Source organism: Brachycentrus maculatus, unplaced genomic scaffold (genome assembly GCF_059751285.1).
Source record: "Brachycentrus maculatus isolate JH-2025_06_01 unplaced genomic scaffold, ASM5975128v1 h1tg000598l, whole genome shotgun sequence".
Lineage (NCBI taxonomy): Eukaryota > Metazoa > Arthropoda > Insecta > Trichoptera > Brachycentridae > Brachycentrus > Brachycentrus maculatus.
Window position 1 is genome coordinate 415906 of NW_028281338.1, and position 72089 is coordinate 487994.

The 72089-nt window shown below is 33.3% G+C and overlaps 2 protein-coding genes and 1 pseudogene across 3 annotated transcripts in view; 2 read left to right on the forward strand and 1 right to left on the reverse strand.

The window, feature by feature from the left end:
* The window catches only part of sima (HIF-1 transcription factor component sima), a 310255-nt gene extending 299362 nt beyond the window's left edge, over positions 1 to 10893 (forward strand). Inside the window, exon 12 of the mRNA XM_088273719.1 lies at positions 9689 to 10893. Within this exon, the coding sequence (XP_088129845.1) occupies positions 9689 to 10117 (429 nt within the window). The 3' untranslated portion in view covers positions 10118 to 10893. The remainder of the gene's footprint in view (positions 1 to 9688) is intronic.
* Positions 10894 to 18797: 7904 nt separating this feature from the next.
* On the forward strand, positions 18798 to 46208 carry LOC148301166 (uncharacterized). The gene is made up of 5 exons (XM_088273715.1): positions 18798 to 19878; positions 24552 to 24790; positions 40916 to 41013; positions 44101 to 44241; positions 45193 to 46208. Exons 1-5 carry the CDS (start codon positions 19050 to 19052, stop codon positions 45299 to 45301), a joined length of 1416 nt encoding a protein of 471 aa, XP_088129841.1. The 5' UTR covers positions 18798 to 19049; the 3' UTR covers positions 45302 to 46208.
* Positions 46209 to 60260: 14052 nt separating this feature from the next.
* On the reverse strand, positions 60261 to 65702 carry LOC148301167 (uncharacterized; annotated as a pseudogene). The gene is made up of 2 exons (XR_015838836.1): positions 65640 to 65702; positions 60261 to 62800 (listed from the first exon to the last, which is right to left on the reverse strand). The product of XR_015838836.1 is annotated as an uncharacterized LOC148301167 (transcript).
* Between the last annotated feature and the right edge of the window lie 6387 nt (positions 65703 to 72089).

Sequence of the window (72089 nt, forward strand, 5' to 3'; positions counted from 1 at the left end):
AGTAGGTTAAAGGGCTGTAACGTTCCTGAGTACACTACCCAATACGCTTCGGCGTTATGCAACGCGCATACCTTCTTAACATTTTAAAATGGGGAAAGTATAAATTAAAATCGATAAAATTAAGAAAGGCGTGTTGAGATGGTTTGGACATGTGGAACGTATGAGTGAGGAAAGGACGGTTGAACAAATTTATAAGGCAAATTTAGTGTGGAAAAAGAAGCAGAGGAAGACCGAGGAAAACTTGGCACAATCGGGTATGTTAAATACTTGAAAGCGGCCGGGTAATCAGTCCTGATAAAGAAGCGGTTAGCGTCGAAACCGGTAGACATTATAATTAAGTTGTAATCAAATATTTATAGTGATTTTAAAACAAAATTGCATTTTAATTATTCCAATCAAATGTATTTTTTTGTTCTTTTTCCGAGCATAGATTTCGTATAAATTGAACGATCTCAATTTCTTAAAACATATAAATAAATTAAACAATCAGTCAGGCGCCATCTGTTGGCATTGTGTGATAGTTTCACATGTTTTATATTCATAAGGAAAGTTAGTTTGATGTAGTTTGCAATTATGGTACGCGTGAAAAGTCATTAGAAATCAATAAGGATGGGTTGAATTTGTTAGGATAGTCAAAACTTTTTTTTTAGTCGAAGTCATTTATAACGTCAAAATCCTTTTGGTTTAGGATGTAAATGAAAAAACGTGTAAGAAGTCATTACAAATCGATAAGGAATGGTCGAAAATCAATATATTATATACTTATCACAAAAGAGGTGAAGTATTTTTTTAAATGAAGGGAATATGGAAGTTTGGGCAATCACAAGACTTTCGACCTGGCATTGGCTAACTTAATTGATCACTTTATACACTGTTACCTTCGCCATTCTACCCATTATTAAACATCCATATTGCCTCAATTTTTGGATATTTTATATATTATATGAAGTACCTGAACCTGCTGTCATATATCAGATAAAGAAAAAATATTTATAACGTAATGGAAAATATTCAATACAACACTCTCCTTATCATTTATCGTTCACTTTGTGTAATATAACTTAAAGACACTACTTCATGACTATCGGTTTCGGTATAATCATTCCATTATCAAGTCAAATTGTAACAATTCGACCTGATGACGGAATGATTATTCCGAAACCGGTAGTCATGAAATAGTGTTTTCAAGTGGTATTACACAATGTCAACCATGAATGATAAGAAGAGTGTTATATTACCATACCACAAAATTAACAACTCATTATATACAAAATATATTTATTTTTACAAAATACGTATTTAAATAATACAAAATAGTTGGTAAATATACAATACATTTCAAATATAACGTTTCTACCTCTCTAATAAAGTAGATACTTGTGTTTAGAGAGGGAGTTCATTATACAATTTTTTTTATAAACAAAGTAAATTAAACAAAGTAATTTAAAATTAAAATAAAATAAAAAATAAAAAATATATAAAAATATTCTTTGGTATGGAGTCTAGGTAGGGGTGAGTCTTATATTTTGGATGGTAATGATAGAGGGCATTAGAGTCACTACAAGTCTATGGAGATTGCTTAAATTTCTTAGTTAGAATAGTAAAACTTGTAGATTTTACTATGTAGTCAGTAAATTACGATGTTTTTTTTACAGATTAATGGAAAAAATCCACTATCTAATCAGTATTTTCATTACTCTATTTTAAGTTTTGTTCTGAACAACCATGAACCCTTACAAAATTAATATAATTTGTGATTAAAGAAAACACTTGTTTTTTACCACTTGAGTTTTATTATAGACTACATGTTTCAGAAGTTAAACTTCCATCATTCAGGTCTGTATAATAACTAATATAGTTATTATACAGACCTGAATGATGGAAGTTTAACTTCTGAAACATGTAGTCTATAATAAAACTCAAGTGGTAAAAAACAAGTGTTTTCTTTAATCATTGTAACAAGTCTTACCACAAAGTTAATGCCGAAACAATAAATAAAATTTAATTTGTCATCTCAAACAGTGAACAACCCAATGTTTATCTTGAATCTCTCTAAGAATAATGGACCTAAATTTTATTCATCTTCCTTCGTGCTCTTCTGCGTTAATCCCGTGATTTCAGCACTCATAACGTGAATATCAAACGTTTTTTTGCCTTTCTTAATTTGCATAAACAGGCTTTCCTTTTTCGTATAAATTAAATTATATTTTTTATTTTGTGTACTTATTTAGACGACGTCTTATATTCTGCCATGGAAGCCTTTATATTTATAATCTTTGCAATAAAAACGAAAATATGCGAAATAAAGCTACATATTTTCGCTTTACTGTTAATAATCTTAAGAAATTGCGTTTATAAATAGTGGTGGATTCCCCTTATCTATTTACAGTAAGTAGAAGAAAGTTACCTATTACGGTTTTTTAGGAGGAAATTTTTAAGAAATTCTTTTCCAATAAAATAAAAATACCCTTATTTGAGTCTTTTCGATACTTCAATTTATTTTTATGTCAATATTTATACATTTTTTTTCTTCATGCTAATCTAGAAATAACATAAAGAATACAGCATCTTGAGCATAAGAATAAACCCACTCACATTTAGGAATAGTCTTTAAAACTGATAAAGTTGAAGCCTAAGTAGGGCCATGATAAGCGGTGTTGCATAAGCTGTACCTAGAATCCAGAGCCAGTTGACGTCTGGTTATTCCAAACATAGAATGAGTTGTAACTTTGCAGAAACAAATAACGAAATAATGTGGTAACATGTTTTATATTAGGTAACTTTCCTGTATTCGTGGCGTTTTTTATTCTTGTTTTGTTACTTTACGTTGTGCGTGGGGTCTGGGGTTCTAATCCCGAGGGAGTAAAATAGGATTTATAAATAAAACACTCATATTTATCTTATATTATCCTGAATAGGTCGGTATGGCACCTGAATCGCTGGACAGGTCATATTGCCATATTTATTTTACTATCCGTCGGGGTGTAATAGTTGGTTTAACAGTGTTCTTTGCACCATTGGGAACAAAATAGACTGTAGTTTAAGGATATATTTGGGAAGTATTCACGATTCTATATACTTAATGAAAAAAAAAATGCTAATACTTTTTAGCTCATTTTTTGAACTTTATAAAAATTAGACAACATTCAAACTTCGTTTAAATATTATTGTACTTAAAATAAAGTGGTTAAAAACAAAGTTTTTTTATAATTTTAATGAAAATGTACTCAAATAAAACGATAAATCATTTTCATCCAATAGATTATTTTTATCTCTGAAAAATATCGTGTATTTCTTATAAATTTATTGCTTCGCTTTGAAAATTTTCGCCTTCGTTTTTTTCTTTCTATGCGACCTTTTTTAAAAATATCAAGAATATATCGTCACTGTTCTGATAAACAGCACTAAGTACAAAAACATGGTTCTGTGATATTCCGCATTTAATAAAATGTGGGACGCTTCGAACTTTTACAGCATAAAGATATCTATATTGTTTTTAATGACTTTTGTTTGATTTTAGTTCAGAGTAAAAGTATAACAATTAATAAAACTTAAATTAGAATGCTTAGTGTCGTTTTTGATATATTCATATTATTTACATGAACATATTATCATTATTATGTAAAATTTACAACATTTTGAGTGTGTCCAAATACTTGTTGACAAAATCTGGATTATCTCCAATTACAGGAGTTATTTTCATATTATTTTTTTGACATCTCATCTTTGATGAGATGTCAAAAAAATAATATGAAAATAACTCCTGTAATTGGAGATAATCCAGATTTTGTCAACAAGTATTTGGACACACTCAAAATGTTGTAAATAAATTATCTGGTCAAATTATAAGCTTAATAATAAAAATGAAAATGGTATTTTCTGGCGTTTCTCATGTGTGTGATTATAATCCAGGATTCGGATCTCACATACTAATATAAGAGTTTCTGCTTAGTAAAAAGCTTCTTTACATCTCACCAATAGATGTCTCTAGTGAAGTTCTAGTGATTCATGAACAAGGTTTCTAAATTGGTTCATATATATAGAACTTCCAAGAATTTGAGTAGCGTGGTTGTCAATAATGGGTAGAATTGGTGAATGTTACACGTGTGTAAAGTGATCACTTAAACCAGCCTATGACGGTCGTAAGCCCCGTAAATGCCCAGACTTCCATAATCTTCTTCATCTTTGATGAGATGTCAAAAAAAAAAAAAATTATGTAAAATGTTTTATTTTCGTCCCGTATTAATATCGCTACGATTTTCAAAGTTTTTTACAATAAAATCCCGAAATAACTAATCGTGAAGTAATGAAGTATTTTTTTTCACACAGCCACAAATCGACACATTTGAGTTTTTTTTTTAAATTTAGTTTTTAAATATGTAGATCATTATATTTATAATTCCGAATAACAAATCAAATCATTTTGCAATTATTTTACAATTTCTTGGACGCAAAACTCGGACAACATAATACAAATTTAATTTAATAATAATAATAAAACCCTTATCCGCACCCCAATGGTGCATAGGGCACTACTGCGTCATATAAACGCAGTGTTATCTTGATCGTTTTACACATGAAGGAAAGGTGATCAGCCCTCCGCTTCAGGTACCAGTCCAGGGTAATATTGAATAAGTATTACAGTGAAAAAATCACTTATATTTATTTTACCCCCCTTGGGAATCGAACCCGGGACCTCCAGAACGGTAGCCGAGCGTGGCGACCATTACACTACGGAGGCGGACAAATTTACCTAGATTAATACATATTATATTTTATTTTATTTTTAATTACACTTTGCGATTTACGATAATATACATAGGAAGGTTCGGTATATCAACAGGAACGTTGCCTCGTGAGACTAGTCAATATGATCTACATTGTCTCGTTCATAGGTACACATATCCACGTGACGCAAGTGGATTGTATATGGGACACATGTGACGTCACACGGGTTAAATCAGTAATAATTTGTGACTCTAAACTGACATTTTATTATTTAATGAACAGGCAAATGATAGTAGCTGAGGTGTGTACCTTCTACGGCTGTATGCCTTTATAAGCGAGAAAAAAAGAGAAAAAACATATAAACATATAAATTCCAGTAGGAATAATTTAAAATTATACAATATTTTAAACATGCCATTTTCGCACTTACTTACTTTTTTCTCAAAAGCGATGATATACAATCTTGCAAGAAATACTTCGCCATTTTATTACAGACACGTAACCGGGTAGTTTTCTCACGAAAACTTTCAAAAACTTTTAAGTCCGTTACTTAGTGTTTTAATATCGTTCATATTTTTGTTTTTAAGTATTTTCAAATACTTGAAAGTGGCCAAGCCAGGAGTCGGATCCGTCGGGGTATATGTATGAGTAGATGCATGAATGTGGAAGAGGCGAAAATTGTGTATAAAGACAGATTGGTGTGGCGTTCTATTCTCTCTGCCTACCCCTGTGCAGAAACGTTGTGATGGTTAGTTAGGTTTAGTTAGTTCATATTTTTATGCTTTAATTTTTTAAAGTAGAAGAGAGAATGTTCCATGTTCCAGTTTATCCTACCATTGATTGGCCCAATTACTTACGTAAAACTTTTAATTCTCTCAATTCTCAAAATTCTCAAAATCAAAATTCAGAACGCGGACGACCACGCAAGAAGTCGGTCGTGCTTTCGCGCGCGATTTTAAAAAAATATACATTTATCGGAATTTTTCTGTTTTATAAAATATTTTTTTTATACGTATACGTATATATTTATGTATAAAAATATTTTCATATGTATTTTTTAAACTCCTGACCTTTCAATGACTATTTTGTTTTTCAACCATATCTTTATTTCGAATTTTTTTAAATTTTGATTTTAATTTAAAAGAAAACGATGTTTTATGAAGAAAAAAAATCAATTACGTCAAATCTTACAAACTGACTAACTTTGTACATATGGAGTAAACCCATCACTTAACAATTAATTATAAAACATATAAAGGTGGAGCCTAAGTATGAAAATAATAAGCGGTGTTGCATAAGCCGTAGCTAAATTTTAGTGTCACGTGGATATTAGTCAATTCCAAAAAGAGGCACTGCACCAGATCGACACAATATTTAGTTGACTGATAATCATATATTGCTCACTCCTTTCAACAACGTCATATATCAAAAATCGTCGATTTTCAGTTGTGCATGTTTTTGGAATGCCCAGAAAATGTACTATATCTCAGCGAAAGTGACATATTTTTAACTTAATATTTACCCGCTATAGGGCAGAAAGTGTTGTTTTTGCATTTTGAAGAAAAGGTACATATTATTTAATTATTTTTTTTTAAAGATACTTAATATTTTACAAGTGCAGAAAAAAACCTTTAGGTTTTACATAAAAAGATCTGTTGCACAGAAAAAAGTTCAATAAGTGGCTTGATATTTATTTTTAATATATTTTACTATCTCCCGAAAAATACATATTTTTTTATAAATGACGTTATTGAAAGAAGTGAGCGATACGTGCAAAGTAATAATTTCTCTATCTTAGGTCCAAGGTAATATAGAATTAAAAATTCTCATTTATTTTGACCCCACTGGGAATTAAACCAGGGTCCTCCGGCATGCAAGCCAAACGCAGCTAACCACTACACTATGAAGGTGAAGTGATTCTAAAATTTTGAAATTACCTAACCTCCGAATGACTAAAATCTAGCTAGAGCTTATGTAACGCTGCTTATCTTGTTCCTACTTAAACTCCAAGTTTATAACATTAATAGTCTATTCCTAAGTGTGAGTGGGTTTACTCTTTATGATTAAAGTTACCATAATTTCATGTAATCCTTGAGTGAAAATTCTCAGCAATAACACTCGCTATCTTTTTAAAGACATGAGTTTATACAATTCTATGATTCTAAATTGGCAATGAAGTAACTTAGATGTATGACTTTGGTTCTGTGATTTTACTTCTTAGTTTAGGTACATAGGCTTTGTCAGCACGCTCGGCAACCGTACTGGAGCTCCCAGGTTCGATTCCCAAGAAGGGCTAAATAAATATAAGTGATTTTTTCACATTAATATTTATTCAATTTTACCCTGGACTGGTGCTTGAAGCGGAGGGCTGATCACCTTTCCTTCAAGATAACAATGCATTTATATGATGCAGTGCCCTATGCACCATCGGGTGCGGATAGGGGTTTGAAGAAGAAGAATTATATACGTTTTGTCCCCCTCCGTAGTGTAGTGGTTAGCGCGTTTGGCTGACGTGCTGAAGGTCCCGGTCTCGATTCTCAAGGGGGTCAAAACAAAATAGTAGTGATTTTCAATGAAGATAACACTATGTCAATATGATGCACTGCCCTATGCACCATTGGGTGTGGAAAGAGCTACATAGGTTATGAATTTACTTAGTATATACTTATATACGTACTTAACTATTCAATTCAATTCAATTTATTCAATTAAATTCAATTTATTTATTTCAATTAGTATTTACATTACAAACTATAAAAAATTCAATCGTATACAGTAAAATACATTAAAATAAAATATATGCAAAAACTATTGCTAAAGGTGTAAGGCTATCACTAAGAGTTCTTATAACTACTTAGGGTATGGGGATGAGTGATTCTTTACTGGGATATTTATTTAATGTTACCCTAGACTGGATGTTGAAGCGTAGGACTAATAATTTTACCTTCTTGAGAATATAATGAAAGTATTAATACTGCGTCGATTTGATGAGAATTATTTTATTGTTGAGCAAATGAAAATGGTTTTTTATCTCGAATCCTTCTTCCACCATCCTTGATTATCCCTCTCCTTACAAGACAGTATTTGAGTGATGTAATAAAATCATGTAATTTGATGTATTTCTTTATTTGAAATGTTTTGCGTAACAATAAATCAAATACACTTTTGAGCTTAAAAAAAATATCTTCCAGCCAAACAAAATACAATTACTGACTTAAAATTGACATTCTGTCAATTCTCAATTTTAATGGTAAAAAAATTGGCACAATTATACATTTTATGTACTTTTATGTCTGTTTTTATTAGATTTTCAAATGTAATGGAACCTACCACTTATTTTTGTATGTAATTCAGTCTCTTTTAGGCAAAATCGCATTAAAAAAATCTAAAATTTTGACTAGTGCAGGTTACAACCGTAAAAGTGTAATTGTGTCACTGGCACAAAGTTAAGCTTAAATCTTACATCGTATTCAAGAGACGCTTTATTGGAAAAAAAAACAGAAAAAGTACTTGTAATTTGGATAGAAGATTTATCTCAAAAACGATTTCCCATATGTGGATATTTAATTAAGGAAAAACCTGTTCTGCTTTTATTTTTATGATTTTTTATAAACTTTTTTATGCAATTATTGGTACATTCTATCATTTTGATTTAAAGTTATGCAGTTTTTAAAAATAATGGAACCCATCCCCCAGTTTTGTATGTACTTTAAGTCTTTTTTTAAATGATTTTTTTATGTGACTCTCCGTGGATCGTATCTATCACATTAAAAGAGACCCAAGTGTATATTTGTTTATTATTTTTTATTTACTTGGTAAATACTACTATTTCTTAAAATCTATTGTGACAAGAGTGTGGATGCATTCCGTATCATGATACGTATTTACCAAATGAAAATCAATTTTAAAATGGATGGATATTACCACAAAGTGACTGCCAAATCAATTAATGGATAATGTATATTTACCTCTAGCAATAAGCCCACCAATGTTAGAAATATGCTTTTCATCTTTTGTATGTGTGTGTGTGTTTTTTTTTCATAAATGCACATCATGTTCGTTATGCATTATAGTAGACTAGAAAATATATTGTATAAGTTACATTATTTATTGTATGTGCTCTTTTGTAAAATAAGATATTTCTTCACATCATGACACCTTGAATAATACACTGTTTTTTTATATTTAAGAATCAATTATGTTTATCATGGAATGGTGCATTTGTTTTTTTCTTTGTATCTATTTGCTATATTTGTTTCATCGCCTAAATCCAATAATTTTTTCTTATCTATTAGAAGATTGTGACATATCGCTCACTCCTTTCAACAACGTTATATTTAAAAAAATCGACAATTTTCAGTTGTGCATGTTTTTGGAATGCCCAGAAAATGTGCTATATCCCAGCAAAAGCGGCATATTTTAAACTTAACATTTACCCGCTACAGGGCAAAAGCGTTGTTTTTGCATTTTGAAGAAAGGGTATGGTTTAATTCTTTTTTTAAATATACAAAATATTTTTCAAATGGAGATAAAACATTCAGGTTTTACAATAAAAGTTCAATAAGTGGCTTGATATTTATTTTTAATACATTTTATTATATTTTTAAACTTAAAAAACAATCTCCTGAAAAATCAAGTTTTTTGGTATATGATGTTGTTGAAAGGAGTGAGTAATATGTATCTCAACAATTTTATTAGTATATGGTATATTAAAATACACAGAAACTTTGATATAAATTCACTTTTTAATGAAATTTATTTCAATCCAAATTATACTAAGCACTTAATTGACATGGCAAAAAAAAAAGTTAATATTTCTCAAATTACACTTTCTTGATGGTACCTGATTTTTTTTTTGCAATGGGCCAATGATTTGTTTTACAAAGTTGAACTGTTTTTATACCTCTGTGTTTTCTTCAATATTGTTCAGATTTTAATAAGTTTTTTAATATGTTTACAGGAAAAATCTAATCCGGGTGATATGAAGAACGATTACCATGTCGCGGATGATCCGTATCAGAAACTTCCATCGCTGACGACTGGCAGTTCGCCTCTCGTAAACAATCTGCTACCGAGGGTGTCAAGTCTGTCTATGAACTCGAATGGAAACAATATTTTATACAGCAATCAGCGACCCAGAAAACTGGATGATCTTATCCCGTTGACCATTTCGACGTTTAACAATGCTCTGCAGAATGAATCCGACCCGGTCTTGACCACTGTTCTTTCTCAACACTCTCCCGCATCCGCAACATGCAACATCCTTCCGAAAATCTACAGTTTTTCTTACATGATAGACAGGGATGATAACAGAAATCTGGATGACCTCCCTCCCAACGAGTGGTCAGTCTCTGATGACATGCTGGACGGGTACAATACGTCCATTTGATCATTGTTTGAAGACCTTCTGTAATAATGTGTGTTTGCATGAAGGTTGAATCTGGACGTAAGGGTTTTGACAGATTGTCTTGTTGAGAATTAACAATTTATGCGGTTGAAATTATAGAGTTTAAGACACTTTTTCACTCTGCGAGTGTCCGCCATTGTTTTGTCATCAAATTTCTAAATAAGTTCATTATATATCAGGATGTAGGTATACCTAGAAAACTACTTATTATATTTCATTGTTTCATTTTTATTCTTTGAAATAATCCAATGTCGGACGTAAATTGATGTTTAGTTTGTTTTTTTTTTTTAATGAGAATTATGTTTAACTTTTTTTTTAAACAGTGTTGACTTTTAAATTCTTTACTTCTATAGATTAAAAAAATATGCCTATTTTTGTATTCAATTTTTTTTACATACATTTCAAAATTCTTATTTTATGTCAACAAATTTTAAATATAAATATAATGTATGTAAAACTGTGTAAAGATGTTACAGTAAATTAATATTTTTCTTTCATCCCAGATATTATGTAGTACTATTTCCTAGTTGCTTATATATATTTTTTTAAATAAATAGATACATACTAGTTATTTCCAACATTGCATTTGTGAAGAGAATAGTGAAATTTTTAAATTTATGTCTTTTTCCATAACACTCGTAATAGATTCAGTGCTGAGCTAAAGTTACTTTAAAACATTTTTGAATTTCATAGAGTATCTAAGACTACAGCTTTATATAATTCATATAATTATATGCAAGGCTTTTTTTTAAACAAAACAGGTCCCAGAACTAACTTCATGTCAAGCTTTTCACTAAAAAAAAATCATGTTCAAATATCATTTAAATATTCATTACAATACCATATTTTATCATGTTGGTAAAATATATAAATATGGATTATTATTACGTAAGCGCCAACATTGTTTCGTCTAATTGATTTTTTTTTTTTTTTTAAATGGCCATTTAAAAAGGTGCCGGAACACCGCTTCACCGCATTACAAGAAAAAAGGGGCCCTGATTATATGTACCATATTGTTCCCAAAGTATCAAGAAAATATTAGAAACTTTTTTTGAACAATTTTTTAGGTGCATCGTCAACACTGTTTGTCAATTTCTCACGATTTAGATTATAAATAATTAGAATTAAGATGGCATTAGAAAATAAGCATTTATATAAATATTTCTGTACTTTTATAAGCAGAAATATACTTTTTCTTCGAATTATAAACAATTATATTTCTTTGCTTTGAGGGTACTTCTTAAATTAATTACTTGATAATATTTCACATTGTAAACCACTTAAGGGGTAAATAAAGACACTGAATAGGAAAATATTTTTTCAAATGCTAGTTTTACAGAACATGTCAAATAATAATATATTTTAATTAAGAAAGAACTGTACCATATTTTACAAAATTTAACGTTTTCATTGTGAAAAAATGTTATTTTTACACGTTAAAGCTCATATCTACAATTATATGATTTCACACTGCAATTTGTGAAGCTCTTCGTTTTAATTCAGTTTTTTCTCATACTATTTTACATTCATATTAAAATTGCCCTTTGAAATCATAAAAAAAGTGTATTTTATTATTAATACACTACAGCTTACAGTATCCTTGAAGTTCTTACCTCTAAGTGGAATGTGGTTATAGTTGGAAGCAATAGTTTGTTTTGGTTGTTTTTATTATGACTGTTTCTTTTTTAATTAATGTTTTGCTTAGTAAATACCACTATTTCTTAAAATCTACTGTGACACTTCATTTTCAAACACTGTTTGAAAATGATGCGGAATGCATCGAAACACGTGTCACAGTAGATTAAAATCACAGTAGAATAAAATCTAAAATTTATTAAAATAAATAGTGGTATTTACTAAGTAAAACATTAATTAAAAATGGATAGATTTTACCACAAAGTGACTGCTGAATCAATTAATGAAATGACTATTTCTACCTACATCTTTTTAGTTTGGCAGATATTCAAGTGCAAGTAACAAAATAATGCTTACACCATACATGTGATAAAAATGTTAAATAACTTAATGCAACTTGAAATCTCTGACAATTTAGAAAAAGCTTAAAATATATTGTCAATATATTAGTTAAGTAGGATATCATTTTCTTTTTTTTATTAATATTAATTGTTAAGTTATGCTCATAGATGTTTGTGTAAGTTTTTCTTGACCTGCGTATTTAACAAAATTATATTTACCCATATATCATTATCAGCCATCATTGGTTTATGGGGTTTTCTATTTTATTCGCTGTCTCGTATACTTTGAGTTTTTCGTATTGTAAAAATTGTACAAAATTTTCAAATGACGACCTTTTAATGACCGAATTTATGTTACAATATGTTATTTTAGAAATTTCTTAGTGATAAATCTGTAAATAACTCAATATCTGTACATTTACAAATTAACGACACAATTATCTTATGGTTTATACGTGTTATCGTAGTTTTCAAAAAAATTATTAGCTTTTCACACATCTTAGTGATAGGTATTAAACATTAGGCTTAAATTAAATCATATAAACGGATACATTTGTAATCAATTTCCCACATTGGACATTTTTTGTTGTTGTTTTAAATCTTTCTGGTAAAGAACAATTCGTACAGATAAGGGTTCATCATTTTATCATGTATACATTTTACTAATGTAGGCGCTCGTTTTTACTCTCCATTTTTCAATTATGTATATGTAAAACTAAATAACTCTAAATGTTAATAATATTCATGTTACCTCTTCTCAAAGTGCATAATAATTTATTTACAGCAATACATTTTATTATTTTAGTTGTCATTTTATCAGTCCCTCCCAGAATATAGGGTCATTTTACTAACAACTCATTTTAATTCTGGGCTTGTATTTTATCTTATTTAACAACTCGGTATTCAACATTCTCTGAATGACTTTATTTTATAAAAATTGGTTTCAATATTTAATCTAAAATATAATAAATCCAATGCAATAAACCTTCAATGTACTCAACGCCAAGGATGACATAAAACCGTTATTGGATCATTGAACCATCGTAGATTGCTGGCCAAACACAAGGGTACATGGTCCAACTGGCCAAAGTTTTGGTCAACTATTGATCAGTGGTATTGACGCTGAATATCTGACTTTGAAAACTGTAAACCACTATTACCTTGTTAAAAAGAGTATTGCATTATTTATTCAAAGTTGGCACGTAAATAATAACCAATATAAAATGTAATATTTTTGCTCTCAACAGAGAGCAATATGCAGTATAAAAAATATATTGAAATGCACTTACCATTTTTATATATAATTTCAGCTTAGTTTTTTGAGATATAATTGTTTCTCTTTCCTTTATATGATCATATTGGGTTGCAAAATATGAAATGTATTTTTTACTTAGGATGTTTTGTAGAAAATGCTAGTGTGGTGCTCTTTAATTTATATTTACAATTGTCAAGTAACTGGTGTTTAAAATTGACAATAATTTACGCAGGTATAATTTGACCTATGGAGCTTTTTCCCAATCTAATTAATGGGGATTGGAGTGACATTATGAATTCTATTCATATTGATATTTGTTTATATTAAGGGTTTAAATCCTATGGCCACTATATTTTCTTGAATTATTGTCAAAATTAAATGTCTTTAAATTATTGAGTACCTTTTCCTATGAAGAATAAAAGTCAACTGCATTGTGACAAACTATAAAATCATAAAGTTCCGAGCTAATAGTGTGGAATATCTATCTACGCGTGTATGATAATTGAACATATGTGAATTTATGCATATGAAAAGCAATATTAGAATGATAAGTTGGTGGAATTAATGGGTGTTACAGAATAGTGATATAATATGCAGGGTACAGATTGAGACAAATGCAGTACTACATCTAATGTATTAATTACGCTAGCTTAAAAGTATAAAATAATGGAATATCATAAACCAAACGAAGCAATATAATATTTTAATCCATACAGCCTATATATGTTTTAATAGCGACAGTAAACGGCGTGAATTTTGATGATTGATTGTTTAGGAGTAAATGTTATAGTGAAGTGTACATAATTTGACTAAGTATCCTTAGTTTTAGTTAGTATTTTTTCAATGCTAAACTAGAAAATGATAGAAGATGGATTCAATGGAGGAATTAGATGTAGAGAGTGTTGTGTAAGATATGTTGATTGATAGGTGAGCGTAGATATATACATACATAGTTGAAGGTAGAGAAATAATAATATATCAACGTCTTTTCAAAATGAAATAAAAATTGATACAATGCTTTTATTGTAGGTATATTCGAATACCAAGATAAAGAGAATTAATGATAAATATATAAAAATTAGTAAAATGACCCTACGAAAGCTTTCGCATTTCTTACTTTTATCGACTATTTCTCGTGTTAGAATGCAATAATTTATAATATACGGTACCAAGGTGAATTAATTATGAAATTCATTTTCAATGTATCGTGTTTTCTACATATATAGAATTATTGTACTTGTAAAAATTCATATAAATTATTACATACCCGACATAAACGAAGAAAAAAAATGCTTGTATTACATTAGAGACTTTTCAGTTGTACTTTAATTATTACGAATTAATATTTTTTAATGTTCATCATTGACCATATCCAAAATTTTAAATGTAAAAGCTGTTTTTACATTTTACACTTTTGAAAAAACTTGTGCTCACATTTTATTTAAAATCTGTCACACTTTCCAGAGACTTTATATTTCAGTGTCTCTTGTAAAGTGGTTTAGCTTTGAGTCTAAAAGTATGTAGAAAACATAAATGTTATTTTGTATGACTTTTTTGCTATGTACAATTTTATATATTAAGCTCTACAATATATGTAATAATACATAACTTGTAATTTTATAAATGAGAATCTAATAAGTGTAATAATTTTAGATTAACCGATTATATCATATTTTTATACCAAAACTGCCATACTACCAAATGACAACTACCATACTCACCTTTTAAACTGTTTATAACACAATCAATTTTATTTTTCAACTCGTTGATAATTCAAATACATAATTATAGCACACAAAAAATGTAGTTAGTAATCATTAGTATTAAACTTAAAAATTATGCTGCCATTTGCAGAGATGTAATTCAGTGTTCTTAATATGTATTTGTGTTTTATTTTTGGTTTCAACACTGTAAAGAAATCTTTTAGTAGGATCCTTAGTTTTTGGAAAACAATGTGTATTTTTATTGATTGTATCCCCATATATTTATATGTTTAAGTGATTAAATAAATTGGTGAATAGAATTTATTTTTTAATTTATATTATCTTTAATGCGATGCCCTTTGTTGACAGACAAAAAAACAGGATGATTAACTTAAGAAGGAAAAATAACTCCATTTCTTCATCTGAGTCTCTATACAATTATTTTTTCTATCACAGAGTTAACATAAATTGTAAAACATAGCCATAACAAAATGAAAGCTACAACAACATCGAGACGGGCTGAACATATTCAGTGATTATTTTAATATAAAAAAACATTTGTATAGCACCACATAATATGGAGGAAAGATTTTTTTATGAGAAGTGTGAAGTTAGATAAAGAAGCAGAAGAAGACCGAGGAAAACTTGATAGGATCAGGTATGTCAAATACTTGAAAGCTGTAAGAAACAAAACAATCGGCGGGTATGTTTAAGGAGATTCATAAATATGGACGAGGCGAAGAATGTTTGCAAAAGCAGAGTAGTCTGGCATTCTATCCTCTCTGCCTACTCCTGCAGAGAAGCGACATTATGGCTAGTTAGTTAGCTTTTGTCCGCCTCCGCAGTGTAATGGTCAGCACGCTCGGCTACCGTTCTGGAGGTCCCGGGTTCGATTCCTAGGAGGGTTAAATAAATATAAGTGATTTTTTCACTCTAATATAAGCAGTGCCCTATGCACCAGTGGGGTGCGGATAAGGGTATTATATATATATATATAGTTAGCTATAAACCACCACTTCTTAAATTCATTAGTTTTGAGAACTACAGATGTTCTCATCAACAAGTGAAAATACAAACAGTTTGTCTCAAAAAACGTTTTTTTTTATTTTTATATTTCATTAAATTGTCATATTATTCCACAAGTCAATGCCAAAACAATAAATAACATTCAGTGATTGTTTACATCTAGTTTTTACAAGTATTTCTTTACAAATAATGGATTCAATCCCACTAGGACTAATATTTTTTTTAAATACTGATATCTCATCAGAGATAGAAAAGTTATTTTTGAAGTAGGACATGACCTAAAGGAAATAAGGAAACAGTACAAGATTGATCAAAAGATGAAAGGTAAGCAGCCAGGGGTCTTGATATCTTATCAGAGATGGAAGAGTTATTCTTGAAGTAGGATATGACTTAAAGGAAATAAGGAAACAAAACAAGATTGATCAAAAGATAAAAGGTAAGCAGCCAGGGGTCTTGATATCTTATCAGAGATGGAAGAGTTATTTTTGAAGTAGGACATGATCTAAAGGAAATAAGGAAACAAAACAAGATTGATCAAAAGATAAAAGGTAAGCAGCCAGGGGTCTTGATATCTTATCAAAGATGGAAGAGTTATTTTTGAAGTAGGACATGATCTAAAGGAAATAAGGAAACAATACAAGATTGATCAAAAGATAAAAGGTAAGCAGCCAGGGGTCTACCCTGTATAATAATTTCGTATTGGATACAGCGTGCATGCACCTATACCTGTAGTACTTATTCATACTTCGTAGTAAACAGCATCATTGATTAAATTAATACTGGACACTCCTATTCGGAGTGTGGCTTAGCATTGTATTTATTACACTTACTCTCATGTCGAATAAGCTCGACATTGTATTTCTCAATTTCTAAAATTTACCAAAACAAAACCGATGTAAGAGGCCAAACAAATAATAACAAAAAACATTTGTAAACGTAAGTTTTTATCATTAATTTAAAGAAATATTGCGGAACAAAACCTGGGTAATTGAGTCAGTAATATTACACTACAACTTCCAATATCTGACTACGTTTGGATAATAGCATATAAAATGGTGTTATATAAATTATTCCAAAAATATTATTATTAACACTTTGACTGCCACGGCAATTCCCCGGTCTAAAAAGCCAACCTTAAAAATATTCTCTTACTTCTTGATTTTTAATAAATTGTTCGTTATTGTATTTTCTCTTCATTTACTAATAAAAGTTCTGTTCGTGAGAGCCAGCATTGATTTTTGTTTTCTTCCCAGAAGCCATCTATCCATATTAGCACTGAAATACTAGGAATTTTATCATAACTGCACGAATATGGCGAGTAAACGCAGTACGAGATAACTCATAGTCGGGGTCCTAGCAAAGAACGCAATCTACGAGTTATCTCGTACTTGGCAGTCAATGTGTTGAAAACTAAAAATCTATAAAACGGAGAACAAAAAATAACAGTTTTTAGCAGCTTTTCTTTAAATATAACTAGATTACATAATTGTGGAAAGCATGCACAGAATATGCTTGTGTTAAGAAATTATATTTTGTTTATGATTTTTTTCTTTTATAGTCATCCATTATTTTTTTAGAATTCGGATAATTATGATATGAATAAAGCTTTTACTTTACAATGGAATGTTGCGATTGGACATTTTTACTATTGTTTTTACTATTGAAGAAAATATAGGAGTTAGGATAGCGGGGGTACATGCCCACATTTTGCAATGTAAAAAATATTGTGCAAAGACATAAGAACCCTTTTTTATTATTTATTCAGACACTGAATTTTTTCACCCCGCGGTTGATATATCAATATCATTGGTGTCCTAACATGTGATATATACTTTCGTATATAAAACATAAATGTTTCATGTCAAGTTGAGACACCTATAATAAAAAACATCTTTTTTAGTAAAGCAGTTAGCACATTTGAGTGCTGTGCATGAAGTTCTGGTTATAATTCCCAGGGAGATAAAAATTCATATAAGTAACTTTTTTCACTTTAAGATTTAGACTGATGATCATCTTGTCTTCGTGTGATAAACAATTAAGCTAACGCTACATGATGCAGTGCCCTATTCCTCATTTTTAGCGGACAAGGGTCAGAAGAAGGTCATATTTTAATTTATCAAATTGAATTTATGAAATGTCAATTTTTTCCGCTCGTATTTAAAAAACCATAGACCATAAAAGTAAAATTTAGATGTGATTCGTTCGAAAACAAAACGGATCACTAATACAGTGATCTAATGGTGTGTGAGGTGGATAAGTAATCTCTGAAAAATAATAAAACGAAATGAACCTCAACTACAAGCAATGACAAAAGGAAATTATCAAAAGTTGTAATAAGTTATCACTGAACCATTGCCACTAGAATTGGGAGCTTTATCCTTTTCACACTCACACTCGTTTATCTAACAATTTATAACACTGAAAACTAAAAATCGTTTTCAAATAGCTTTATGTGAATCAAATACAATGTTTAACACATATTAAATACATACTTATCTACAATGATAGCGCAAGCCGTTAAATCATATAAGATGTTATTAATATGGTATTCGCATGTATAAAATTAATCATTACCTACAAAATCACACTACTTACCGCCATAGCTGCACATAAACAGACTAAAATTAATAATTAAAAAACCGACGTATTTTCATGTCACACTCTTTGAGCGAAATATATTAGTGGCAACATTATACTGCTTCCATTTTGAGTCTATGATCGTGAACGGAAGTTGTGTGACTTTTTCTTTGTATTTGTTTTTACCTACTTTTTCCGATTTTTGCCGTAATGCGTTGCTTTCGGTTTCTATGTTTACTAGTAATTAAATTATAACAGTTGTGTTCCCGCAATGGAAGTTTCTCAAGATAATACTTAGTTCGCCGGCAATATTGTCGACAATATTCTCGTTTTGTCGATGAAAATCTTCAAGGGATCCATTTTGTTCGTTTGAAAATATGAATTCGTTTTTAAACGACAACTCTAAACATACAAACAACAGCATACTAGGCAAGCGGAAAAAAGTGAGAGAAAAACGTAGCAACTATTTACAAAAGTGGCTAGAAAAAAGTAGGATGCAACACACGTTAGATGTATTACCCGATTACGATTTGCAAGAGAATTACGGCACCCAAATGAACGGAAATTCTTGGAATCCCCAGTATGCCGTATATGGACAGCGCCTGTTTAATGCCGCCTCCGATCCTAGTGTTTTTCGGTATTCTAATCCTTACGGGTATCCTCCCGAGCCGATATCGTTACCCGTGTATCCGCCTTTATTTTGTCCACCTCCCGTTCCTTCCCATTATACTAACGTCCCTTCTTGGGGTCACCAAAGTACGCCTAAATGTCCTCCTAAATCACGCAAAAGTCGGGGCAGCAAAAGTTCGACAAAGACTTATTCCATTCAGAAGAACGCGTCCGCCGGAAACGAAAGGGATTTTACCCGGCAAAATGTAAATAACAAGTTTGAACCTAGGGGTAATACTTCGTCGTCGGGTACGGGGACCAATATCGACTTCGCCAGTTTACCTCCGGCGATCAATCACGTTCCGGACCAGTTTCAAAACCCGGGAGAGGACGACGGGTCGGGCAATCAGAGGAGATTTAGCGACCCCGGGATCCCTCAAAACCAGTTTGATCAGTCTCAGGAGGAATCCGAATCTGATAGTTCGGAACCTGAAGCCAGCCAGGGAGACAACAGACTCATCATGTGCCTTGTAGATCAAATCAATACCCTGAAGGATACAAATAAGAAGCTTCACAGAGCGTTGCAGGATACGAGAGGTTAGTGTCATTATTTAAATTTCTTTATATAAACTAGCCCCTCTCTACATTATTCATATTCATACTTAAATAATGTAACAATAATAATGAAACAAATTTACGGATAATTGATTGATCAGATACCGAAATGTGCAAAAAAAAATGCTGCAGTAATATCAATTTTCAGTTGAATAATTTTGCTGTATATTTAACCTTAGATTAATTACTCTTAAGAATACCAAATTAATATTTTTAGGTTGACTTTATTATTTTTGAAAATAGTCACACATGTTTCAACACGCACTAAAACAATCAACAATAACAATCGTGTTATTTCCAATTTATTTCCTAAGCAATGGGCATTTATACTACGGGAGTGTTCATCTAATAATAAGGTTATGAATAGAATACTCTTCTTTAACATTCTTATAAATATTGGGTTTTGCATTTTTTTAGCAAATCTTAATGTATCGCAAATTCAGGATATGTTGATTCATCATGCCTTGAAGTAGATAAATGTGTTTTTTGGCAAGCACACAATACCTCTGAACATCAGAGTAGCTTGGAGTCCGTGATAAGTACTTTCATTAATGCATTTCTTATATTTATCTGGTATTGTATTTCAAACCCTTATCCGCACCCGAATGATGCACAGGGCACTGCATCATATAAACGCAGTGTTATCTTGATCGTTAACACACGGAGGAAAGGTGATCAGCCCTCCGCTTCAGGTACCAGTCCAGGGTAATATAGAATAAATATTAGAGTGAAAAAATCACTTATAATTATTTGACCCCCCTGGGAATCGAACCCGCCTCCGTAGTGTAATGGTCAGGACACTCAGCTACCGTTCTGGTATTGTATACGCTCACATAATTATTAGTTATCATTTTTATTTTATTTCATAAAGACAGCTGTAATAATATATACAGAAAAAAACATGATTTTTATTAATATATTCGTAATTAAGATGGTAAATTATTCTCATCTATGTACGCACTGACATACTTGTTTTTTAAATCGCTAGTGTAAATATTTTTCTTATGATATTTATAATATGTGTTAAATAATAATAAAGTCTGTTTTGGGAGTGATATAAATACTCTAAAACTGATAAATTTGGCCATACTGAATACAATAAATCTAATTTAAACTACTTCCAAAAAGAAGGCAAGAATTGTCTCATACTATATAAGGACTCAAGAACCTGGCTTTGCACAGTAAGGGCATTTGTGCACTACACGGAATTTTACTGTACGGCATGTCAGTTAGCGTTTTAAAACGATGATTGCCTTGGATTGGCTTGTGCTTTTGTCCATCTTTCTTCGAATCGGTGCTCTTGATGGGTGTGTAAACACGTTGCGCGTAAATTCAATCACACTAAACTGTCTTCGCTTTCATTTTTCAAAACCGGACTGCCGGATGGTAAAATTCCGTCTAGTGCACAAACGCCCTAAATGTTGAAAATTACTGTTCCCTTATATCTTTAATCTTAGATTTTTCTTATATCTAGTTCTACCTTCGCAAGGATTGGTTTTATGCGACCAAAAGAAACCCTAGTATTGTAGTGTTATGCACACTGTTTTAGCATTGATATTTTGAGTTTTGTTTCCTTTTTGTCAATATATATCATCGCCACAAAAGGCAAAATAATATAACCCGCCAAAAAAATTATACTAATTTATTCATTTGTTTACGGATTCAGTCCCTTTGAATGCAGTTATGATGCGTTTTACTCAGATTCTTTTTAGAATCTTTCCTTCTAAAGGTTTTTAGCTGCTTTTTTGTGTATCCTGTTAGGGTTAAGTACATAATATTCAAGTATTTTATGCCAAATTGTCAAATATATCAGGAGCTAGAAATACGCAGTAGGTATCCAAATTTGCATTGATTAGTGTTTAGTGATTAAATCTATAAACCAAATTGATTATTATTTTTCAGGATTTGTTGAAGAACTCAATACTTAATATTTTACAATATGACACATGTTTTTTTCCTTCCTTTTCAGTCGCCAAATTAAAATTGCATGCATGTATGAAAATATCATTGTATTGTTTAAATAAATTTTACCAAATTAAAATCACTGAAATTAGTAATTGCAACAATAATTTATTTCAACCTGTTTTTTTTCGAGGAGTGTACACGATTTGAATGAATCATCATTGATAATGTCATAACTTGTCAATTTTATGTTTTCAACCCACTTTATGCAAATATGACAATGTAATTTTCTATACTGATACAACATTTACTGTATTTGACTCATTTTTATATTAAAAGTCGCATTTAGTTGTGCTTTCCTAAGAAAATCACAAAAAGTTTTTTGTGTGTAGCATGTCCGAGTCACCGGTTTGTCTTAGTTTTTTTTTAAAGTTCATATTTAACTTTGAACACATTATACTGCAATGTCTGCCAGTACTGGCATAAGGCCCAATGTTAGTTAGGAATGCGTGTGGGACGGCGCTTGTAATAAAATATTCCACAGTGAAATAATTATTTAAAAATAAATAAAAACAAAGGAATTTGGAAACTGACTTTAATTTTTCTTTTCAGTCGAAAATGAGGCTTGGATCTTTTCGACTGATATCTAGAATTCCTATTTGTATTTAAGTAAATTGGTCTTTATCAGCATGCCTATCCACACTACCGTATGAATTAATTTCTAGACCAATTGTTATTTGTGATGGCAAGACGAATTTAGGTTGGCGTTTCATCTTGCCAATGTGATATTAAATTAGAGTTGCCATTTTTTCCCAAAATCCTTTTGCAAAATTTTCACAAAAAATCAACGGTAAAAAAGTTTGTTGGTTTATAATTTTTTTGTGTTATTTTTTTATGAAATGGGAGAGAACCATACTCCTTTGTTTTGACACTCTCAGAAACATTCAGAACCTCGTTTTTGTTTTAATATTCAATTATTCTCTTAGGTCGTTGGGTCATCACTGTCAATAATGATGGCATTACGCTTGAACATTAATGGAAATTCACTTGTAAATTCACTCTTATGCTTGGGTGTGAGGATCCACTAAAGCTCTTTTCAGTAGTAATACATATGTATAATAATATCTTTATTATTTACTTATGACTAAAAGGTATTACTTACTATTAAACAGTGAATGATAAGGAGAGTTATATATTGTATCGCAAAGTTAAGAATGCTTTTAAAATTCGAAATTGATAAAATATTCCGTACATTTTGTCTCTCTCTGTGGTCTCAATCTTATGGATTGGTCTGCAGCAACAAATGACACCTCCTTCGCCATTCCGGTGCATTATGCGCCACCCTCTTCAGCTATTCATACTTTGAACAACTCATATCCTCGGATAAGTCGCAAGGATATTCGCGGTATGGACGTCCTCTGGCGTTTGTTCCCTCAATCGTTCTCTCTATTATCGAGTACAGGAAACCCTCCTGTCTCGACACGTGACCGGTCCATTTGGCTTGTCTCTTTGAGATAGTCACAAATAGGTGCCTTCTTTCTTCTATTATCTGTAGTACTTTGTCATTGGAGAAGTGGTCTCTCCAGGATATCCCTAGCATTGTTCTATAGGTCCACATCTCGAACGCATGTTTTTTTTATTTATTGGAAATCAACAGCCATTAACAAAAATAATATAAATATACAATATAAGGATCCGATAATGAGGCCAATTACTGATTTCACATTTTATACAACAATATATAATATATAACAACAAGAAAGAGTGAAAACACTATTAAACTCAAAATAAAATGTGTTTGCCTGATGTGGCGTGTGGTGTGGTGTGGTGTGGTGTGTTGTATTAGTATATTTTGTGTTAGAGTAAAGAGTGTGCAAGGCCTAGAGTTATAGTCGTGAATTATCCCTAAGCCGAGTTCCGGACATGCTTCGCACACTGAACCCTATACTGAATCCAATGCTCAAAACATAACCAAGAACTCAGCCCAGATCCTCTCCACGACCATAACGCACAGCCTAAGTGTGTAATTTCAGCCTACCCTTATCTCTTTCAGATAAGCACCATGTCTCGCAGCCATACAGTAACACAACATTTTGAGTGTGTCCAAATACTTGTTCACAAAATCTGGATTATCCCCAATTACAGGAGTTATTTTCATATTATTTTTTGACATCTCATCAAAGATGAAGAAGAATATAGAAGTCTGGGCATTTACGGGGCTGACGACCGTCATAGGCTGGTTTAAGTGATCACTTTACACACGTGTAACATTCACCAATTCTACCCATTATAAGCTTAATTATAAGCTAAATAATAAAAATGGTATTTTCTGGCGTTTCTCATGTGTGTGATTATAATCCAGGATTCGGATCTCACATACTAATATAAGAGCTTCTGCTTAGTAAAAAGCTTCTTTACATCTCACCAATAGATGTCTCTAGTGAAGTTCTAGTGATTCAAGAACAAGGTTTCTAAATTGGTTCATATATATAGAACTTCCATGAATTTGAGTAGTGTGGTTGTCAATAATGGGTAGAATTGGTGAATGTTACACGTGTGTAAAGTGATCACTTAAACCAGCCTATGACGGTCGTCAGCCCCGTAAATGCCCAGACTTCCATATTCTTCTTCATCTTTGATGAGATGTCAAAAAATAATATACAGTAACACGTTTAGGATATAGCTAAATACGAACTACTTTTAGACGTGTCACCCTACAAACTCTAGTATCAACGCATTACCTTCTCTTGCAGGCGAACTAGACGCCCTGAAGCAGCAGAGTGCCATATGGAGGAACGAGTCCAGCGTGAGGTCGCCCCCCTCGCACAACCCGCTGGGCTCCCCGGGCGGGGTGCCCGCGCCCCCGCCCGCGTACAGCCCCGGCATGCTGGCCGACCTGGTGCGGGAGATCAGGGACGCGGCGCGCGTGCGGGAAGAGGCGCTCTACTCCAAAGTTAGACTGCTGCTGGAGGACAGGAACAGCGCTACCAAGGTAAGGAATTGGCTTTTCACAAGTTTTTTATGAAAAAGAAACTATCATTTATTTATAGTATAATTTATGTAATTAATTCATGTATTAAATGTTAAATTAAACACTGATTTTTGAGTCTATTAAGTTGTATTTTATTGTTAAAAAAACAAATAAAAATCAATTTTGTGATAATTTTTTCGCCTAGTTATGGCATTTTCAAAGGAATGTGAAGATTAAATGTCTACTAAACTACTAGACGAAACAATTGTCACAATATTAATTTTTATGTGTTTTTTTTTAGTAAAAAATCTGTGTTTGATTTAAAAATTAATACAAAAAAAAAATCTACAAATTAAACTCCAAATCAATCAATAAAATACAACTTAGTAGACTCAAGAAATCAGTGTTTCATTTAACATTTAATACATAAAAAGAAACTATCATGTTCAATCGATATTGGAATTCCTATCATGTAAAATTAGTCAATCGACTCTATTTCCTAAAACTAATTTTATAGGATGCCAAATCATTCTTCTTCTTCCTGGCTCCATCCAGACTTATCCTCTTTGTAGATTGTTGTGGTCAGTTCTCCTCGTCCTTAGGTTGTAGGTTTTTCTTTCATGGACAACATCACATAGGCCATGCCTTCGAATCATGTTATCTTTCTGTGCCATCCATGAAATTTTTGGTCTTCCTCTAGATGTCTTTCGAGGAAGATCCATGGCAATTGCCTGGTTTACAATAAGTTCAGGTTCTCTACGTCCTATGTGCCCATACATTTTATACCCCAATGTAGGATGCCAAATCATTGAACTTTCCATAAACTAATATATAAAATTAGACATGGATTTAGTCGACCCATTTATTTTTAAAGTTAGTTTTTTTGTAAAAAATCCAGGTATATTATTCAGTTGGGTAAGATTCGGTTATTCAGGAGATCCGGATAGTGTATCTTTATCGTCATAGTGATCCTGATTTGAATCTATAGAACTTATGCCAAGTTATTCTGCCATTCCTTCATTCTCAAGGCCCGGTCCGTTGCAAATTACTCCAGTCTGCACAGATGGATGTATACTGAATTGTTCAGGGAACATCAAAACATATCAACACTCCTACCTCATTGAACGTACGTAATACGTACGCAGAGTACTTTCCGAATAACACTAACCCGTATCGCGTACGCATGGTCAAAAAACAAAAGTAATTCTCAACCATATTGTGTATGTTTCGGGTATATAAACACCCTTCGGGTACCCTTGAAGGTATTTTTACATATGTTACTTAGATTAGCGAGATACGGCCGTATTTACTGTCTTTCAGTTTTACTGGCGTTTTTGCAATTATTATTTGTTTTGTCTTTATATAAAAAGAAATCAGCTTCTTTTTGGTACATTTATTGAGAAAAATAAAAAATTGAGGCGGTTAAAAACATTTTTTAAATATGGTAACGAAATACATGACACAAAGCCTTGAGTTTGCCATAAAAGTTTGATTCCTCCCACAAAGGCTTGTTCATGACTTTAAATGTACATAACCATGTCTATTTGCATATTTTACAATAGGATTAAGATAACAATGTTTATAAAATGACTTTCCTGCTTCGATGTTTGCTAGAATCTGCATGGTTGATTTTCATATTTGCATATTTTTTTTCAAATCTTTACTTCACTAAAAATACATACATTATTTCAACTCACAAATATATAAATAATATATTTATACAATATTGATTGCAGGAACACGTCTCTATTTTTAAATTAGTTTAGTAAGTTGGCAATTTACTTTATAGAATCCCGTACTCTATATTTAATAATATAAATCAAAAGATGTTTTATGATTCTACAGGATTTAGTTTTTGTGTTAGCTGTTTCGACTTATGAAGGCATTATCGATTCTTTATTTTTAGTACATTCACACACCATCATAGTTAGATTACACAGAAAACATTTTATGTAGTCTAAGCTTAACTGGAAGGCGCGTAGTTAAACATCTGCGTTGTGCAACCGGGATTCCCGCAAAGTATAAAACCCTCCAAAAAAAACAGTAAAATTACATTCAATGTATGTTTTTTTTTAAATATGCATATTTGTAGTAATTTTTTACAAATTCCTCAAATGCCATAAAGAAATACTGAGGAAGAGCCACAAACTCATACAGATTAATAAATAAATAACAATTCTTATACTACAAATTGCTAAAATGATAATCCTCATGTTCCAAATGCGTTATTTTACGAAAATCCACTCACTTTAAAATGTATCGTGACTAGCTTTATTTCACGCTTTACGAATATGTCCATTTCGTTTTTTCGAGAAAATTTAACAATGCTCTCATGAGGCCAAACAGCTATCATATAGTAAATAAATTCACCTGAATCATAAATTGTTTTTGGATTTATATTAGTAATATATTAGCTACCATAGTAAATCATTTGAAATTATTATCGTCTATTTTACATTTTTTTTACCAATTGAACGTAATTGAGATTGTAATCTGTGTGTTGCAAATATTATACAGAATGTGGTGAATTACTTTTGCTGAAATAAATCAAACTTATATGTTGTGAAAGTATTGCTCGAAAATGTTACGACAGATGGTTGGCATAACAATTAGCGGATTGAAACTAATATCTCAATGAAGAAATTCTTAGTTATTTGGTTTATTATTATGCTCCTAGTTAAATGGTCGTCATTTTTCAAATTGCCGAGAATTTAAATTTCAATAAAACCGGAAATGAGAAGATCCATTTCTTTTTTTAATTGGCAAATTTTCCACTTTGTCTTTTAACCCTTTGCCAAAGTTATTTGGTATGTGCATACGCCAACTCAATTGAATTCCGAGATTTATTACAAGTATTTAATTGTACTTATATGATTCTGGTTTAATTATATTGAAAAGAAAATAACCATACATTAAAAATATTGTGTATTAGGACTTTATTTTCTTGGCGCCATAGCAAAACCAGGCATGCCGCTTCTGTGGGGGCATTCGAGTGCTAAGGGTTAAACATATCATACAGAAATAATTGAATACAGAAACATATCATACAGAAGTAATACAAACATATCATACAGAAGTAATTGAATTATTACTTATATCATAATATTGACAATTAGTAATCAAATAACATAGTACTTGATAGTTCATAACACCTAAAATATCTATCATTACTAACATTTTTGTAAAAATTGTAAAAATATATTACCATGAAGAAAATGCTTTAAATATCCATAATTCCATACTATTGCATTTGTTTTCACTTCTTCATGGGTTACATACAACCTTTGTGGTGATTGGTTTGCTTCCTTCATGGTCAGTCTCCACCCGTCTCTATCCTCCGCTCGCCTCATCAGCTCGGCGTACCTGGTACAACGCATGTTGGAGATAATTTGGTTCATGTAGGTGAAGCGGGGTCATCTTCTGTAGTTTGTACCATCGTACATGCCTTCCGCAATCATAAAAAGCAGGTCGGGTGTCTCATATTATGGCCTATGCATTTGGCTCACTGTTGTGTTACTTTATTAAGTAAGCATATAGATTATATTTATTGATATGGCGTTTAATTTGTAGAACTCCATTTTAATTTATTTTTAAATCAAACAATGATTTTTCGAGTCTACTAAGTTGTATTTTATTAAAAACACATAAAAATTAATATTGTGACAGTTGTTTCGCGTAGTTATGGCATTTTCAAACAAATGTAAAAATAAAAACATATAGATTGTTTTAAAACCTCGTTGTTTACTACATGTTCCGACCAATGAATCCCTAATATGTGCCAGTAGTATTACATCTTGCCTCCAGCCGCCCCCCTTCAGTCTGCCCGATAGTCCACGTTTCGCTACAATGACTACAGTAAAATAATCTTATTTCAAATTAAGACTCTTTTATCTAAGGGTGGTGACTGACCGGAGCCATTTCCTCGTAACATAACACGTTACGATGCGAGCATTCAGGCAGTCAGTACAGCGAGCCGAGCGCTCCGTCCATAGTTTTGGATGCTCGCTGATGCTAGCCGCGAGCGATGTTACGACATTATGTAACGATGAAATGCTCCGGTCAGTCAACACCTAACGTCTGACTTGAAAACAGTAAGTTATTTTCAATAAAAATGTTTGTAGAAGCTAGCTAAAGGATTATGTTGTCGTCAAATGCAAATTACTCTTGTCAGTATTACAATAATGAAGTTTCATACCCATACTCATACTAGTTTATGTTATGGACACGCACACCGCTAACAAATATGAATTTCTAATATGAGGAAATGTTAATACTTTGACACAAATACTAATCCAATTTTCATACAAAATTTGCAAAGAAAACTCAATTTTGGATTTTTAAATTAAATTTGCTAAATGGCCAAACAGCTTTCTCGCTATTGCAATAAATTTGCACTACACTCAATAAATCATGTTTTAATTAAAAATAATACAGAAAGTACAATTAACTTCTGTGCAGGTAGGTAAATACCAAATTGCATATTTCATTTGAATACATAAATCTTTTTTAAGCATTATGATGATAAAATTAATATATGTATAAAACCGTAAGTATAGTTCTCTTAGTCACATGAGTTACTTATTATAATATTGCATGCATAGGATTAATTATTTGATGTGATGTACGTCATTACTTATTTTTAATCATGCAGTCATAAAAATAATGAGATATTGTTATTCTAATGACCACTGCTGCTTGATACAAACGCATCATTTGCAATTTTTATTTGCCAGAGCTCAAGATTCATTTATGCTGGAACTTGTACTAAGTATTTCTACATGTGTTATATCGCTCACTCCTTTCAAGAACGTCATAAATAAAAAAACTTGATTTTTCAGAAAAACGTTTTTAAAGTTTAAAAATAAAACACAATGTTTTAAAAATAAATATCAAGCCACTTATTGAACTTTTTACTGTGCAACAGATCTTTTTAGGTAAAACCTGAAGGTTTTTTCTCCATTTGAAAAATATTTAGTATATTTAAAAAAATTATTGAACAATACCTTTTCTTCAAAATGCAAAAACAACACTTTCTGCCCTGTAGCGGGTAAATATTAAGTTAAAAATATGCCTCTTTTGCTGGGATATAGTACATTTTCTAGGCATTCCGAAAACATGCACAACTGAAAATTGTCGATTTTTGATTTATGACGTTCTTGAAAGGAGTGAGCGATATGATCTCTGCACCTACCATTGAATAAAATTAACTTGTTGCAATGTAGAATATAATCCACAGGTTCCAAAACTTTTTTAATCTAGCACCCCCTGATCAAAATTTCTCATCAAAGGGGAAACAAAATCTCCAGTATGTCCCATCATTGAAATAGGGAAGGAATAAAAATATATATCTTACTTAGCACTTCTATCTGTCTCTTTGGGCTTCATATGCCTTGTAAAAATCTTCTAGAACGCCCACAAGGGGGCGTTATCGCCCACTTTGAGAAAGACTGATGTAATCCATGTGATTTACAAAAATCTAACAAATTTCGGGTACTTTTGATTTTTGTGATGTACGTTTTAGTCAAAATAGTGTCAAAATGATATCACCCTGTCAACTTACAAATTAGAATTAAGGTGAAGAGTCCTTATTCAATAAATGTTACATACTTATTTATATTTTAACCCTTTCATAAATAATGCATATATGTATGCCAGATGACTGTAACTCCAATGTCATCGTATTTTTGGTAGATAAATATTATATATCGCTCACTCCTTTCGAGAATGTCATAATTCAAAAAACTTGATTTTTCAGGAGAACGTTTTTAAGGTTTAAAAATATAATACAATGTATTAAAAATAAATATCAAGCCTTTTATTGAACTTTTTACTGTGCAACTGATCTTTTTAGGTTTAACCTAAGGGTTTTTTCTCCATTTGAAAAATAACAAATATATTTATAAAAAACAATTAAACAATACCTTTTCATCAAAATGCAAAAACAACACTTTCTGCCCTGTAGCGGGCAAATATAAAGTTAAAAATACACCTCTTTTGCTGGGATATAGTACATTTTCTAGGCATTCTGAAAACATGCACAACTGAAAACTGACGATTTTTGATTTATGACATTCTTGAAAGGAGTGAGCGATATGTCTCATTCATTCAAATATCCATATATGAGACTTCTATTTTCTAATGTTCTTTTTTTCCAAAGAAATTAGTTTTTGATTCGACATATCAGGAATTAAAATTTGATATATCATTTCAAACATCATTAGATCTTTTTTTTTAGGCATATTAAATATCAAGAATAATCCTTTTTTAGTTTTCTCATGTAGGTTTTCCAAAGAGTAACCAATGGTGCATGACATTTGCAATTTTTATAAATACATGGGGATTTTTTTTAGAAATGATAAATTAGAGTGTGAATTTGATATATTTTTATGAGTTCAATTAAATGAAACGCTACAAGGTTAAATTTTACATAAGATTCACTAAATATTAACTTCAAACAATCATTTTCATGCTTAAAAATGGTAACTCCCCGTTTTAGTTTTAATAAAAAAATACTTAGAAACCATAGAAGGATAGATTTATTTTTTTAACTTTGCAGCTATTTTTATGATAGTTAGTGACATCTGTTTTTTAATCATGTCAACATTTGAAGATTCGTGGAACCGTCGGCGTCCGTCTTATTATCATAGATCCGAACCAAAAATTTCAACGGTTAGTTTTAGAAATCTGTTCTAGGTGGTGCTTTAATGAAGTTAAAGTTTAAAAAATATGTAGATAAGTATATATTATATATTTTTTAATTCCTTTTTTATAACAAATACAATTTACACCATCTGATTCCTTTAAAGAATTTTATTGACTGGAAGGGGGGGTCATATTGACAAATTGTGTACGTTAATAACCCGCCAAACAAATTTAAGCGTTTTGTAACCATGTTTTTTTTATATAAAAAAACAGGATACTAAAGTAAAAATAAAATAAACTTGTATCAATTTAAAAAAAATCCGTTTCAGGTATCCATTTCAGTAAGGTACATTTCAGCTACGCATTAAATAAAAGACATAATATCTCATTTATGGCTTTAAAGGTTTTTTCTCTCTCCCAATCAACCATGCAATATTCAGGCATTGAAATTATAGAAATTCGTGATTTAAAAAAATACATTTTAACTTCAATAGCACGATGATTTAAATAGAAAATAAAACACTTGCATAAGACAACTATTTATGTAAACACCACTAGATTCGACAACTACTGATGTTCTCATCAACAGATAAAAATACAGTCTGTTTTTTCAATGAGAAAATCTTAAAAAATATCAATGAAAAAGTGTTTATATTTATTAACTCAAAAAAATGTATGTTTGATTTTTATATCTAAATACTTATCTTTTCTCTCGCAAACCGTATACACTGGTATACTACTCGGCTGTCCAAACCCAAAAAACAGTAAGGAACATTTTTTTGTAGTACGTTTTTTTTGTTGCATTTTTGGATTTAGTAGACTCTACTTAGTCCAAAAATGCAAAAAAAAACCTACTACAAAAAAATGTCCTTTACTGTGTTTTAAGTTTGGACAGCCGAACTGGGTAGAGGTATTCTCAACTACGCATCACCTCCAAAACCAGTTCTTTCAGGCAATATTTCATTATTAAATTTTATTTTCTAATAATACCTACTTAGAAACGCGATATTTAAAAAAAATTAAAGAGAAATATTTGTGTTTTTATTATTTACAAAAATATTTCAATTTCATACTATTTTTGTGAGCCTAAGCGGCTCATTATTAGAAATAGGTATCAAATTGTGGTAGAGTGGATTCGAACCGAGAAACTCTGACTATAAGGTGGAGACTGACCGGAGCATTTCGTCGTAACATAACGTTGTAACATCGCTCGCGGCGAGCATCACCGAGCATCCGAAAGTATAGATGGAGCGCTCGGCTCGGTGTACTGACTCTTTACGACGAAATGTGGAAGTCAGTCTCCACCTTAAGAGTCCGCGACACTAACCACGGGACCACAACCCGACACATTTGTAATTTTTAGCGAGTCAAAAAAGTCACCTTTACGCAAGTTGGACCGATATTGTATTTCTTTAACGTCGTCTTGTCATCTCACGAAGTTAATGCCAAAACGTAAATAAATATACGTAGAGATTTTTTGAAATCTCGTGGTCGAGTGGTTAGGGTAGCAACTCTAGCACTCGAGATCCCGGGGTTCATTTCAGTGGGTGGTCCATTTAAAATAGTGCACGTCCAAAATCTGTAGTGCGACCATACTTCAGGTGACACCGTGTCGCGGTCATAACTCAGCGACGGGAATTGTCCATTTTCGAGTGGGGTCCGGACTGCACCTACTTGCCCAATGTGAAAAAAGTTAATGGAATATCTGATACACCCTATTTTATTTATTTATTTATTCAAATCATCCCTTATAGGATGGATTTTCAAAAAAATAGCTACCCCGCGAAGTGATTTCTGATTTCTTTTTATTTTCGTATTATATTTTCGAAAAATAAAATGAATAAATACGCACACACAAATTTAATACACAATCGAGTCTACTAACGTACAAAAAAAACATATCGTGTATTTTTTTTTTAAATCGTATAAATTTGGAAGTTTTTTTTAAAATCATGAATTTGTGAAAGGATTTTTCTAAAAATCATATATCTTTACAGGTTTTTCCAAAAATCATATTTGTGATAGGTTTTACCATTTAAAAAAATCAAACAAATTTGTGGAAGGGTTTTTCTAAAAATCATATTCGTGACAGGTTTTTCCAAAAATCATATTCGTGACAGGTTTTTCCATTAAAAAAAATCATTCAAACTTGTGAAAGGGTTTTTCAAAAAATCTAAATCTACTATTTTACGTCCAGATCTACATTCATCCCATTCAAAAACTATGACCTTTGTTTAAATAAAAAATGAAAATGAAGCTAGTTACAAAAAATAACAGCCTAACTCGTATCTACACATCCGTCGAGTTATCGCCGCGGGTGGTCCGACGCCGTGTATGTATATATGAGTACATTTCTGTCCAAACATCGCGTATATCATAATACAGGTGAGTGTGCGCGCGTGTGTGTGAGTGTACGTACACCCGGCACCTTCGCGCCTGTGTGCGTTTGTCGTGTCACAAAAAGTGCCCGAGCAGGGACGCTAAATTTCACTCGGATCTTGTTTTCCCAGAGCAAATAACACTTGAAAAATACCAACATTTACGAATAATTATTAGCTGGGTACGTGTTTAATTTAGAAACTTTGAAATGTGGAGCAAATGGACGATGCTGTCTCTGAAACGAGTGATTTTATGGTATTTTACGAGTTTTTTTTAAAACTTACTAATCACGCCGCTTCCCTGCAGGGGTAGGCAAAGGGAATAGAATGCCACACCACTCTGTCTTTGCAAACATTATTCGACTCTTCCACGTTCATGCATCTCCTCATACATATCCGCCGATTATTTTGACTCCGTCTGTAAGCATTATAAGCTAGTACGTGTGCGGGTATGCAATCCTGAGCCATTCTGTCATACCTACCTCGCTACATGCAATATTCATTTCCTTTCCCTCATAGCAGTGAATGTCTGTCGCCTTGAGCTGCTTCACTTACGTCATCTATATATTTGGGGCACATGTATGACCGCCTTTCTTTCGTGTAATTTGCGGTCATGATAACACTGCGTCGATACAATAGGGTGCCGAGCTGATATGTTAATCATTTAAGCAACAATGACTAGGGCGTTCTGGGCTGCATACCCGTACTTTTTATCTTATTCTAAATTTATTTTTGGCATCTAAACGCAGAGGAATTAGAATATGGAAGTATTTGCATTTACAGGGCTTACGACGGTCATAGGCTGGTTTAAGTGATCACTTTACACACGTGTAGCATTCATAAATTCTACCCATGATTGACAACCAACGGGTATTTGGGCACACTCCAAATGTTGTTATTTTTAAATACTTACAGACCCCTAAAATAGTTCCGATGGTCTAAAAATGTGTCCGCCTCCATAGTATAGTGGTTAGCACATTGACTACAGTGCTGGAGGTCCCGGGTTTGATTTCAAGGGGGGGAGTTTCCTTTCTTCATCCAATATTTATATTAATATTACCCAAGACCGATATTTGGAGTGCAGGATTGCTCGCCTTGCCTTCATATAATAAACGATCCCACAATAGATCAGTTTTATGCAGTACCCTATGCACCATTAGACGTGTTAGTAGTAGTAGTATTAGTAGAAAATGCATACCGACAAACGTCTATAGATTTATTTATAGGTTTGGCGTTTACTTTATAGAACTCCATTTTAATTTATATATTTAATGTTAAAAACAAGCACCGATGTTTTGAGTACTAAATTGTATTTTTTTGTTAAAAACAATTAAATAAAATTTGTGACAATTGTTTCGCCTTGTCATGGCATCGGCTTGTTACTTTGTGGCAACCCTGCCAGGATATCGCATCTCGCAGTCATAAATGTACTATCGCATAGTCGAGTTGTCAGAGAATGTTTTTATTTTATTTTACGAGATGTTTTATTTTATTGCTCCGACGACTGCATAAAAATGGTCGTATTTTTTTAATTATTCGCGTGCTAAAAATATTACTTCATGTATTTTGTGGTAAACACGTTTATAGCTAGATTATTTTTCCTGCTTTGCAATGGGTTTTTCACCCATAAATAACCGAAGGCAAACTCGGTGAAAAATGCCCACTTTTTTATTTCACAAAAGCGACGCGATTGTATGATAAAAATAATATATCGCTCACTCCTTTCAAGAACGTCATAAATCAAAAATCGACAATTTTCAGTTGTGCATGTTTTCGGAATGCCCAGAAAATGTACTGTATCCCAGCAAAAGAGGCATATTTTTAACTTAATATTTACCCGCTACAGGGCAGAAAGTGTTGTTTTTGCATTTTGAAGAAAATGTATTGTTTTATTATTTTTTCAAATATACTAAATATTTTTCAAACGGAGAAAAACCCTTCAGGTTTTACCTAAAAATATTTGTTGCACAGTAAAAAATTCAATAAGTGGCTTGATATATATTTTTAATACATTGTATTACATTTTTAAACTTTAAAAACGTTCTCCTGAAAAATCAAGTTTTTTGATTTATGACGTTCTTGAAAGGAGTGAGCGATATGTACCTATCTATTTTGCACCGAATGATTTACATATGGTGTCGTATTCTACACGTATAGTTAAACAACTTTGTGGTTTTTTTTCAAAAGATAAACGGATCGTCAATCCTCGATATCCTACTCTTATCCTTTTGAAATCATCATTTGAAGGGCACAGGGAAGAAATCATACTTGTCATAATTTTTCAATTCAAGAAGAATATATTTTCAACATTTTGAGTGTCTCCAAATCTCTTCTCTTCTACGTCTTATTCCTCATTACCGAGGGTTGTGACCCTTGTGGAAGCAATGACTCTTCTCCAGTTATCCCTTGACTGCGCTGCAGTCGTTCCAGGCTATCCTTATTGCCACGCGCAACGTGTTCAAAGAACTGAAGAATCCGTCAGAAACCTGGATTATCTCTTATTAGAGATTATTTTTTTGGGAGTTATTTTTTTATTATTTATTTTTTTATTATTTATTTTTTAACGCAATTTTTCATGGGTATAGTTGGTGAATGTGTTACACGTATGTAAAGAGATCTCTTAAGCATGCTATGATGGTCGTAAGCCCTGTAAATGCCCATACTTCCATATTCTTCTTCATCAATATTGGGATGTTAAAAAATAATAGAGATTTTTTTTAAATAATAATATTTTTTCATTTATTACTAGTCGCGTAGCAACGCCGAGTACCCAGATCATTATTGCTATTCTCTTTTTTGGCCTATTGTTCCTTCTCCATTTTCTTTCCCATACAGGGGTGTCATTCACTTGATGGGATACAGATGACGAAGGTGAACTCCTTCATCTTCGTCATCTGTAATCCGAACGCAGCCATCACCTTGCCTTCATGTAAATAAGGGGATATTCGCATAACTCATTCGCTGGCCAACCGCCGAGAAGTAACGCGTCTTTCCAAGCCCGATTTAAAAAAATGCATATTCTATATTTTTTTTGTTTTTTAGGATATATAAAAAAAAGCTCCTTACCTTTCAATAACTCTTTTCTTTTGAAAACCATATAATTATTTTGAAGAGTAACTCATTTAAAAAGAAAACGGTGCTTAAAGAAAAAAATCAATGCGTAAAATGTTACCTGGGTTAAGAGAAAATTCTTCTTATTCTAACCCTTATCCGCACCCAGTGGTGCATAGGGCACTGCATCGTATTGACGCAGTGTTATCTTGATCGTTACTTACATGAAGGCAAGGCGATGATCACTCTTGCGCTAAGAGAAAATTATTTTGAGACTTATCGAATACTGGGCCTTAACGATTATGTTAACACCAGTGCCCTGTACACCGCCTGGGTATGGACAAGAGTAAAAGAAGAAAGAGTTTTAAGATTCGAAGGAAGATGGAACAAAAAGCTGTTTTTATCCAAATCATCGATTTCGGAAATGGCTGCTTTTGAATTTGGACATGATTATGTGGAAAACGTGAAATTGTAGAATTGTCACTTTGCTTGATACACGTGGTATCCTTGGAGAGCTGTAATGTTAATAATGATTTCGACACTGGGTTGTCTAGTCACCGCCAGACGAGTGGCGTCTGCACCGTCGGTATGGGCGGCTGCGTGGGGAGAGTGGAAGGGGTGGTGATCGACCACTTGTTCTGATAAAAGCGGTAATCCATTATTGGCTTCATACCCTTACCCCCCCCTCCCCTCCCCAGTCGGCCCTGCCCACAAGGCAGCGGTGTGATGGAAACACACGGCTGGGAAATCATGCAGGGGCGTAGTCAAATCTGCAAGAAAAATATCTTAATTTAAATTCATGTTTTACAAAGTAAATACCACTATTTTTAAAAATCTATTGTGACACGTGGCTCGATACATTTCGCATCTATTTCAAACACAGTTAATGAAAAAATATCTTATTTACGTTATTTTTTGACATCTCCAACATAGATGAAAAAGAATACGGAATTTCATATTCTTCTTCAACTATGCTGATATGTTAAAAATAACTTCTAATTGGAGATTAACCAGATTTGTGAACAATTGTTTGGACACACTCAAGATGCTGTAGAAAAAAATATATATAATATTTTTATAAAATAAAACTCCAGTTTTGTTTTTAACCACTTTTCTTTTTAGTACTTTTTTTCCGACAGGTTTCGACAAGCACCTTGTCATGTTCAGGGGTAGATATGTACACATCCATCCCTGGAAATGATAAGGTGCTTGTCGAAACCGGTTGAAAAAAGAACTACAATAAAAGTGGTTAAAAACTAATTAGGAGTTAAATTTTTTTATAAAGTGTGCCACATAGTGTCAGCAAAAAACATAGTGTTTTAGAGTTGTGGATACAACTCTAAAAATTTAGGACGCTGAAAATATGTAAACAGACAACTCTATATTTGGTCATTAACTTCGTATAGATTTTTCATTTTTTTTAACCGTACCGGCTTCAATAATTTCATTGATTGATTGGTTTAAAAAGGCGAAAAGGTGGTTAACGACCAAATATAGAGTTGTGTGTTTAAATATTTTCAATATCCCAGTGATACAACTCTAAAAAAAATATACTTAGCTTCACATACGGTGTTTGAAAATGATGCGGAATACATCGAAACACGTGTCACAATAGATTTTAATAAATAGTGGTATTTACTGAGTAAAACTTAAATTGAAAATGGATAGAAAAGTGGAAAAACGGACTTAAAGTGACTGTGGAATTAATCAATGAAATTCCTTTGCTTTTTGCTCCACCACTGTACCTGACATCCTCTCGGTCGTCGATCTTTTCCCCCCTTGCCTTGTGGGGGTGGGTGTGTACAGTGCATGTGTGTGTGTGTGGTGTCCGGTTACACCCTCCCCGGGGTAAATATTGACCCCTGTAAGTGGATGGATCTATCCGCTGTGACGGGAGAAGAACCGATCGAGATCAGTACCGGATCCAATGCAAGGATCCATAGTAACGGAATCCTGGATTACCTTCGTCATTTTGGCCTCTAAATTTCCTCGTTTCGATAATATGCCAAAAGTCATAAATTTATAAATATAGTTATATATTTTTTAAAAACATATTTCGCTAATTCAATATTTATCGGTAGCAACTTTAATAATACAAAAATTCACCACCGCTATTTGTTTAATTATGTCGTATATTTCGGCGAAAGGATAGTTACATTGATCTCAACATAGGTGAAGAAGAATATGGAAGTCTGGTTATTTACAGGGCTTACAACCTGCCATAGGCTGGTTTTAGTGATCACTTTATACACATGTAACATTCACTATTCTACTCATGTCTTATAATCACACTACTCGAAACACGGGAAGGATCTTGCATGCATTTAAACTTTTGAACGTCTTGAACTTTTGATTGCCTTACCTTCGTGTAACTATGATCAACATAACCCTTCATGGACACTATGCTGTGTCTTATGTACCAAAAAAGAATACGAAATATAATTTTATAAATAAATTATTCGTTAGTTAATAGTTTGTTGTAAAAAATATATGCTAGTATATCTTTGAAAATACTACTTTGCGATCCGTCTGAAGCGACGTGAGATCATTTACGAAGTATTTTTTTTTATATTTTTTTTATATATTGTATATATTAAAAAATATCGCCGAAAATATATTTTTTTAAAACATAAATACGTATCAAAACAATGTATTTTGCCTTAACCGAATTAAATTCATTTATATGAATCACAATTAAATACATTTCAATATAACGAATTTAATAAATGTTTTGATATTGGATCGTAGCCAAGACGAGGTTTGATCGAAATAAGCACCTCGATTTTTAACTTAACTTAAGTTTTTTAAGTTTAAGTTTTTAAGTTCTTTAAGTAAGTTTTTTTAAGTTAATGTTACTTAATTTTCTTTCTACAATTAACGTTTTATTTTTGTAACTTTTAGCAAGCTCTATGGCTTGGGTCACAATTAAAATCGGATATTTGGCGTTACTTATTGTCACTTAGCCACTCACTGAGCGAACCGCGTGTTGTTTACTAAGTGCCTTTATTTATGGAATGTTGAGCTGATCAACGGTATCGAATTTCTCAACGACTAGGCATGTTTGTACATAATATATATATATATATATATATATATATATATATATATATATATATATATATATATATATATATACATATATATATATATAAATATATATATATATATATATATATATATATATATATATATACATATATATATATATAAATATATATATATATATATATATATATATATATATATATATATATATATATATATATAATATATATATATATATATATATATATATATATATATATATATATATATATATATATATATATAAATTATTCTTTTACACATATCGGTCACTTGATTTTTCAGGAGATCGTTTTTAAAGTTTAAGAATATAATGAAATGTATTAAAAATAAATATCAAGCCACTTATTGAACTTTTTACTGTGCAACAGATCTTTTTAGGTAAAACCTGAATGTTTTGTCTCCATTTGAAAAATATTTAGTATATTTAAAAAAAATAATTAACCAATACCTTTTCTTCAAAATGCAAAAACAACACTTTCTGCCATGTAGCGGGTAAATGTTATGTTAAAAATATGCCGCTTTTGCTGGGATATAGTACATTTTCTGGGCATACGAATGACGCTGTTGAAAGGAGTGAGCGATATGTATACCATATATGTATACCATATATGTATGATGGATAGGTGTTCATAAATAAATTTTAATTGATTGCCAAAAAAAAAGCTCAAAACACTCAAAAGACTCGTCCGTGCAGTGTAAAACTTGCGCAAGCTAGTAAAAGTACAAGTATACAACCCCGAGTGCTCCAGCCATAGCTACTGTTTTCCTTTTCCTCTCCTATATTACCACCTACTATTCCTCTCCATGTCCTTAACAATAAGCTTCTTCACTTACGTCATCTGCATGCCATCAAAAGTATTACACTCCTATATCCATGAATCGGGACTGATCGAGTTGATGCGTCGCCCTGCCCAGATAAGGTCTCGTTAACTTTGATGTTTGAAAACGATTTGATAAAGTGTTCACGTTGACTGTTTCTTTGTTCCAGAACCTAATACATTCCAATATGTCTGACAAGTCGAGAACAACCAATGATCGGCTCGGCAAACTAGAGGAGGACTTTCACAACCTCCGTTTGCACCAAAGGTAAGACTGTTCATGATTAACTTGACATTGGCAAATGCATTGTATTACATGTGCAACGCCATTCCATATTTAAAAAAAGACTGTTCATGAATAAAAATAAATCTGTGCTCTTAATATATGCCCAAGAATTTCGACGAAAAAAATTGCCTCGTATTTGTCCGCTGAAACATTTAAAACGATATCTCCTATCGAATGTACACGATCACTTGGAAATATAACGATTTTTATAATTTATTGATTAAGCAGTAACTTTGTGTTAGTACATATGTATCCATTTTTAATTCTTTTCATAAGTTTTACTTGGTAAATACCACTATTTCTTAATATCTATGCTGAATAAAACTATATGTGACTCTGCTAAATAAAAGCTTTCTCAATCCAACATAGATGGCTGTTGTGAACTCGTGTGTACTGTGCCATGAGTTTAATGATATATCTAGAAGTTCCAAAAATTTGAGTAGTATGGTTGCCAATCATGGGTAGAATTGTGAATGTTGCACGTGTGTAAAGTGATCTCTCAGCCTGCCTATGACGGGTCATAAGGCTTGTAAATACTCAGACCTCCATATTCTTCTTAATCTATGTTGAGATCTCCAAAAATGTATATTTTATGTATTAATAATGGCAAGTGAAAAGTGAAAGCGTAAGAAGAAAAGTAGGTAGGAAAATGACAGTAATAGCAATTATTTTTTGACATCTCATCAAAGATGAGGAAGAATATGGAAGTCTGGGCATTTAAGGGGCTGACGAACGTCGTAGGCTGGTTTAAGTGATCACTTTAAACACGTGTAACATTCACCAATTCTACCCATTATTGGCAACCACATTACTAAAATTCTGGGAAGTTCTATACATATTAACCTATTTTAAAACATTATTCTTGAATCACTAGAACTTCACTAGAGACATCTATTGGTGAGATGAAAAGAAGCTTTTTATTGCGCAGAAACTCTTTTGTTAGTATGTAAGGTCCGAATCCTGGATTATAATCACACACATGAGAAACGCCAGAAAATAACATTTTCATTTTTATTATTTGAGCTTATAATTTCACCCGATAATTTATTTACAACAGTTTGAGTGTGTCCAAATACTTGTCCATAAAATCTGCGATTATCTCCTATTACTGGAGTTATTTTCATATATTTTTTTTAAATCTCATCAAAGATGAGATGTCAAAAAAATAATATGAAAATAACTCTTGTAATTGGAGATATCCAGATTTTGTGTACAAGTATTTGGACACACTCAAAATGTTGTAAGTAATAGCAATGGCTAGGTACACGGGGTTTCATATTATTTATGAGTACCCTTTTCATTATTTTTTTTCAAATATATATTCCTGCGATCTTTGTTTTTCTGGCTTTTACTTTTATTGGATTGGATATTTCAATTTGCATATCAATTTTCTGGACTAGCCAGCCTTTGTGTTGACACTTTCTACCATGAGAGATTGATCGACACTCACATACTCACAAATTCATCCGGCCGTATTCATAACGATATATATTTCCGGCTATGTTTATGTACGATGAATTTTAAAGAAGAAAATATATCCATCCATCGTCGGTTGGTCCATAAAGATTCGTCTTTTTTGTCCTTAATTGTTCCCTTTGTTTCCGTCAAAGTCTAATTACTCCGGGATGCAACCAATAATTTTGGGCAATCTCTAACAATATTATCGGTTTATTTTTGCTTTATTTTATACACCATATATCGCTCACTCCTTTCAAGAACGTCATAAATAAAAAATCGTCAATTTTCAGTTGTGCATGTTTTTGGAATTTCCAGAAAATGTACTATCTATATCCCAGCAAAAGCGGCATATTTTTAACTTAATATTTACCCACAGGGCAGAAAGTGTTGTTTTTGCATTTTGAAGAAAAGGTATTGTTTAATTATTTTTTTAATATACTTAATTTTTTTCAAATGGAGAAAAAACATTCAGGTTTTACCTAAAAAGATCTGTTGCACAGTAAAAAGTTCAGTAAGTGGCTTGATATTTATTTAGAATACATTGTATTATATTTTTAAACTTTTAAAACGTTCCCCTGAAAAATCTCGTTTTTTGATTTATGACGTTGAAAGGAATGAGCGATATGGTGTACTTATTGCACACGATTCTTTTTCTTTTCTTTTTTTTCTTTTAACTAACCGCCGAAACAAATAGGGTATACAAATGTTCTTTAAAAAATTATATTATCTTTTAATTGCGTATTTTCTTCATGTATGATATATCGTGTCAGACTGTGGTCCTGTGGTTCGCAGAATCGCAGAATCTGACTTAGAGTTTCTGGTTTCGAACTAACTACCACAAATTGTTACTCGTTTTGAATAATGAGCCGTTTTGATATTTTAATATTTCGCTCACTCCTTTCAACAACGTCATATAGAAAAAAACTTGATTTTTCAGCAGATCGTTTTTCAAGTTTAAAAATATAATGTAATGAATTAAAAATAAATATCAAGCCACTTATTGAACTTTTTACTGTGCAACATATCTTTTAAGGTAAAACCTGAATGTTTTTTCTCCGTTTGAAAAATATTTAGTAGGTATATTTAAAAAAATATTAAACAATACCTTTTCTTCAAAATGCAAAAACAACACTTTCTGCCCTGTAGCGGGTAAATATTAAGTTATAAATATGCCGCTTTAGCTGGGATACAGTACATTTTCTGGGCATTCCGAAAATATGCACAACTGAAAATTTTCGATTTTTGATATATGACGTTGTTGAAAGGAGTGAGCGATTAGTGCTATTGTTATCAATTTTCATTATTGCTACCTCAACACAGACTTAGATTTTTAGGTAGAAGTAAATTGTGGAAGACTTCTATGATCATTAACAGGGCTTACGACCTATCACTGGCTGGCTAAGCGATCCCTCTGCATTCTGTCTTAACATTCACCATTCTACCCTTGACTGAACTATTCTATTTCTCAATTTCCGAACCACGTATGTATCCATATTTCGTGGACGCGCCTTCACAAATGACCGAACTCGTATACCCTCCTTGGTCTTTTCGTGCTATCCGTCCATAAACTTGACGTTGTCTCTGAAGATGTTTGTTCTCTCCCTTGAACAGTCGAGACGGGAGCCTGTCGTCCCCATGCTCCATCCAGGGCTACGGCCCCCTCAGCCAGTCGGAGCAAGAGAGGTTGCGGCTCCGCGCTGAGCTCAACGAGGAGCGAGCGGCCCGCGCGACCGCCGACGAACACGCCCACAAGTGAGTATTGATCTCCCGAACATTTTGGCGTTCTATTCTCCCTGCTCACCCCTGGGAACCTACCCCAAGGCGCGTTGAGATGATTTGGGCGTGTGGAACTAATGATTGAAGAAAGAACGGTAAACAAATTTATGAGGCGAATTTTCTTCATTCAATCGTTCCACATGCCGAAACCATCTCAACACACTTTTCTTAATCTTATCGATAATACTTATCTCAGTCCTGCATCCTTTCCTTGTGTCACCATTCGAACATCGTTTTTACGCACATTCGGCTTAGAGATAGCATTTCGACTGCATTTACTCTTCTTGCATCCTTCCATTTGACAACTCCGTGTTTCACTTCCATACATACAACTATTACCATCACGCCGTGTCCTCGCAGGGGTAGGCAGAGAGGATGGAATGCCACACTCTTCTGTCCTGACATACATTCCTCGCCTCCTTCACATCCATACATCTAGTCATACATGCCCTCCGATTACGCAGACTTTTGACACAGCCAGATTTTAGGTTCTGATTGATCTGATCGCGCCAAGTCTTTTTCGGTCGTCCTCGTTTTGTTTTCCCTCTCACATTCGCCACATATATTTTCTTAGTCATTCTCTCGTTATCCATTCGCTCCACATGTCCATACCACCGTAAAGAACTCTTCCTAATCTTTCAATTATTCCTCGTTCAGCCTTACATTCCTTTCTTATATCTTCGTTTTTAATTCTGTCATACAATGATTTTCCACACATTCGTCTGAGGGAGCGCATTTCAACAGCGTTCACTCTGCTTTCATCCTTCCTATGCCAGTTCCATGTTTCGCTTCCATACATTAGTGTCGGTACCAGCACGCCGTTGTGAACCGCTAGCTCGGCTTCCATGGACATATCTCTATTTGCAATCACTCTGTTCAAAGCACTATTTATTCATACATACAATGAAAACCAAATTACTAATCCAGATTGGAGCTTCTCGTGACGCAGCTTCGCTCGAAGCGCGTGCAGGCTCCTAGCCAAGCCGGCAGCGCCGACACTCTGCACATGGTGCTGGGGCCCGTGACCGACCTGTGACGGGCCTGCAATCAGCCTGCAGCGGCCCTGCGCCGGACCTGCGGCGCCAACTCGAGCCCCACTCCGGCCGGGTAATCTCAACTCATCACCAATATTAATTTATTTTTAAATTTAAGATTTGTAGCATAAACTACAAAGTAAAAATTATCGAATGATGTACGTTCCCCCCTGACTTAATATCGTAATGTGTTCATATAATAAATATTTTATTTTATTTTTCCCGAGCTATGCCAACCATCTTTTTATCCATTGGGATACGTGGATGTTTCATCGTGCCCATGGATGGCGGTCGAATTATTTATTTACTTGATTTTTTTTTTCAAATATATCTACCTTTTAACATTTTGTCCTATTTGCCCAGTTTGTAATTTCATTCCTTGCATTAATTATTTCGTTATCAGAAATTTAAAAAAAACTTGCCTTTTTTTTCAAATAATAATCTTCATGAAAACTCATCAGTCAAAGTGTTTTAACATTGCAGTTGTATCAATATTTTTATTTTTTTTCATATTCATCCGCGAATAAATGAATAGTTAAAATTCTAAATATTTTATGTTAAATTTTTTACAAAATTAATATTTTTATCATACATATGAATAGTTCCACTTTCTATGAGCACGAAATGGTTAACGTATTAAATAAAAGATGGTTTGCATAACAATACAATAGAGATCGTGGAGTGATCACATTCGAACGGGTATTTATTATTAACGTCTCGCCTAGTATTGTTTTTATTCTAAATCAGCCGCTGAATATATGAGCAATAATAAATAAGTAGGATATATACATCAATCTCCAAAAAATATTCTATTTCGCTAATTCGAAATGCAATTTTGGAATATTTTACGATTAAATAAGCTATCACCTTTACACATTACGATTTTCAATTGGAAACTTTAAAGCAAAATCATCAAATATCAACAAAAAAAATACATTTTTAAATATCCCTCAAACCGAGTGTAAATAAAATTTCCTTTATATGTACGGTGGAACCTCTCATAATGACCAAAACCAGTTGCTCCCTTAACGAGCGACATTTCACATAACGAGTTACAGAGGAGGTAGGTAAGTCCCTTTTTCACGACATTCACTCGTGAGCCGGGACTTCCGCACCAGTCTAAACAATAAATGTTTCGCTTAACGAGTAAGATTCTGAAATGAATTATACTCGTTATGAGAGGTCCCGCTTTATTTGTTATTATGCCATATTAATTTTGATATTTGATATTGAATCTCTCTTGTATAAATGGGTTTCGTGACATTTGCGGTTGTTGTCTCGAAGTCTTAGTAATTATTTTGTAGTTTTTAATAAAATTGCTCAATGATTGCTTCTCTATTTCAACGACATGTAGGCACATGTTTATTGATGTGAAATTGCACTATGTACTGCGCTTTTCCTTTTTAAACCGTAAGAGAATGTCATGTAGTAGTCTGAACCTAGAACCCTCAACCCTCAATGTTGGACTATGTATATTTTCAATTTGGGCTTAAAACAGTGATTACCAAAACTTAGTTATCTATTTTTTTTTTTTTTTTTTTTCTTCTTTTTTTTTTATTTCTTTTTTTTCTTTCATTCAATATAAAAAGGAAATCACTTGTATAAGATCACTTTTGAATTTATTGATCTAAACACTATTTTTATTTACCACGATTAAACATTTATTAGCCCATTCATAATGTTATTAAACTCCTTTTACATTTATAAACATTAAAATTTATATTAATAAATTCATGCACACTTGTATTTACATGAATAAACTGTAATTAATTTAAAGCGTCTTTGAAAGTCTTACAGTATTGTTTAATTTTTTATATAAATTATATTTAAAGTTATAATGTTTTTCCACAAAGTTAATGTCAAATGAATAAAAAAAATCTTTCTAAAAAAATGTTTTTTTCGACTAAAAGACGCTCGAAAACTTTCGTTAAAAACCTCGAAAATTATATTTAACTATAGTTTTTTCGAGACATTGCAATTAATTGTTCCTCTCAAGAAATCTGGATTTCGACTACCAATGACTCCCTCTTATAACTAACTATTACAAAGGAAAATTAGCTATATTGAATTCAAACAATATCTTTTTATTTTTAGCCTCTGGGTTTTTGTACAATACGCATTATTAATCGTCGTGTCATTTTAAATGTATCTAAGGCATCAATTAATTCTGGAAAATTATATGTAAAGCAAGGTATACAATGACGAAGTGTAATTCCGTTTTTTATTTGTGGATTTATGGATATATAAATGTTTAAATTTCCACGTTATTTTGACGAAATTACCCGAGTAAATATGTGTTTTTTTAAAGGTACATTCAACACTAGTTAGGTACTTTGATAAACAGTATATCAAAAAATATCCACATTACATACACGCTTATTCATTTATTTCGAATACATATCGCTCACTCCTTTCAAGAACGTCATAAATCAAAATTCGCAAATTTTCAGTTATGCATGTTTTCGGAATGCCCAGAAAATTTACTATATCCCAGCAGAAGCGGCATATTTTTAACTTAATATTTACCCGCCACAGGGCAGAAAGTGTTGTTTTTGCATTTTGAAGAAAAGGCATTGTTTAATTATTTTTTAAAATAAACAAAATATTTTTCAAATGGAGAAAAAACCTTCAGGTTTTACTTTAAAAGATCTGTTGCACAGTAAAAAGTTCAGTAATTGGCTTGATATTTATTTTTAATGCATTGTATTATATTTTTAAACTTTAAAAACGTTCTCCTGAAAAATCGAGTTTTTTGATTTATGACGTTCTTGAAAGGAGTGAGCGATATGTGTTTTGGGGGTAAGGGTTCGGGGTTACGACTGAAATAAATTTCGACTTTTGTGCAATTCTTATTTGAATAATCGTTTTTATAAGACTTTATAAAAAAATTGGCATATAAAAAAAACATAAGGTATGAAGCACGATTAAAGGTTTTTTATATTATTTTTTGTCCTCTATGAAGAGCATTTTGTTTTATATATTGTATATACTTACCTGAAAAAACAAGATCGGACATTATACACACAAATAATTAACTTTATATAATAAAAAAAATGTGAATTATCATTTTAAAATGGTACGTGAAATAGCCATAAGCATTAAAGTATTAATTTTAAATCAAACACAGATTTTTTGAGTCTACTAAGTTGTATTTTATTAACAAAACACATCAAAAATTTATATTGTGATAATTGTTTTGCCTTGTTAGGGCATTATCAAACAAATGTCAAGGCATTCGAAAGACATTAGTTTCACAATGCCCTAACAAGGCGAAACAATTGTCATAATATAATTTTTTTTATGTGTTTTGTTAATAAAATACAACTTAGTAGACTCAAAAAATCTGTGTTTGATTTAAAATTAATACATAAATTAAAATCAATAAATAAGCATTAAACCTGGACTCTAATCACATCTGATTCCCACTTGTTCCTACCGATGAGGAGCAACCAACGACGGACACTGTTCTTAAAAACATGAGCTCTTGGAGTTTTTAATTGCTTTAACTTGCAGGCAACAAGTTTAATATTTTTGGGGCAATGAATGTAAAGCTTTTCTGCCCAAAACACGTGTTGATGGATGGGCCAACAATGTTAATATTCAAAGCTGAACGCTTTGAATATTTTGTTGGCTTCTAGCCTTGTGTATTCCATTCCAAAAGTGCATCAATGCTTCTTTAATGAACAATTGTCGTACGTCTAGGACCATATAACTGCTAAATAGTTATGAAATATAATGCATTGAAATTATGCATTTGTTTGATGAAGTTTTTCGGATGCCTGACACTCCTATACCCAAAGAGCGAACATCAATTGTTTTTTAATGATCTTGTTCAACTCTTGCCCTTTTAATCTGGGATCATCAGAACTTACCAGTGTAGTATAGTTCTGATTTAGTTTTTGCCAGTAATATCCGCATACGACATCCCCCTTGAATCCATTTTATTTGAGATCTTCATATTTTTTGTGAGTCCGTTTGTGTAAGCCCTCAATAGACGATGAGGATGTGCATACATTAACAACGGCGACTAAATGCTCTAAATTGAGCATTCGGAGTCAATTGAGAATTTTATTGGCGACCAGATTTATTTCTGATGTCTACAATAATATATAAATATATATATTTGTTATTCCTTTCTCTCCTGAACTTAGAAATGCTCATCTAAATGCTCTGGAAGAGAATATAGTTGTGTCGCAATATTTTTGCTAACCACATGGAACTTATGCCATTATACGAATAACGGGTCGTTGCGGGTGGTATTGGGAACGAACTGGGTTTCGAGGCTGTCTGCAAAGGCTTCTTCTACCTCACTGCAGAGAAGTTAAGAAGTCCGAGTCTTTTTGGTGATTTTATTAGTTCCCACGGAATGAATTCGCCATCCTCAGTATCTGACAACGCATTGCCAGTTATCTCAAGGTGATGATCTTCTGTTATTTCGTCACCATCTTCATTATTTTTGGTCTCCTCCATGCATCTAGTAACTATAAATGTAACACTCTCCTTATCATTCATCGTTCAGTTTGTGTAATACATACCACGAAGTGAACGATGAATTACGTTACGTTTTATTACTGCTGTTGGAAGCCATTGCAATGATCTAAAATATTTTTTTAAAAATGCTATAGCTTTATTTATTCAAGCGTTATGAAAATTGAAATATATTTTTAAATAAAATTACACACCATGAAAGCTGAATAAGTGAATTAATCCCTGGGACATACCATGTAAATTCAGGGTAAAATAATGATTTTTTATCTTGAATCCTGAAATTCTTAATCAATTGTAATTGTGTGACCTTGTCTGATTGGGTGACTTTGTGCGATAACTGCTCAATAATGGGTCAGGCATTGGTAAAAGCCTATTTCATATATCCCTCTTATACGCATATGTTCTGAAAAATTTCGCGAAAATTTCTTACTACAATCACGGAAGTGCTTATTTCTGGCCTCGGCGGCTTTCTCAGATTGGCCAATAGGCGATATTGCATGTGCAATAACTGTATCTTAAAATTCTGTGTGGTTAGTGACCTGGGATGCTACCCATATAGCTAGCTGTAGATAGGAATTGCGGATTTATGCCCCAAGGATGTGCTCGTACTGAGATTGAGTAAAGTCATTGGCAGACCTTGGCATTTGAAAATTCAACAGGAATTTTGAATTTTCTAATCGTCTTTACGCCTCCATTTTTAAGGCTTTCAGCGCTTAGTCTATTTAAATAGATATTATCCGAATGTTGAAATTGAACATTTTTGTCAGCTATTCATTTTTGAAAATGGACAGCAAATGGATATGGTCATGGAATATGTCACTTTATATGCGGATGAGGTGCTGTATGTTGGTGAAAAAAGTTTATGATATAAAATTAAATTATAAGGCAATTAAAGTTTGGTGCACTGACATATGAAACAACTGGTCTACTGGTAGTATTAATTTTTTGTAGTTTTGGTAGTCAGTACACTTTTGGGGTTTGGGGATTTTTATTAATGAGTAAATCTTTGATATTACCAATGATGGTTGGGAGTTGTTTAAGTACTTCCTTAATTTTGTTTTGATATTTTAAAGTTGTGTCCGTTTTTTAAATTTCGAATTTTTCATTATCCAAAAATTCTTGGCAATTGTTTACATAATCAATTTTATTCAAAATGACGATGCTATTTCCCTTGTCCGATCTTGTAAAATAAGTTCCTTATCTACGTGTCGTGTCGGGTCCCCCCGACGTTGACTGTCACTTGTGAGAAAGTGTCCCTATTTTGGGCAGACCGACGCTCCGTACTCCTGTCCACTCGTGTATATTATGGAACCAGGAGATCCGCCTTCTTCCGACACCTTTTCGACCCTCGATTTTACCATTGACAGTTGCAGTAGCTTGTACTTTTCTCCTCTGAGCACATGTCCTAAATAGGACACTTGCCGGTATATTCAATATTAGTTATGTATTCGCCCAGGCTCTGGAGAAGTTCGCATTACTGACAGTGTCCGTCCAGGGTATCCGAAGCATTCTTCGATGCATCAGCACCTTGAATGCCTCCAGCCGGTTTGCGCTATTCATTTTGACGGTCCAAGTTTTAACTCCATATACACTGACCCTTAGCATTTGACCAACCGTTGTTTAAGCTTCAGGTTGAGATCGTCGTCGCATAATATTTGTCTTATTTTGTTGAAAGCGGCTCGTACTGCTATCCTGCACTTAATTTAGATTTCTGGGCTAAGGTCTTCACCATATACTACCCAGATATTTTAATATCTTGTAAATAACCACTAATATTCTCTGATTGCTCTGCATTTAAATATCATTCTCTAATTCTTTAGATGGCTCCATAGTAGACAAATCTTTTCCCTGTGATGTTTTACCGATACGTTTTAAAAAACTATATATATTAATATTCATTATACTGTCACCATCCCTTTCACGATTGATTTACCAGTTGGCATATTATTTAATATAGTCTTAAACGTACTTGGTACACATCTGGTAACATGATGTCCGCAAATTCTGTCCTCCGTGTGCTCGAATTTAGCCGAAGAAATTTTCTTAGGGGTCTTGATTTAGTTTTTTTTTAAATTAAAAATCGGAACTGTGCCTGATGACAAGGCTGCATGAAAGTCTATGGACTTTCATGCGGCCTTGTCATCATTCTCTTTGTTCAGTTGCATCGTGAAATGGAATAAATACCGCTTTCAGAACGTCTTTATATGAATTTTGATTAATATTTCCTTCAACAAAAAATAATTATCTATCACTTCCTCAGACACCTTGGGGTAAATGATGACCGATTTTCTCTACTGATGGTAATCTGTGGAATCTCTTTCGTTTGATTTTATACTCCAGTCTTTTTTAAGACATTTACTGAAGTCGAAACCTGTCACTCTGAAATCATTGATAATTGTCTGTGTTTTATCGTTTTTTGTAAATCCTTCTTGGAGAATGGGAACAAATTCCACTTTCGTCAGAGCTTGTGATTGATTTGTTCTGCGCCAGTCCAATACACTGGAATGTTGAATGTTTAAAGTAGGAGACTCAATATAAATATTATCTTCCGATGGAGATTGAATCTCAATATTTATTTCAGCAGCGATCAGGAGATTGGTAGTTTCAGAAGGTTCATACATGTTATCAGGAAAAATATCTGGATTTATGGGCCATATATAACGTGACCATTTATTTTTTGACTCAAAACGGGACATTGGTTTATTTAAGTCAAATAACCATAGGTAGTCATTGAAAAAAAAAACTTTTTAAAGTTATAGTGATGTATTTAGAAAAATTAAGATAACATTAAAGTTACTAATTGAAATCCAAAATGTTAAGTTATATTTATATTTTTCAGAGGAACAAATTTGTTTTAAAACATTTGGTGATGATTTTAAGTAGGAATGAAACTCTTGGCACGTTTTTTTTATATTGACCTTGGTAATCAACATCGCCTTTAAAACTGGAATTTGTAACTGAGTTTTATCAGATGTCCATAATTTCTTCATCATAGAAAATACCCTTTCTACTGGAGCATTTGTAGCAGGCAAACATAAAATATATTCAATTAAAACAGAAAAATTTTCATGCTGCAGATTGTTGGCGTGAAAATGTTTGAATACTTCCACCCAACGCGTTTCCGTGGAAACATTTTGATTATTCCATTCTGTTACCTTTTGCGATGTAATGTAGTTAGAAATTAATGAAAATTCCTCAAAAACTTCTGTATCTTTAATACTATCAATATATTCCTTTTTAATTAGGACATCCAGAGCTTTTTGAATGTCTTCCCATGCGGGGACGTTTTTTAAATCTGCCCAAAAAAATATCTCCATTTCTTTGGTTACAAAGCAAGTCCACTGCTCCAGATATTCACGGCTTGTTTTATAAAATTCTGTAGCCGTCCTTTTCACAAACTCTTCATCGATACCAGTACCATTATCTTTCAATTTCACCATAAATTGACGGACTGAAAATGGGAGAAACTGATTGGTCTGTTTCTGAGTGAAATTATCTTTTAGTTGATTGATTTCTTTTGCAGCTTCAATTGCTGATACAGTCTGACCTTCAAGTTTCAATACAGCTTGATGAAAACTTGCTGACTGAGCGTGTAAAAAATAAAGCCACAATTCTGATGTGGGATCTTCAAAAAAGTTTTTTTAGTAAAATGGGACATTTTTCAATACTCAAAAAGTAGTTTTTTAATGGCTGATACATTTTTAAAACCCTTTCTAATGCAGGCATAAGAGCAAGCCATCTGGTTTTGCTATAGCCAAGCATTTGTTGATATTCCGTTTCAGTTTCGGCGCAAAACTCCTTTAGAGCTTCAACTCGAATCGTGTAAATATAAAAAAATGAATATATCTTCACAATTATACATTCATAATCTAAGGGTAGCCCATCTGCAGCAGATTTTACAGCATTATGAATTACATGGGCTCCACATCCAATACCTATTAATGGCTTTTTCATAAATGTTTGTAATTTTGTCAAGACATTGTTAGTTCCTCGCCTAGCTGCGCCCCCGAAATTGACGTTGGCATTGTCCCCACAAAATGCCACGACTTTTTCTGTTAAATTGTAATCTGTCAACACTTGGTTTAAATAATTGACAATAATATCTGAAGTCTCACCTGGCTGTTCTTGTAGGTCTAAAATTTTCACTTGTACACCTACGTTACCTGTAATTTTGCTATATGGCCCATATAGCAAAATTTTAGCAAAACCACTTATAGTCATTTGAACGGTTGCTGCTTTGCCATCAGTTTCACTAAACGAAGTTCCTATTAGGAATGGAGATACTACCCTACCAGAATAAGTTTTAAGCCATTTTCTAATTTCTTGGTTAAACTAAGTCTTTAAAGGCTCGAAAAATGCGGCATCAATTCGTTGCAGCCGATGGGTGCAGTGTGGTGGGAGACAATAAAATAATTCCATGTTCTTTAGCAAATTAAGTTTGTTTATATTTTACTGGAATTTCCGTCCACAATAAGCAAAACTTTTTCACTGGAAGAAGCTTTCACATACATACTTATGAAAATACTCCAACTATTTAAGAAAAATAGGATCAGTCATCCAATCCAACCTGTCTCTTGAGCGATTCCGAGAGATCCTGGAGGTGCATGGTCTGTCAGCTCATTTTTCATATTTTTACTAAGAACTATTACAAGCTGCAAACTCTACAATGTAATGTTTCTTTTTTTCGTTACAATAGCTTTGATTTGTTACGTATTTAAAGATTTTAAACTTAAATTGTAGATATTATTTAATATCTATTTAACACGGATGACTTGTGAAATTTTATAATGCGGTTTTAGCGAAATTCACTATCAGATGAATCGGAATTTGGTACTTCGGATGTTTTTAATAAACGTAAACCATCAGAAGATAATATATTGTGGAATATTCATGTTACTAAATTTAACATGCTATTACAGGGTCAGAAGATATCAAAAGGATTTGCATCAAATCTCTATTTGTATCCTTGATGTTGTATTCTTGATGTTTTTTGTATTGTCCCTTCTAAATCTCTTAATATCTTTATGTCTAGCTTCTTGTGCCTCTTCCGAAAGTTTACCGATAGGTAGAATAAAATACTTTCTTTGTCGTGTACTAAAATTTAATGGACATTTGCAGGCATGTAGAACCAAAAATAACGTTAAAAAAAAAGTTTAGTCTCTCGCGCAAACTTATCAAAAGGATTAATATGTATATCATATCCACAATATAAAACCTCCGAAATAGTTTTAAATCGTTCGATCACTTTTTCGTTTAATCCTGCAATAGCTGCTGTTTTGAGGGATTTTTGAAAAATCTCGCAGTATTGTCGTCATTTGTACTGTCAGTACCATGTTTAGGTATGTTCTCTAAAATACTTATTTCTTCCCTGAATTTTTCTTGTATTACCTTTTTTCTTAGTAGATAGTTTTCCTTATCACCCTTGTCTCCATTTTTAATATGTAAACGATATGAAATATGCAGGAGACATTCGAAAAATCTAATCCAATCATGGAGGGGAGATATTCCAAACGAATATGCATTTTGATTTGGAAATTTGGTGATTACATTCTTATTATTCATCTCTCGAGGATTTGCACCACGAATCATCTTTGTGAAGATTTGTATGACGAAAGACTGCTACAAAATTTTCCTTCTACCATCGTAAGTAACATTTTATGATGGATATACGCTACATTTTCGTTCACCTTAATTTCAGTCGAATGGAGTGCATCCATTTGATCTATTATATTTCGTGTCTCTATTTTTATTAACTCTTCAGACTCTTTAGCAAACATAATTTTTATTGGCCTGCAGTAGCGTGTGGAGTTAAATCTTGGATTTCCCCAAATAACGGACCTTAAGTGGGCGAAAAAAAGCCACGTCTAAAGGTTGTGTGGTAAACTTTGCATTGCTTTGGAATATCCAGTGATATGTGTGAAGACAAATTATCGCCTATAATTATTTTCTTCCCGGATTGTTTTTTTAATGTTGGCAGAAGTAAACTCTGGAACCAGTTGGTTTAAATGTTCATATCATACCACCCAGAAACGCTGCAGTTGTATGTCGCTGAGTTCCCAACTACTGTCCACGTCGTCCAGAGGCAAGATGATTTATACACAACATATACCGGTTCATGAACCGAAGTTCACCTTCTGCATTACCAAAAAACATCAGAGAAATGGCATTTTATGATGATTTGAAAATATTCTCAGGATATTTAGTGCCTTTTTTTACTTTTATCACTTTTTTTATTTCCTAGATCTATTGTTTCGTCGATGTTCCATATGTTGTTTTCTCTAGCAAATTCAACAACGTTTATGTTGACGTGTGTTGAATGGTTGTCCATTATTATCAAGGCTTTTTTATCCTTTGAAGGATTCACGTGCGGTTTGAAATGTTTAAGTGCTTCTAGAAAACAGTCTCAAAAGAATCATGCATTGTAGACAATATCATCATTATATCTTTTGCTGATCTGTGAGGGCAATATGATAGCAATGTCAGCGGTCCATCAAAAGCCAACATTAATGTGTTTCTTTCTCGAGCTTTTGTATTCACCATCGCTGTATACCTCACTTCTTTCAATGTTCCGACAATAGTGATTCCTTTTTCCAGTAATTCCTTGGCAGTTGACAAAGCAGTGAACCAATTGTCACTTGTCAAATTTCGGTTCAGAACATAAATAGGCTTTGTCAACTCCATTACATAATAATCGGCTACCGGTATCCCCTGGAGGGTACTGTCTTTTCCTAGATACACCAGCTAATTCACCGTGTATTCTGTTTTAGCGTCACAGAGTAATATATTTTTCAGGCCATATTTATCTAGTTTTTATGGAATGAACATTTTGAAAGCACATCGTCCATAGTCACGCAATCTGACATTTCTTTATTGACAGTTATGATGTGATGATGTAATTCTCTAATGGGAGCAAAACAGTCGACATCATTTTCATAAGATCGTTTTTTTTCTCTAGGGGTATTCCTCTAAGTCTAACTGCTTACTTACACACACCATTGTGTCATCTGTAAAACTTTTCTTGATTAAATCTTTGAGAAAGATCGTTAATTTTTTTCAGAACTTTATAGTCTTATCTGCTTCGTCATATTCTTTCTTTCCATAAATTGATGTAGGACCCCTCCGGAATTCTATAATTTTAAGGTTACGCATTTACTATTATATCCTTTGAAAAACACCGCTCTTGTCTCATTTTGAAAAATTTGTTCGTGTTCGAAATAATGAACTTCTGTATTGTTTCTAGCTTTTTTTATATTTGACGAAAAACCTTGGATATCATACAAGTTGCCGATTTTGTTGAGCTTTTTTGTGATTGCACCATAAACTTGATCAGCAGGCATGGAAGTGTGCCCTGGCTCCAGATATTCAATCTTCAATGCCTTCAGAGAAATATTTTTAATATTTATATATCTCACTAGACACAAAAAAGGACTCAGTTCTTATTCTGTGCGCTGCAATTATCACAGAATATTCTGGTTTCCGCTAGATCTCTGCCAAAGTTATTTAACCGTTTGAGTGCCAAAAAATGCATACAGTTTCTTGTAAAATGCCACCAAAAAAACATCATTTTTTATGAAACTATATATTTTTTTAAAACCCCATAAATTCTTTGAATTTTCATGAATTTTGATGATTTTTTCGGCGTTTTATTAAAGAATGTCGAAATATTTGAAATAAAACGCTTGTATAAATGAATACAGTATTTTATTTAGAAAAAAAGAAAGACAAAAATGAAAAACAAAAGAAAATCAACAACTGTGCTTTCCTGCACACGCCGTGTGGACACCCTTCTTACAATAAGCACAAATAGTCGTTGATCTACGCAGCCCAGCACCATCTTTATTACTACAGACCACACAGCGACGTAAATTCTTTCCTGGAAGCTTCTGCAGTTTGGATTTATGGAATGAAATTGTTGAAGAAATTTCAGCTTTTTTTTTTGTAGGTAACCATTCCCTTTCAATCGATTCAATTATTTTTGATGTGAACTCGTGTCTTGAAATTTTTTTGCCTTCATTATTGATTGAATATATTATATATGCGTTTAAAACCATTCTTCCAAAAATGTTAAATGTTACCTTTTTCCAATATTTCAATGTTCTTCTTTCATCTAAATATACATACAACATTTTATCAGACTCATCTATTCCGCCCATGTATTTATTGTACTCATGAATCATCTGTGGTTTTTCTGTTTGCGTTTCGTATGAACCCCTATATTTTTTCACTGTGACGCCACTCGTATTACTATTTGTAGAAATTAGGATGACCGGGTGTTTTTTGGTTTTTTTATCTCGATATGAACAGAGAAGAATGTCGTCACTTTTATAATAATTAGGTTTTCCAACTTGAGACACTTGTGCCTCACGTGGTATATATTTCCTGTTTCGACGGATGGTTCCTGTAATATACGTAATTCTTTCCAATAAAGTCTTAGCCAGTTGAATGCTTGTAAAAAAATTGTCAACAAAAATATGATAACCTTTGTCCAGGTAGTTACCAATTTTTAACAGATTCATTACTACAACATGGCCAAGGCCAAATTTTTTGTATCATCCTTGTCTTGCTCTAATTTTGCTCCTCGGTAACAAAAAAATGCCAAGCAATAATGGGTTATGGAGTCGCATAACATCCAAAACTTTATTCCCCATCTGTGGTGTTTTTTGTTGGGGAGATATTGTTTGATTTTTGAGTGGCAATGAGTCCCTACCAATGACTCATCAATAGAGAGCTGGCGATTAGGGATATAATGGCGTCGGAAAACTTCATTGGCATGGACAACTATCATATTGAATTTTGCACAGGGGTCGTAGTCTGGATGATTGGATGGAGCCAAGGTGGAATTATCAATTAGATGAAAAAATTTCAAAATTATCTGAAATCGGTTTCTTGAGAACATTTGTTTGAACCATGGTATGCCCCTCGAATCTGTACTCCAGTAGGAAACAATTGACGGTCGTCGTGTAATACCCATTTCAAGTATGACCGCTATGAAAGCCTTCAATTCCAATACAGACACCGGTTTCCAAGCCTTTGCACGTGATTTGTTTCGTAAAGTGTCAGAAGAGTTTTCAAGAAATTGTTGGGCATATTTGTTGGTTTCATTTTTTATCGTTGTTAACAGAATGACATTAAAAAATAAATCAAAATATGATATAGGTTTGGAATCACGCGGAGGAGGATCCCGAAGTCCAGGCGTTTCGAAAAAATGAGAATTTTCGGTAGAAAAATTGGTTCCGGGAGGTACATTTGTAAATGAGTAATTTCTGGTGTTACTCTCCATTTCTTGGTCACGATCAGAAGAATTACTGGAAATTCGCATCCTGCGGTTGGGAAACACGGATATGACATCACTCTCACCAGAGCTACTCTTACTCGAACTTGAATTAGAGGAGTGGAAATCGTCGCTCCCGCTATCAGACATTTCAGAGGACGCGCTCGACATTATGTTTTTTAAATTAACTAAAATAAAAAAAATAATAAATGAATCTGAAATTTAAACGGTTTACTACGATCTTACAACTATTAAGATAATATTAGAATAATATTTACCAACGCCGCAGCACCACACCCTACGTACGCGCGAATCAGAGCACGACTGACGCAATCGACGGAAATCGACGATCGGCAATCTTCGTTAAAACACGAATCGACGAAAATCGACGATCGGCAATCAAACGGTTAAAAAAGAACAAAAGCTGTAGCTATGTTATAAGCTTTTCGTCCCGCTTCGCCTTCGTGCCACAACATACAGTAAGCAGGCTCGCCTTTGCCTGGGCTGGCAAATGTATTTCATCCAATAATACTCATATTCTAAGGAAGAAATAATCCTTGATATCAATTTTTGGCGTAAATAGAACCTTCTGCATGTCTACATTAAACACTTCCTTAAGATTTGATGACGCTGCTTCATTCTCGTCATTTTATCATGTGCTGCCTGGATAGAGTCTAAGGCCATAGTTCAATGTCCACATTTGAATGCGGCAATATTAAAAGAGACGTTGCAAACTGACACAAATCACTAAAGGGATTATTATTTGCTGTTATCTTTATATTGCGTGACTTCATTCCAAAACTCTACAGTGGAAGTCAAGGATTTGTGTTTTATGTGAACTATGTATCTCCATTGACACACCAGTTTTTCAATCATAGCTTCATTTAGTCGGAACTCTTGGGCTATTTTTACTATAGGTGGTTTTACTACTTTTAAAGTCTCTTTAACATTCTACACTGTTTAAAAGTAACAGATTATAATACAAATCAAATATTGTACAAAACATTGAGTAACAACAGTATTTTCAAGTTTTATACGGATTAAAATTCAATCAATATTGAATTATCAAATTATTCAATTACATATTTTGAAAAAAATACACAAAAATTATATATTAATGAAACAGATAAACAGATAAAAAAATACAAAAAATTATAAATTAATGAAACAGTGTGAGGTAAGCCTCACACACAGTATTTAAAAGTAACTGCATTTTATAGTTTTATACAGATAATAATTTAATAAAATGTATAATATTTACATATTTGAAAATAATACTCATGAATTACATATGAATAAAACAGATAAGGTAAACCTCACGAACATTCTATACGGTATATAAAAGTCTTGCGCTGATTATATTAAATATTACTTTATTATCATCACATTACTGTATGAAATTTTTCGAAGCATTCTCCTACATGAAGAGCTGGTTTGTTATCACAAGTTTTGCAGGGATACATTGTTCGTTTCCTTGGAAACGGATGTCCGGCTACCGGCATCAGTTACACTCGACCCGTGCGCATGTGAACCAATCGATAATTATTGTTATCGATACTTACTATTATTCTAATAATTCGAACCCCTCAAAAATGCCTAGAATTACAAAAAAACGCTTTGACTACGAGTTCGAAAGTAGTGATGAAGAATATATGAATGAAGTGAACTGTGATTTTTAACTACTTGTTGAAAGTGACGATGAAGACATTTTTGGTATAATAAAACAGACAAAACCAAAGAAGAAGATTATCTACAACTCTGATCCTGGACCATCTATATTCCCCCGAGCGCTTGGAGCTCTGATTCTAGTGAACAAATAAATACTCGTCCAATACGACGTGTCAACAGTCTTGAACAGCAGTGATGACGATTCCATCCAATAATAGCCCACGTGTATGGAAAAATGTTACGCTCAACGATAATTATTGTGCAGATATTAATTTTTCTGTTGGACAAAAATCGGTGGGTCCTTAAGTTCCATCAAATTGCACTACGCCATTGCAATACTTTCAACTCTTTTTTGCTGAAGAGTTGATACAAAAAAATACTCTGGAAACAAACAAGTACGCTGCAAATATTCAAGCGACGAAGAATTTGTCTAAATTTTCAATTTGGAACAAATGGTTTCCTGTTACAGAAGTAGATATGAGAGCGTTTTTGTGATACTTTTTCTTTGACTTCCGACCCGTGCATTAACATTTTGTGCATCGTAGGAGGCATTGGATGCCAAGGATATAGTTGGATGTAAAGCTCTGCTGTACCCTTCGCATACATGGAACACTTTTCAGTATCAATTTTATATCCACTCGATAATGTTTCTAGTATTACTTTCAGACGATATATTAAATTCGCATGAATTGAATTAATATCTGATGCTAGCTCATGATCTCTAAAAAAACCTTGGACTAAGTATTACCATCGTTTTTGTTACCGTACCCGGGTTTTGGCACATCCACGAGCAGACCCATTTTTATACGAAATTCTTTTTGGATTTTTAACATCATATTCTTTACTAGAGTTTTTTCACTCTCAGTTCTGATTTGCTATTTTTTGATAGGAAGCTTGTAAGATAAATGTAAAAGAGTCTGAAATAATCGGATTCGGGCATCCAAATAGCGGACTCGTTCGACAGTCTGCAGCCTTGTGGCCCGGTCGAGCGCAATTGCGGCACAGGCTAGTTCTGTCGGTGGAAATCGTGGTCTCTGAATATGAAACGATTGCAAGGAAATATGCCACTTTTTCGAAAACCATTTACGGCCACTTCAATTGTTGCACTACGCTGGTATGCCTGTCCCATGCGATTTATGTTGGCGTTACCGTTATCCCAACATTATTTTTTAACCACGTAGTCTCAGCTTTCGAAAAATATATTTTAAAAGGCCCCATGAACACCAGATCTAGAGGCTGCATCTTGTGGGTTAAATGTGGTGGTAAACAAATTATTATAATGCCATCCTCGCGATCCACGTTGATTATATCTATATTTCGTGTATGGCTGCGGTTCAGTGAACATAGATAATTGCTCTTCTTGGTTTGGAAGTAGAGCTTCACAACTGGAAAGGTAGGTAAACATTCATCTCCTCCTTTACAACTTGCAGATTGTAAAAGAGAAGATGAATGTTGTTCATTGACCACAGAAACGGTTTCTGCTATGGTTACGTTGGTATTATCTCTTGATACACTTTCAGCATTAACATTCTTAGGCATTGGACGATCGGTAATTTCGGAAGGTACGAAGTCTTCCTCTGAAAAGATGTCTCAATTATATGGCCATATACCTTTTACTCGAACGCCTGACATGATGTTGTTAGGTGTAATGGCAAGGGGGAGAGATGTTTAACTATTCCGGGTATATCGTATATAGTCATTGGCTGGCCCGGGTGATTTTTCATCCACCCATCTGCAGCACTGTTTGTAAATCTTTTAAAAAGACCATATACCGATCGATCGAGGGGTTGTAGCTTATGTGATGTGTGTGGTGGAAACGATAAGAGTTATTCCATTATCTTTACTGAAATTCATTCATTGTCAGGTGCGATGAATGATTTTCAAGGACTAGTAAAATTGGTTTTTCCTTTGAACACCTTACATGTTTCACAAAGTGATTCATGAATAATATGAAACTTTCTGAACGTATCCATCCGCTTGGATTTGCTGTTCCTATACATCCAGGAGGACCATCAATTACAAAACGTTGATTAATTTTTTTACGAGCAAAATACAAGAAGTGGCGGAACTGGTTCTAGATTTCCAGATTCCAGATTTTGACCTTTTTCTTTTGCACTGTTTGATACGGCAATGCTGTAATATATAATTATCTTGATAAATTTTATTGGCAGATTTATAAAAATTACTATGCATTCTTGATACCTCTTGAATAGAAAGCGTCGAACATTTAAATGTGTTATTTCCGTGTTTACACTTTGGCAGGCTGGGTTTAGATGAATATCTGGTACTCATTAAAGTTTTTTTTTAAAAACGCCAGGTTGGTAATTATTCACATGGAAGAACATGCTGTTTAACAGGCAGTTTTTGACTCACCGATTCTAACGTTCCAATTCCCTTTGCCAGTTGTTTTTATTAATAACACGTTTTCTAGCTTCCTTGGGAGGAACTTGCTCCACATTTTTTTCCAAATCAGCCATTATTTATATAAAAATCCACAAATAATGTAAGCACAAAACACTACCACAAGACACAAACCGACAATTACGGCATCATAATTTTTTACCTATCCCTGCTCTCTGATTGGCCGATATGGGTCAGAAGGCAAGTTCCGTGGATATAGCGGAATTCGATATGCAACGCTTTTTTTAAGTATTCTTACGTGGTTTTAGCAGGGTTTCCAATTATATAAATATTTAGATATTTAAAATATCATAAAACTGGATATGCCGGCTTTTGAAATTGGTGACACATGTGGAGCACATTGTCGAACAGTCGAATATGAGCATGTAATGCCGAGAGACCATATGCATACAGATCTTGTTATCATTCAAATCATTTGTTTTGTAAGTGTTGCACGTCTGGGATGATTTACTGTCGAAGAGTGCATTGGCTGCCTTACCATCTAACATTGTTTCCATTAGTATGTGCTCAACCTTGATAATTTTATCTTCAATGTTGATTTGCGTTGGAGTTAGAGCCGAGATTTGTCTACCAATATATAGTTATCTTCATCTTTCAGCATCGTGTAGCATTCCTTTAACATCTGGTAACACTGGGCGGCAGACTCAAAGAACCTAATCCTAGCATGGAGAATCGAGTGCCTAAACCGCAGTGCTTCTGGATTTTCTTCGTATCTTTTGTCAAGATTGTTAAAAAAATTAACGTTAAATTGCAAATATAACACCTCATCGTAGATGTGGTATTTGTGGCAGCATTACAAACTTTACCGTCAACCATTGTGGGGAGTAAAACATGCTTTATGGAAACGATTCCACTAGCTGTTTCTATATTAGTTTCGTTTAAGCATCTTACTTGGTTTTCAACATACTGAATTTCTTCATTTGTGATGTCAGTTGTTTCATGGATAAACCTTATCCGTATTGGTTGACAATAACGATTAGATGAAGGTACTGAATTTTGCCATATTATCTTTTCTTTTTTCCTAATACGTGTGCAAAGTCTTAACGGAACAAGAGAACTTTGAAATATATTAGCGTCGCTATCAGCATTATTTTGGAATTTTTGTTTAAATGGTGATTGCTGCGATCCGTCGCAGCCCATTTGCTAATAAGTTCTAAATTAATATTTTCTTCTTGAGAACACTTTTCTATAATTTCTTCCAAATACTTATGTAATCGTGTAGAAGTATGGTCCAGAAGATCTTGCAATTTTACCTCAGCACACGTTTCAGTAACTCGTATTGACTCTTCGTTGCCAATTTTAGTAAAGAATAGCAGGGGTAAATACTTTTGTTAGCCCTGTGTATTATTTCATATTGCTTCGCTGGTTTATTTCATATTATAATATGTGGTATTATTTCATATTGTAATCGCTGGCTCTATAGAAAGCCAACGTGTATCGCACACCTTAGTGATTTTCAACGGACTTTCGCCACAGTTAATAAGTTCGTATATTTTTGTGTATTCATCTCGCCGCTTAGGAGACACAGAAAACCATTTATTAATTTCTCGCCAAAAAGTCAATATTTCTTGGCAGAGTATTTTCGGATTAAGTATGACGGAGAATCTTATTATGAGATCAATATGTACCCCAGTGATTTCAGCTGCGAGAGCAGGGTCTTTGAAGAATGTCCTCGCGGTGTTCCCATCATTCGTTGATCCGCTACCTTGTTTTACTGTGTCGATGAGGAGTCCAGTTCGACGACGATATTCGTCAATATTGTAGCGTTTTTTCGCCTTCACTTCTTTGAAGTCCTTTTTTACGCGCCATATTTCATTTTCCTTCCTATAACATATGTAGAGCACACACTCAAATAGTCGAATATGCGCATGTAGTGTCGAAAGACCATATGCATATAGATCTGTGTTGCATTTTCTCTGTATAACTGTATTGATATCATTCATGTCCTTTGGATTTGCTTTGCAAATGTTGCACGTCTGAGATGATTTATTGTCGGCGAGTGCATTGGCTGCCTTACCATCTAGCATTGTCTCCATTAGTACATGTTCAACATTGATAATTTTATCCTCAATGTTGATTTGCGTTGCAGTTAGAGCCGAGATTTGTCTACCAATATAATTATCTTCATCTTTCAGCACCGTGAAGCATTCCTTTAACATCTGGTAACGTATCGGGCGGCAGAAACGTGTGGATGAGGGTCTTGGATTTTGCCACAGAATGATTTCACCCTCCTCTCCTTTCATCACAAGTTTCAGTGGAACTAGTGACGTGAGTAAAATGTCTGCATCTGAAGCGCCGACATCTTCAGTGAATCTCTGCTTGTGCTCAGATTGACTGCTGCTTCCGTCGAAACCCCACTTCGACTCCAGAAAAAAATTGTTGTTTCCAATTTCAGTAACACGAGCAATCACTTCTTGTTGTACTTTAGCCAATCTTTGAGTCGTATGGTCAAGCAAACTTTGAAGCTTAACTTCTGCTTTCGTCTCGGTTACCGAAATCTCCTCGGGGTAGCACTCTTTTCGAGCTTGCAGAACCTTGTGATGCGACGGATACATATCACATCCTCTCTCTTTAGCACCTATGCGAAGCTGCTTATACTGATTTATGCTTAATTTCGCATTCACCGTAAGGGCTAGTGATTCTTCGGGAGAGTATGGTCGTAAATGATTTTTTTTTATCGCTCTTCGTTTAATTATTCGAAGAGAACGAGGAGATGATTCTGTTGCGGTTTTTATGATTGAAGCCAGTTTTTGTATAGCTTGTTTGAGTAGCATAAACAAGCTCCTCCGTAGAATGTGTTATCACCAATGTTTTTGTCCGCTTCTTCTTTGCCGATGAACTTAGCTCCACGAAATGTTTTTTTCGTCGTGCTACAGGTCGATGAAGTGTACCACCAGGTTGTACAGATGTAAGATCAGCACCTTGTTTTTGCGCTAGCCAGAGCTCTTCTTGCAGCCAGTCCTTTACAACGAAAAAATCTTTGTTCCGAATTGAATTCCATTTTCTCTTCAGAGCAGCAGCAAACGCCTTTAAGGTAATTTCATTATGTCTCTCTCGTAGAAACTCTTTTCCCTATTGGCAAAAAACTGAGACAGTCGATTTTCACAAGCTTCTCTCGATGTCAATTTTTCACCAGCCAAATCATTCGCCATATACAGGAACAGGTGGTAATCACTTGGTGCGAGGTCCGGACTATATGGTGGATGCATAAGAACCTCCCAACCAAGCTCTCGGAGCTTCTGTCGAGTCACTATCGATGTGTGAGGCCTGGCGTTGTCCTGATGAAACACAATTCCTCTCCTGTTGGCCAAAGCTGGGCGCTTCTGGTCGATTGCTTCCTTCAGACGGTCCAATTGCTGAAGCTTGCGAGCTTAAGCATCTCCCCATATTAGACATCTTCTCCCGACTTACATACCCATTTATTATATATTTTAAATACGCGATTTCCGATTTTGTTGTATCCATCGTTTCTTTGACCAATCTTATCCTTATTGGTCGACAGAATCGTGGCGAGGATGAAATAGAATTATGTCCATCGCGTCTTTATCCTGCATTTCTTGTTTAGAGGAGCCAAATCTTCTTCAGAAAATATATCTCTATCTAGTGGACAAATACCAGACATAGCAAATCCTCCAGAAGCATTGCCCACCGTTGCAGATTTTTTAAATGCTTCATTGAAGAGGAATGCAACTTGAGCTTGGCCAATAATACGGCCAGGTTGAGAGGCCATCCATTTATCGGATTCATATGTGTATTTTAACTTTAGCGGACTAAAAAAACCACGGTCCAATGGTTGCATCTTATGACTGCTGTGAGGTGGAAGTGTCAAGACGTGGATTCCGTATTCTCTACAGTAGTTTGCAGCTCTAAGACTAATATGGCTGGAATGGTTGTCGATTATCAATAAAACTAAATATAGATCCGAGTTTATGCACCCGGAGTCCGATACCATTCCAATGCAACCAGCAAGACCGTGGTCAAGAAATTCTCCCTTCGTTCGTTTTCTTGAGAATATGACGGCAGGAGGGACATAGTTTCCAGTCGCACTCATGGAGCAAATTGCAGTTACGGTTTGGCCTCTTTGTGCGGACACGATTCTATTCACACGCTTCTTTCCTTTTCGGGAAACTACCCGAGGAGTTTTTTTGGGTAGGGTAGACCGGGGAGTGCTCGTTATAACGTTATAAAAAACGTTATCAATACTTAAATTAAATCTAATGAGATCCCATTAATTACTTTTGATCATTTTAGATCAGATTTAACGAGTTTCTCATCATGTAAAATTAATCAGCCTTTTTCATCTTTTTTTTAAACAGTCTCCTGAACAGTAAAATATTTGATCAGCGGGTGTGAGTCCAACACACAGCTCATGATACCAAACGCCACAAGTAAGACATTGTCGCATATCGTCAACTCGATCTTCTTTACAAGCTGGACAGTACCAAGAAGGTTTATTATTGTGACGTTTTGGTTTAGATTCCGTAAGCTTATCTGCTGTCAAAGAAGCAGTCTTTACTGAAGTTCGCTTTCGCGTTGCAGCAACTGCAGGTTGTGCACATGTACAGCCAGTAACTGACGCTGATTTAGGTGTCTTTGTGTTAATCTTTATCATGGATGAAGTACCACGAACATCTTCTACTCTTGACGATGGTACAGTAATCTGTTATATGGAATTCGTAGCACTGTCGCCAAACAAATCTTTTGTTACCTCTTGAGCCTTGTAATTCAGAGACTTATTGCGTGGAGCAGTCGCTACAACTTTAAACTTAAGAGTTGGTAAAAATTCATGAATCTCACACGTGGTTGATTGATTGTCTATCTTCTGTGGAGTTCCAGCATTTAGATTGTTTTTTAAGAGCAAGGACCGTGGCAAATTCTCAGTATCTGTGTCTGAATTTTCCAATTCCAATGGATCTTGATTCAAATCCCTACATCTAAGAAATTTAAACCTTTTATTCTTAAGATTATTCCAAATATTCTTTAAGTTATGAATTGATAAAATCCAGTTATTAATTACTGGAATATTTGTTGTGACTGGTAAACCATTTGACATATTTCATCGTACTTAGTATCTTTATGGACTTATCCCAAAGTTCTATATGAGGTGAATTGTAAGTCACAGCGCATCGATATAGTTTACCCCTGGGAGTATCTTAGAGACCCATTGACACTGTCAAAAAGGACATTAAAAAATTGGAGTAATTTGGCAGTATCTAAAGGATTTTTATTAAAGGAATCGGGTCTTAATATATAAAATGTCTCTAATGCGGCAGACATCCTGTCTCTGTAAACTTGGGAAGCCAACTTGACCTTCATTTTTTTCATTTTATTGGGAACAATATGCATGTCAGTAATTCCATACATCCTTTTGAACCTATCTGACTGCCCTGCACAATTGTATGCAGTCAATAAATTTTCCCAAGAAGCCAATCGATATGCTCCATCTTCATAAAAACTCAAATCTTTGTTCAACAAATTATTTCCAATGCATTTAAGGAGGTGAGGAGCATCAAAGAGAGGAAAATTTTTAAAATTATTCACAGAGAAATATCCACCTCTAAATTCTGTATTGTTACGGATGTACAACTGTCTAGTGTCATCGATTAACCCTTTTATAACTCTACTGTTAGCGGTACCCTGGTCACAAATATAGGCTTAAGACCACATTCAATTAGTTTTTTAATCGTACTTAAAACGATACCTTTCAAGTCTGCATATTTAGCACCACTTTCAAAAAATTAAAAGTAAAGAGGTTGCTTATAGGGTGTATATAGCCCTTTGATCATAATAGTTAAACAGTGGTCGGCAAATTTAGCTCTCCTGATATTTCCGATATCCTCAAACCCTTCGATATACCCATGTTGTGAATGGAAATTTATATGAGGACATATGCTCATCTCGTCAAAAATTACAACAATAAATTTTTCTACATCACAATATGCTATTAAAACCGGGTTTGATCTTAATTAAATTCAGTTCTTTTTTTATAGTTTCTAGAGAAGATAAAGCAAAAAGTTTTGCTAGTAGTCTATAGCATTTAGGTCATTCTTTGTAAAGGGCAATAGCAATAGCTTTGTCACTACGGGTATATACCTTCTACCTTTTTCCTGCCGGTGCACTTGTTTTATTTGGCATTTTATAAATTGTGAAGCTATAGGATTTAAACATGAAAGGTATTATTCTAACGAATTCCCCCCTTTAACTATACCTATATTAGGTGTGAATATGTGAATATTCTATACCTATATTAGGAATTATTGTTGAAAAATCTATATAACTTGTTGCCGGTCGAGTAACAGTACTTTCATAAATAAAATCTGAAACATTAGTCAACAGAACAGAAGAGCTATCAGCTTCACAATTGGAGCCAGGGGAACGCGATAACATTAGATCCCAATTAACAGCGATTTAAAAGCTGATGTAAAAAGTGTTGATGACGGATTATGCACACTGCGACTTCTTATGGAACCAAAAAAAAATTCCAAGGGATCTTAATTCAAATCCCTACATCTAAGAAATTTAAATCCATTATTCTTAAGATTATTCCGAATATTCTTTAAGTTATGAATTGAAAAAATCCAGTCATTAATTACGGGAATATTTGTTGTGACTGGTAAACCATTTGATTTATAAACATTTTTCATCGTACTTAGTATCTTTATGGACTTATCCCAAAGTTCTATATTAGGTGAATTGTAAGTCACAGCGCATCGATATAGTTTACCCCCCTGGGAGTATCTTAGAGACCCATTGACACTGTCAAAAAGGACATAAAAAAATTGGAGTAATTTGGCAGTATCTAAAGGATTTTTATTAAAGGAATCGGGTCTTAATATATAAAATGTCTCTAATGCGGCAGACATCCTGTCGCTGAAAACTTGGGAAGCCAACTTGACCTTCATTTTTTAAAATTTTATTGGGAACAATATGCATGTCAGTAATTCCATACATCCTTTTGAACCTATCTGACTGCCCTGCACAATTGTATGCAGTTAATAAATTTTCCCAAGAAGCCAATCGATATGCTCCATCTTCATAAAAACTCAAATCTTTGTTCAACAAATTATTTCCAATGCATTTAAGGAGGTGAGGAGCATCAAAGAGAGGATTTTTTTAAAAATTTTACACAGAGAAATATCCACCTCTAAATTCTGTATTGTTACGGATGTACAACTGTCTAGTGTCATCGATAACCCTTTTATAACTCTACTGTTAGTGGTACTCTGGTCACAAACAGTAGATATAGGCTTAAGACCACATTCAATTAGTTTTTTAATCGTACTTAAAACGATACCTTTCAAGTCTGCATATTTAGCACCACTTTCAAAAAATTAAAAGTAAAGACGTTGCTTACAGGGTGTATATAGCCCTTTGATCATAATAGTTAAACAGTGGTCGGGAAATTTAGTTCTCCTGATATTTCCGATATCCTCAAACCCTTCGATATACCCATGTTGTGAATGGAAATTTATATGAGGACATATGCTCATCTCGTCAAAAATTACAACAATAAATTTTTCTACATCACTCATGAAAGCTACTTTTTTTCTTCAAATTTTCAAATAATATGCTATTAAAACCGGGTTTGATCTTAATTAAACTTAGTTCTTTTTTTATAGTTTCTGGAGAAGGTAAAGCAAAAAGTTTTGCTAGTAGTCTATAGCATTTAGGTCCTTCTTTGTAAAGGGCAATAGCAAGAGCTTTGTCACTACGGGTATATACCTTCTACCTTTTTTCTGCCGGTGCACTTGTTTTATTTGGCATTTTATAAATTGTGAATTTATAGGATTTAAACATGAAAGGTATTGTTCTAACGAATTCCCCCCTTTAAACTTGATAGCTGCCTCCAAGCGATCCTTTAGCGTGGCGGATTTTCTTTGAGCGTATCTAAGTTGTTTTCTTGATGCCATCACTATACTGTGCAGCCTTTTCTTCCTCGGAGTGAGAGTGGAAACACTTGACTCCCCAATTAGTGACAATGTGGATGGATATTTTCCTAAAATAAATAAAAACGAATTAAATTTAATGAAAATTTTATTAGTTTGATATGTTGAAAATCTTTCTACTATTACTTTAATGAGTCATTTTCTAAAGATCTTTCTCTGCATAATCTAGGAAAAAAAGAAAAGAATAAGATAGTAATAGAACACAATTTATTTTCATAAATGGCTGTGGAATGCAAGGAGCTCTCTGCTACATTCAGATGTGAGTTGAAAAATGGCAAAATATTTATATAAATATAAACCTTGCTTCATCGACTTCAACGGTTTGGACGCAAGGGGCATAACAATTATTGGTAACCACTAGGGAAAGTTATAAACGGCAGATAATTAATAAAAGTCACTATGCTGATGACAGATTAACCAATCAAACCCGTGTTTTTCCAGGGATTGTATATAGGCTACTAGTTTTTCTTCATTTTCAGTCCCCAGAGTACCGCACGGCCCTAAACTCCCCTTTTTAAGGTTGTTACTTTTAAAACGGCGTATAAGTGTCCTTAGTGGAATGTTATGACGATTTGATATCTCATTGATACTTCCCGCTTTATTTTTTATGTCTTGAAAAGCAAGTTTAAGCTCATTTTTCGTCCATAAGGCCCTTGAAGACGTTCTAATATACGTCCTCGGCATAGTTGTTCGTCTAAAATAAAATAAAAATGATTTTAATAGTATTATTTAACAAATAAACTTTGACTAATACAATATTAAGTGATTAAAAAAGTATATTTGAACACTTAACTAAACTATTTGTTCAAAATGGCATCTTCCCCCAGTGTAATAGTTGTATTAGTTGTACTAGTTGTACTAGTTGGAATTTTTGGACTAGTTGTACTAGTTGGACTTGTTGTACTAGTTGTACTAGTTGTACTAGTTGTACTAGTTGGAATAGTTGGAATAGTTTCACTAGTTGTATTTGTTGGAATAGTTGGAATAGTTGGAATA

What these genes read in the sequence shown, in the direction of transcription:
- LOC148301166 (XM_088273715.1), top strand. Translation starts at nt 19,050, where the DNA reads ATGAATTCGTTTTTAAACGACAACTCTAAACATACAAACAACAGCATA. An exon ending in ACAGGAACAGCGCTACCAAG is followed by an intron (nt 24,791 to 40,915) that starts GTAAGGAATTGG and finishes TCTTTGTTCCAG; the next exon opens with AACCTAATACATTCCAATAT. An exon ending in GCCGACGAACACGCCCACAA is followed by an intron (nt 44,242 to 45,192) that starts GTGAGTATTGAT and finishes TTACTAATCCAG; the next exon opens with ATTGGAGCTTCTCGTGACGC.